Here is a 72,089-nt window from a genome sequence, read left to right on the forward strand (position 1 = left end):
GGTCGAGAATTTGAGAATGATTTGTTCAGTCGGTTACAGAAATACTGTGGTATCACCCGGCTGGCAACGGTCAGTGTGAACGCATGGACAGAACCTTGTTATCCATGTTGAAAACTCTACCAGAAGATTACAAAAGCGATTGGAAAAGTCATGTTAATAAGATGATGCATGCTTATAACTGTACTCGTAATGAAAGCACAGGGTTTTCGCCAGTTTTCCTTGTTTGGCAGAAATCCGAGGTTACCTATAGAATCTCATCGTACATATAAGGACCTTGTTGAAAAGTGGTCTCGATGTATGCAAGAGGCATATCAAATTGCTTCCAGGAACGCTCATAAATCTAGTCAGAACGCAAAAAAAATACATGATCGTAAACCGGTAAGCTCAACTCTTCTACCCGGTGATCCTGGAAAACTCGGATGTTATTGGGAAGATCAGATTCACACAGTTATCAAGAGAATGTCTGAAGATTCACCAGTCTATGAAGTTAAAGCGATCAATAAAAATGGGAAAGTCCGAAGACTTCATCGGAATTTGTTACTTTTGTGTAATGACTTGCCTTTGGAAAAAAAACCTTTACTTTTGATCCGGTTCATTCAAAGATATCAAGGAAACGTTCCAAGCCAAAACCAGTCAGTTTAGTTGAAGTTGAATGTAGTGAATCGGAAAATGTGTTATTCATAGTGAACCAAAGTGTTGATAATTACTCTGCCTTAAACCCGAACGCGGAACCGTTCGTACCCGAAGTACTCGATAGGCAAAATTCTGAATTTAATTCAAGTGTTTCTAGTCATAATAGTTGTGATAATTCTAGTCATCATTCGGATGATGAAAATAGTGACCATAGTGCTAGTGAATCAGAAGAATATCACACATCCTTACAAAGTGTTGATGACGAGGGACCAACGCGCCGCATTATCAGACCGCCATTGCGTCTGACTTACGATGAATTAGGTCGACCGACAAGTTATGCGTGGTTTAAAAGTGTTGAAGAGGTTCCTAATCATCGTATAACTATCGTTTGTGAAATTAATGAACAGATTTACTACCTGAAATGCCTGAATGATTGTGTTTCTCCAAACATGATCTAAATATCACTATAATTAGTTAATAATGAACAGTTAAAGTAGATTTAATCTAAAAGTGTGTGTTTTCAGGACAGTAACAAGGTTGCGAGAAATTGCACCATTAACATTTTATTACTATATTGCATGTTCTTATTAGTCATCAATGTATTTAATATTATGTTACAGGTTAGCGGATGTTGTACTGATTAGTGTCAGTAGTTATTATACTTTAGTGATTGAAATATACATTATTATGGCATAAATGGAAATTCATTTTTCAGATTGATCACCTGTTAAATTTCATATACCATTATTTCGATTTATAGGGATATCTGATAAGCACTGAGTGTATATTTCAACATTAACCAGTCATGTATTATAGTTGTAGTTTAAGATTTGTAGTCTCATTAATGTCATTAGTGTATGACGGATTGGTGATAAGGAACAGGGTACTTTATTTTTCGTAGTGGTGTGCTGGATTTCGGTAAACTAGGGGGAACAATTCTCCCGAGAAAAGCTCTCGGGTGTTGGAGGCGAATTTGTGTTGTCGCCATCTTTCCCCTTCTGTAATAAACACCTTTTTTTCTCTAATTCACCAAATCGTCATTCATTTCTTTGCAGGTTTACTGATATCATCACTTGACCCATCAAAGAGAGACAGGTGAAGGGACTGCGGGCAACATCTGCGATATCACCCAAGGTGGAAGCGGAGGTATACCCCCAAGAACGAACGAACGAGAGTATCATGCAGGCGGTGATAGTAGAATCGCCTAGCGCCCCCCCCCCCCTACACACCGAGTTTTAAGTGTATGCTGCTAATGATACCTTGGTACTGGTCGGAAACCAACTCTCTCTGAAAATTTAGTGAGACTGTAGCGCGTTCTTTGCAGGACGGGCCCAAAGTTGAATGTTACTCAACCTTCCCACTAACAAAATAAAATATATATGGACATCTTTACAAATTTACAAATTTTCCCTTTAGTCGTTAGCAAAGGACTTGAGAGAATAAAATAGGACTAACATTGTGATTCATATGTATGGACAACTTTACAAAATTAACATAATCCATTCAGTCGTAAGACTTTGACTTAAGAGAGAGAAATGATGTTTAAGGTCCATCCGACATAATGTAGGTCATTTTGGAACTAACATGTATAATGTTATTTCAATAATTCGCACGTGCGAAAAGAGAAAATACCGGAGATTGGGCAGATAACACTACATGCTTGGGATGGAAACCATACATTACAGACCTTATGTGTTAAACCACTTTTGACTTACCGGGGGACAAGTTTCGTGAATGTCCTATAGAATTTACACAGAATAAATGTTATATGAATGAAATATGATAATGATTCTGAGTAAACATATTTCAGCACTCGTTTAAAATAACACTACAATGTCAATATCTGTGGGAGGTTCGCGTCAGTGTCTCCAGTACGTTTGCGGTTGGAAATGTTCCGTGGAGAACTGGACAACCGAATTTTCGATGGCTCGTGAGTGGCAGATGAGCATATTAGCTAAGTCCTCGATCACAACTGTTACGTCGCCCGTGGGTCGAAGACTTTATATTTGCTCTTGAAACAGATTTTAAGGACGGTGGGGTTGTAGATGAAGTGTGGTCACAGGATCAGCAACATGACTACACAACACGCCTAGGGTAAAATTAATGGGTTCGCGTGCCCAACAGCACGATGTCATCTGCCAAAATTGATTACCATTATATATTTCAGATTAACAATGGATGGAATATTAGAATGGCATAATTCGACGGGTATGTCTGTTCCCTGCCGACTATTTTCAAATGACCGCTGATTATCACCTTTTCGACCATGGTTGGTTACTTCAACATTCCGCGTGTTAAATAGATTGGTCAATCATATTTTAGGAATCAGGTCGGGTTTATTCCCATTTGTATTTAACATTTGGAAGTTTTCATTCCATATTGAAAACCCTGAAGGAAAAGACGACATAGTTAAAAAAAACAGCACTACAAAAGGCAGGCCAGAGAACATTTACACTCGAACATGGTGAACACTTCTGCTCGAATGTAGGTATATGTAGGATTTTGGCATGAGGAATCAGCAATATACTGGATTTTCTGAATTGCCATAGATCCTGTTGTGATCTATGCCATATCTCCCATCCGAGATTTCAATATGGAAAGCATGATGGTCTCCTGAACATGGATACCACCTTTCCATGAACACTTCTAAATGTTTCTTGTTACATGAAAATGTGGACAATAGAGGTGGTAATTGTGTATATTACTCTAGCATAGCGGTTTATCTGATTAATGGTATTGCCGTAAGATGGTAATTGGGTATATTACTCTAACAAAGCGGTTTATCTGAGAAATGGTATTCCTGTAAAATGGTAATTGGGATATTACTGCACTTGTACAGCTGGTCTTCATTATGCGCTCTCTAGCATAGCGGTTTAGTTGAGGGGTGGCATTCCAGTAAGATGGTAATTGGGATATTACTGCACGTGTGTACATGGACGTGTATTGCTGGTCTTCATAAAATATGCACGGTGTATCTTAGCATTTGACTGAGAAATGGTACATAACGTAAGATAAAAAATTGGGGTAATATTTATTGTACCTGCACATGGGGTTGAAATTGAAAACATGAAAATTGAAATAATCATATTTATCGAAAATTTCCAAACATAGTTCCTGGCCTGGGCCAGTATTGGGAAGCAACTTTTGTGATTATGTATCGTATATATACTTATGTAAGTCTGCAAGGTTTCAACTTCATTTTACGAGATCTTGCTTACAGAAATTATATTGGTGGTAAGTAACTGCCAGAATTTCAGAACGATCTCCTAGGTTTGACAATCTATAATGTATACATTTAATCTGTCGCGCAGACGATTATCAATATGTATTTTACGTACATGATACTTAGATAATTACAGCTGCTGTAGATAAAATGACAATAAGGGTGGATATGTGATATATAATTTGATAGGTTCAATGTGTTATTTATTTCCAGCTGTGTTAAGTCAAGTATAATGACGAATGACTGTAATTGCTTTCCTACAACTGTCTCTATTTGCGAGCTTTTATCTCCGGTTAATAACACTAGTATGTGAGACGAATAATTATTCCAGATATCTACTCTTTTAATGTATCTGTATAGTCTGCTTGGTCCCTAGGTGTATTTATTTCTAATTTCAGGAAATTCTGACAAAAGAATTAGAGATGTCTTAATACTTATTATTTTCTGGTCCATTGTTGTATTATTTCCAGTATACTGGCGAATTTCGTCTCAGAAAAACATTAATGCTACATATATATATATAATATATATATATATCATCTTAACGCCTCTATTGTTTTATATGAAAACCTAAAGGGCGTATAGCTCTATTCTTGAGAACCTTAATGCGTCTAAAAGCACCTATTAATGTAACATAAATATATTATATTCCATTTATATTCAATTGTTTTTGGGGGGTTTTTTGTTGGTTTTTTAAAACGTATTGTTATCAGTTATGTTCGGCGAAATACATGCACAGTCCAAATTCAACGACAATTATTTTACGCCGGCTAAATCCATTCTACCAGTTTTATTTATTATCATTTTGTCGTTTGTGAATCACCAATTACTAATTACTTCCGCATTGTCTTGCAGGATATGTTTTTCTTTGTTCAATGCAAATGGCGCACGAAAGCATAGAATACACGACTTGTTTATTGACAATAAAATGTTCATCGTGTCTTAAATATTCGATATTAGGATCTCATATTTTCACAGCAAGATATCATAAAATATTGTTTGAAACGCACCAAAATGCAACTCTAATTCGTGTTATGGAAAATATTGAGTTGAGGGTTTAGAACTTTTATGGGCGTACAAGTCTCAATTTTGGGGTCGACATTTATTATAACAGGTCTTCACATTCGACGGAGAGGGGAGAGGAGGTTCAAATATTCTCAGTCAGGCGTGCGCGTTAGATCACAGGGTCTGTCATTGAGTGAAGTGATGTAGTTTCGACAAGGAGTGGGGTCACCTGGCCAAGCTCGTGGGTTTCCTGCAACTGCTAAAGACCCCTCCCCGAAATCGAATTATTGAAATAAAATTGAACCATATGTTAGCCCCACAGTGACAGTTTGTGTCGAGTGGACGTTAAACCCACTGTCTTCAGACATGATGGATATAACGCGACGAATACCACTAGTAAAGGAATATTTACTTTTTCAAGAACACTTGATACCACTTAGCATTTGATGAATTTAGGTAGATTCACAATATGTGTTGCACTTTTGTATCCACCCACTTACGAAACATTAATTCCAGGCAGATGATATATGGCATTACACTGGAAACTTTGATTAAAACATAATCGGGCAATCTTTTCAAATTTCTAAAGGATCGACATTAGCCTACCTTTTGTCGATTTCTCTTATCCATAATTTTGTCATTTTTTTTTAAATCATATAAGTTTTGGGTATGGTATCCAGAATATGCGTATATAAAATCTTTCCTTTTCTGTCACTTTTTTCCGATATACATGTACACTCTTGTTGGTCCTTGTCGATGATTAGTAAGGCCCATAATTTTTCTTTAATATTCTAATATATTGTGTTTTTCATATTTTTTTTTTCTGACGGATGAGTTCCGCAATGCCAAGCTCGGCTATGTTAATGAACATATTTTATATTTATTGCTTAACCAATATTAGGGCAGACATTCTTTCATTTTGTCGTAAAGGTCAATCCAATAAAGATAAATTGGCTTCGCTGCCCCGAAGGTTTGGCTGATGTAAACACCTCCGTCAGAACTTAAAAGTGTAGTAAATTTTAGTTAACCACATCTTGTATATACTCTCTCTAATCGCAGCTGCTACTCTTCGTGGAAATCATGGAAAAAATTTGAACTTTTGATCGACCAAAATTGCAAAATTTAATGGATCATTAATTAGTTATTCTCGAATGACAATCTTGACATCACCCGTATTGTATATAGGTTTAACAGATTCCAATTATAATTTATAAGTCAAGATGGATGTGAACGTACGGCTTAGCCTGCTAAGCATACATTATGCATTATTATATTTAATCTTATTTTTATGTATATGTTTATATTTGTCGTTTATTATTTTCTGTATTCCTGGCAAAGAACTTATATAGGCTTTGCCTGTTGTTCAATCCTTTTCAAATGAATAAAATATTGTTTAAACTAGGAGCTAAATCTGCCTATTGCGGGTCTTAAATTAGCCCTGAAATGTTATCTGAATTATTAATTAGACATTAATTAACTTAACCGTTCTTAAATTAGCCCTGAAATGTTATCTGAATTATTAATTAGACATTAATTAACGTATCCAGATCATAATCAACTCTCGATGTCATCGCTATCCTGTGATATTTAGCGGATTGGAATACATTTTTTTTAAATACATTTTTTTGAAAAATAATTGAACGTAAAAGTGGATAATCGAGACTTTGCTTTTTTTTATAGTAATGATGATCGATGCTAGCCTAAAATTCAAAAGCTAATATCTCGGTTCAGAGTGGAGGAATTTGACTGAAATTTTCAGCATATTCTATTTCCGTTATCGATGTTTTAACTATTATAACGAGAACTGTCGACTCTTTATCGAATCTGCCATGAGGCCCCAATTTAATCCAACTTCAAATGAAATAAAATATTGTTTATTGATTATGTAACTGGGGCTATATCAGCTAGAACCCGATTAAATACGGACTCGAGTTAATACATCTTCAAGTATTTTTATAATACAAATATACTCCCTTTTTAAACTAATTTGGATAGGCTTTCGGAGGATACTTTCTGATCGAAAAATTATAGATAACTTAGCTTAAGTTTATTTAACATTTGTTGGATTAAAATAGCATAAGGGGTATCCTGTCTCTCGTATAAAATAATGGTAATACATACTACAAAGGCCCATATGATGATATGCAAAATCCAGTAGCGTAGACCTCTTACGGTAGACCGTAGTGCCGCTGTGTAACACTATCGTCGTTGCCACATTGTTTTTAAATTTATAGACAAGGAATAGAGAAATAAAATGACTTTATATTTCATTAATGAATATCTTTGGCAAGTTAGTAATTTCAAACATATTCACATATGTAGTGTGTACTAAATCAACTTATGGTATAAATGACATATTGTTATATAAAAAAGAGTTATTTAACCAAAACATGTGTCTATAAAATATCACAGAGAGTACATGTGCAAGGAAAAGTACTATTGCGTCATTGGGTTTAAAGTAACCAATCATTTTGTTAATTACACAAGTTCAGGGCCATGATCACACTTTATTGTGCATGATATTCATATGCCTTTAAAAGAAACCGTGGAACTCTGTAAGTCAGACTTCCATTAGATTCCAGAGAGGTTCCATCTGAGTTGCTAGACAGCCGCGAGCCTGGATAGGGTTGAGAAATGGTTTTAGCTAGTATTGTTATCTATTAAGCTTGTATCCATATGTATTCGGCTATGCTATATAAAATGTAGAAGCAAACTGTTGCATTTTTATTCCTGGTAAGACAAACGTCTTAAGAATATGTAAGAAGTAAATACACAACGTGAAGCAGAGGTAAACCCAGCTAGAGACAAATTCTAGACGACCATAAGGCGACAGAAATATGTAGTAAGAAAGATGCATGGGTCGTATGTAAGATGTGGCGACCGGTTTTAGTACGTGTCCGCTCTCCACGTCTGACAAAAGACCGAGGGTGCTACAGCTGTCCGTGCAATTTCCCTCACAGTACAATGTATAGTGTATACCCATCTTTAATATCCCAGTTGGGGCAGGGCAGTAGGACGTCAAAACCCATTTCATTTAAATTATTAAAAGACCCAATCTTTGCCCGTATTATTCTAGCCGGGTACAATCCCAAGCCTTTTAATTGTTATACCAAACAGACCCAAATTCTACCAATATTATTCCAGATAAATATAGACACAAGATCTCCCAATGCTATTCCAGGCAAATATAGACACAAGTTCTCCCAATGCTATTCCAGGCAAATATAGACACAAGTTCTCCCAATGCTATTCCAGGCAAATGTACAGCCAAGTTCTTCAAATATTATCCCAGACAGATGTATGCCCAAGCGTCGGCAGGTTCGAACAGCCTATTCTGTCCACCATTATAATTTCAGACAAGCGAAAAGTGACCCTGTCTTCAAACACCTCACAGGTTTGTCTCTGTCAATCATTTAATTTGTAAACAAACTCGAATGTCCATTATTTGCATAATTTATTTTCATTTTTCCAACTTTCATCAAAACAGATCACCAGTAGGTTATAAATAGTCGTTCGAAACAATTAAAATTAAATTAAAAATAAATTATGGAACAACTCTATTCGTAAAACACATATCGTTATAATATATTACAAAATAATAAAATAAGATGTTGTATTTTTGGCCACAAAGAAGATATGTTAAAAATTAACAAAAATTGGCCAACAAACTAAGTTGCTGTTGACACAGGTGACTTCATTGAACTCAAAAGGTCTTGAGCAAAACAATAAACTTTTTACTTTAATGATGGTCACACTAAAACAAAGATGACGTCACCCAATACTGGGTTCACAACAAAAATAGAGGATGTCCATATAAGGCAAACAACAAATTACGCCAAGCTCCGCCACACCGCACTACTGACCACGCCCCTACCGTCCTGTCTTGCCATGTTGTGATATCAGGAAGAATAGTTGGGTTATCTGCCCCTACTTCCTGTAGATTTTTACAAAGGGAACTCGTCGTCTTCATCGCGAGCCGTCTGAAAAATACAATATAAAAATACATAAGTTACAGTTTAGCTTTGGATTCCCCACCCAACCCACTCCCTTCATTGGTGTATTGATAAAACAAAAGCAAGTCACAACTTTATTTCTACGCGAATATAAAGCATTTCTATGGATATGCTATTAGAGAGAATTGCCTTTTTGATTTAATCACTTCAAAATAAGTATTTGGATTAATAGCCTAAAATGTTTGGGGTTTTTTTTCCAAATTGGTTATCAGACGCTTAAATTGAAATGGTTTAAAAATCCCGGGAATCGTTAAACCAGTGTAACTTAAGCGTCTGAACGCACATGTGGGGCAAATAAACCATTTTTAAAACCCCAGCTCACGACCAGTCTTCGAGAAGGTTTTTTTTTTTTATTTTAAACTGGTTCATCTTAGCCGTCTGAACGGGTTGGCTTAAAAAAAACGGCTCCAGCTGACTTTGATCATGCGCAGTACGCAGTAAGTTACATTCCTGTTAAAATATCGGGGTCAGACAGTGCCAATGTTATCGAAAGCGTGCGAGAACCGAATAAAGAATATGAAGCGTAGTTAACTCTAACCTCCGACCGAAGAGGTCAGAATAGTTAAAGGGACAATGACACTCTAGCTGGCTTGACAGCTCCAGAAAATAAAAAAATAGCCTTATTCTAAGTACTAGATGTGTGAGTGTCCTACCTGGTGTGTAAATTATCCATTAAATCCTATTTTACTTGTCCAAAGGGTTCAAAAATATTTTTAAATCCAAATCACATTTGAAAAGCTTTACGCCAGGCTTTTCAAATCATTTTGTTGAATTTTTCCAGTTTTTTAAATTAGGTGTGTTAGGATGAAATTTGTATCATCAATTAATTGTAATATTGTAAAATAGTACAATTTGTTGACTAGAATAAAGATTGGGACATATTATTCAGTTACAACAAGAGTGGTATTGAGCCTTTAAACTGGTTTGGCTTATATATAGTACGTGTGAACGCAAAACGATGCTGTCTTAAAACCCCCAGCGATTATGAACTGGTTTTAAAATAAGCGCCTCAACGGGCTATAATGCATCGACCATTAAGTTTTGTTTCTGAATGCCGATGACAACCGAATGTTCTACTTTTCTTATTGATAATAAGAGCTCACATGACTATATATCAACCGATTCAGCTATTTATGTTGCCTTCTTTAATAATAAAAGCTCACATAAATATCAACTGATTTAGCTATATTTTTGTACTTTTTAATATTCAAAGCTCGCATAAATATCAAGCGAATGAACTCTTCTTATTGTGCTCATTAACAAAAAAAACGATTGAAATATTCTCATTACACTATAATAACAAAAGTTCACATAAATATCAAGCGATTCGACTATTCTTTTTCTAAAACATCAGACGGTTCAATTGTTTTTTAATTACTCTCATTAATAACTGAAGCTTATAGAAATCTATGTATTAACAGTTTAATGACGAATTGACTGTTTACAAAAAAAAATTAAAGGGCGATATGTTATTTCAGATTCTAGAAAACTGAATTATCTTTGATAGGTTTTATATGCAGATAAAGCGTAAAAAATATATTGCCTTTGACAAAGATGAATAGAGCACGCCATGTTAAGTCATTGTATTATGTATAACATTCGGTTTTTTATTTGTTCGCCGTTACTTAGCAATGACCACATAGAGATAATTCAAACAATCTTTCAAACTCAAAGATTACAAGTTAAAAAATTATATTTTCATGCTACAAAAACATATAAAAGTGTGACACAAGGTAAAAACTGACATCTCAGCAAACTATTTATATTTTAGTTTCAGCTTTGAACTCAGCTGTTTTGGAATTTATAAGAGAATAATTGTTTGGCCTACTTTATTTTCAGATGGTGCCCGTTACTTTCAGAAAGTGTTCCTTAATTTCAGATAGCGTTCCTTACTTGATAGTTTCCCTTACTTTCAGACAGTGTTCCTTCATTGATAGTTTCCTTACATTGTTCCTTACTTGATAGTTTCCCTTACTTCATGTTAGTAAAGTGTTCCTTACTTCGATCACTTTCAGATGGTGCTCTCTTATTTAGTTTTAGATAGCACCCCTTACTTTCCGACAGAGGGTTTTCTTCGTCCAGCACAAGTGAACAGGCAGTACCAATATTAACGAGTGCTAATATTGGACCACTGCGCCATAACTGCACCATAAATTTAATCTGCAGCACACATTACAGACTCATGACCAAGGCGTATGGCTCATACCCTCTATTTATTTATCATTTTAAGCTACTGCTTTAAGTGGCATTTAGTAACAGTAACACACTAACACTATTTTATGGAATAACAATCACTGGTTTATTAACATGCAACGTTTCGACGATGATACTCCCGTCTTTATCAAGCAAGACGAGAGTATCATCGTCGAAACGTTGCATGTTAATAAACTATGGATTGTTATTCCATAAAATAGTGTTAGTGCATTTTAAGCTACTTGAAAACCGACCTAGACGAGAAGTACGGAATCCAGTCGAGTCAGCCGTCCATAAGAGATCCACATCTAGTAAATATGGCCGATCTAGAAGTACACTTATCTGTACACTTCATAAGAATAAGGTATAATTACAAAATAATTTTAAGTGTTATGTTAATTCATATTTCTCGAGTTGACCATAATAACGATAATATAAGTACATATGGCCTAGTTCAAATAGTTGAAATACTGGAGCAGCTTATATTTATCAAATAGTTGACATACTGGAACGAACTATGTTTATCACGGGACATTCGTGGATTTTTTTATTTATTTATTTTCTCTTTATCTTTTTTAAATACCCATTTGCCCCCACTTAATCTATGTTAAGCTGATTTGGTTAAAACACGTGTTTGAAGTATTTTTATTTTTAAAGATAATATATTGTCAGTATTTATTAATGAGACACAGCTTGTTCTAAATCAGATATTTCACAAACGGCGTTAGGAAATGAAATAAAATGGGGTTTGACGTCCTACTGTTCTACTCCGAACTGGGCTAATGAAGACGGCAAACGGCGTTGGGATTAGCATTTTAATAAGCCAATAGGGAGGCGCTGTCTTTCACAACATTTCAAATCAGTTGTTATATGAAGTCCAGTTAATGGTCATGTCCAGTCCATCTAATATCTCGTATAGATGACGCAATATTACGCTAAACATCTGCGATCCTATTCTCGGAAAAATTTAAATATTGTAAGACCGCAGTTTTATCGCTTGGCCAATACAAAAGCTACATCCTTAAAGTTTTTTGGTGAATAAGGCTTTTGGTATTTGCAGACGACACATATCAGATTTACATGATAATCCATACCCGCTTTAAATTCTAATGATTCACCACTTAAAGAATTTTCAACCTGTTGGATATTGACCTAATATCTGAGACAATAATATTGGCTATTAATAGTAGACTGTTGTTTACCAAATTTAATTTGGACTTTAGAGCCCACCAGTCATGGAAAGGTCCTAGCGTACTGTTTTAATCAGGTGTTATTAGATAAGAACTAATCAATCATGTACATATTTATCATCAATGAATCCATTGTTGAAGTGTCTTGTTATTTTGATCATGTTATGTTTACAGTTAAAACGGTTATATTGTTGACATTAATGGGATAATTTAGACCAGACTGTCTGCTGGGTCAGAATGTGTATGATAGCAAAAACACTGATAACAATAGCTAAAGCTGAAAAATGTGTCGGCTATTTAAACATTCGATATTTAACACTTTTTAAAACTTGTTTTTATTGGCTCTGAATTATTATGAAAACATTCTACTCTGATTGTCAAGACATAATAATGTACTCTTATGTCCAAGTTCACTTGATTTGGCGAAACCCTCTAAATCAAATCTTATCTTGTAGCCAGTCTACTATTTTAATTTTCAGATGATCTTTTAAGGGTCGTTTATTCTAAGCTCGACCGTGATCACTGACCACAGCGAAGTTTGGCGATTTGATTGGCTTATGCAAATCGTACTTTTCCCTAAGTCCGCGGTTTTCTGCGCGTATAAAAATCAGGGCGAGTTTGCATTCGCCGTTTGAATAAACGAATTCATTCGAATAGTAGTTCGCGCTTAATAGGCCTTTACGTTTACTATTTATGGTAAATTTTCATTAAAAAAATATGCCTAGATTAGTGACATTTCTGATTATTTTTTTTCTGAACACCTACATTTTGTTTATTTATAGGACACGTTCAATAGGTTGTCTATCGCCTTCAACAGTATACCAGCATGGCATATCCGTATTAATTAGCTCCAATCCAATATTAAAAAATTTCAAAAGAATTCGTTTCCAGTATAGATAGAACATTGTAATCCGTATCTATTTAATTTGTGATTCGATATGTAAACTAATCTAAATCTTTTTCATTTGTGGCGCGCAAGACAAAAATAGATTTATAATTATTAACCAGTCTTCCCGGCTAATCTTCCCGTAATACAGATGCTGTGTTAGCCGAGAGAGTTTTTTTTCTGAAATATAAAGGATCAATGTATATCAACGTTGGAATAAATAATGCTAAAAGAGTAACATTATGGTTTGGAATTGGAGCATCTGACAACTTAAGACATGGCCATATACATAAAATAATTTTATTTAGTGGTAATTGAACATTAGCGTGTCCCATTATGGGAGAATAGGGAATTACCCACCTACGAATGTTGAGAAGATGTCTATTTAATCGAATTTAAAACCTCATAAAAATATTAATTTCATTGAAAAGGGTTAATGAGCAAAGCTTGTTGGAACATATAAGTAATGTCTTGAGAAGAAGTTCGAGTGAAGGTTTGGATTATCCGTTTGTTAGAACACTCCTTCTTATATATTATTTGACGTAACGTTATGAAAGAAAAGTTTGAAATTGACCTTGACATTTGGAATTTAAAAAAATAAAACAGGTAGGCCATCGAGCCAAATAATGTCAATACGTCAATGAATAAGTACACTGTAAATTAATTAGAGGTGAAAATGAGTCTAGCCAACCATATGTATTGTTCACAGGTTTCAGCTGTTCAACGACTTTTTGAAAAGACTGCCAAATGTCAAAATTAGTCAAACATATTTTAGCTTTATGAACACGGCTGATCAATAAAATACAAATAACAAATCATAATGTATGTAAACTCTGCCGATAAACAAAAGTACACAAATACCTATTATGTATGTACATCTTCCAGCTAAACAAAGTTAAAATAAATACTCATAATGAATGTACTTCACACACAGCTAAACAAAGTTTTAAAATACCCATAATGTATATGGACGTTCCAGCTGAACAAAATACTAAAATCCCACCGATGCATGTGAACTTACCAGCTAAACAAAGTTCAAAATACTCATAATGTATGTGAACTTCCCAGCTAAACAGAGCACAAAAATACCGATAATGTAATGAACTTCCCAGCTCAACTTTAAATACTTATAATGCATCTCAACTCTCTAGCTAAACAAAGTGCAAAAATGCTCACAAAGCAGTGCAATATTATATATAGACTGTAGAGGTATTTAAGTTCTCTAAACGATGTTACGCTTAATGCTTTGAGGTCGTTAGCTAGTACGAATGAAAACGAGAACCGAGCTAATAAATTATTCCTTGTAAACCTGGCAATGACATCATGGTCTGGTAATCCAAATATGGTAGCCCACGCTTTAGAGAAGTGAACACCCGTCCACTTGGTGCTCATACGAAACACTTGCCCAAAAATGCTAACTGTCCCGCCCTAATAGCAGACGCATCGACACGTTCTATGTAAGAACAGGGTTAATTTCCCTTCAGACACCATGTGGGCTTCCTAGCGAGACATACCGTTAGCCGCCTCAGCTTACGGGTCGCGCAAGAACATCATGTATAACTATACCTTTAGGTATTTTCAGACATTGTAGGGAAGACATTAAAGAGTGGTCCTAGAGGGACGTTTAGCCTCCTCGGCTTAGAGACAATTTGTCATTTTTCAGCCGTTAGGTCTGAGTTCTAGGTTTGTCAAACCCAGACTGTAGATATTATAATTACTCATACTGCACTATCATTTATGATGTAGTTTCCTGTATTTCATATATGAACATAGTTATAACAACGCAGTATTCAAGAGTTAATTGATATTGAGGGTCATCTTCCCCGACACAGTATGTGATCTTCCCAGCTGATCAAAGAACATAAATACCAATAAAATAGGCCATGTGCACTTTCCAGCTGAATTGTATGTGAATTATAATTCATGTAAGTGATTTAAGAATCTGGCCATACTAGTTATTCAAAACGATAGAATTCTATAAATATTTCTATGTTCAAACCCATGTTAATCCAACCGATATAACGGTGTAGTAAAATCTGGTCAAGTTGATAGTTATCGTTTTTCCAACCGAAAACTTCCAAAGAGCTAATACCACTCTACCATAAGGGGCTAGACATTGATTACAAATAGTCTACATCACAAAGCATACATATCATAGTCAATAAAGGCATTTATTTTTTATTTACAGATTTTCTTCTCGCTAGCATAATCAATGAATAAATTTTAACATTTATGGTGGCGACAAAATGATATCAAATCAAAGTGTCTAATTAAATTTCACACCAGTTGAAGTCAATTTAATTACAACACCCATAAACCTAAGAATATGCACATCGAAGTGTTAATTAACAGAAGACGATTTACCAAAGCAATGTGCCATTGCCTTTTCTTTTTCCAGAATTATATATGTTCATTCCAGAATTAAATGTTCATTCTAGCACTATACTAAAGATTTATATCCATTGTTTTATGTTTTAACGGATTGCAAGAATTAATACCATTAATGTATCCTTTCCCAAGAAGCTTTTATATGTGGAATTATCTGCACCGCATAGAAGAATCGTTTTATTAGTAAAACTAATAAATCTAAACTAACGGTTTGTATAGTTATAATCCGGTAAAACACATATTATAGAAACATCTCGATGCGTATTATCGCCATTTCTGATATTAATAGATTCCAGAAGATGTGGTATATCAAGATTATGATCCAATTCTTTTTTTAAACAGCTTTTCATTTGTTAACTCCGTATTTATTCATGTACGTAATGAACTGATGACTAAAAATATTAATTTTATTTCTATTTTCTTCGCTTCTGTCCATTATAATCTTTCGATTCCTTTCAATGGCTTTCAAAGGGGATTTACTCAACTATCAATAATGTATTAACTGCAAAATTTTACCCAACTTTCAATTCGTATTAAAAGCATTGCGAATCTTACTCAACTTCCATTCCCTATTAAAATGACTGAAGAAAACCACATGATGGTGTCCAATACAAAGCCCTTTCAATCCCTATCAAAGCACTGGGAGTTTATGTAACTTTAGATTATCTATTAATTGACCGTTACACAATTGTAATCCTATTCTTTTTTTAAAAAATCACCTTCTAATTTTGACACAAGTTGGTACCGATCACTAACTAAAAGAAACCGTAAGATTTTACTCAACGTTCAATCTCTGTCAAAATCACTGGAAGCGTATGCAACTTTAGATTCCCTATTAAAATGACTTTTACACAAATGTAATCCCTTTACGAATTTTGACTCGAAGCTGAAACCTTATCCATAGGCGTAGGAGCCGGGAGGTGGGGCAATGAAAAATTCGACGACCTTTTTTTCTATTAACGTTTAGAGAAAAAATATAACTAACTTATTTCTATGAGATCCACACTGCCCGAAAAGTATTTTCTCGTCTTTTTCTTGTCCACTGCATATGCCCGAAAATATGCCCGAAGCTCTCGTATGATAGGTATGCCCGAAAAAACGGTATTGCCCGAAAAACGGGCATCGGGCCGGAAAATTTATTTTCGGGCAATGAAAAATTCGACGACCTTTTTTTTCTATTAACGTTTAGAGAAAAAATATAACTAACTTATTTCTATGAGATCCACACTGCCCGAAAAGTATTTTCTCGTCTTTTTCTTGTCCACTGCATATGCCCGAAAATATGCCCGAAGCTCTCTTATGATAGGTATGCCCGAAAAAACGGTATTGCCCGAAAAACGGACATCGGGCCGGAAAGCGGCAGAGGAAACTAGCAGTAAAACGCGTTTGCGACCGTCAAATATTCCAAAATTTTCTTGGCGGGTCATTCGCCTCTCAAAGAAAACCGGCGCCGCTGTCTATAAATCCGAAATTTTTCGGGCATTTCTAGTTTTGCTTCCCTAACTGTCATCGAGCCCTAATAAAACACTAATTTTACTTTTCTTGTAATTGAATATCAGGAATTTGTACTGAATTGACTAAGGAGTAAAACATTTTGTCTGGAGCCACTCTACTTTGTGCGACATTTTTCAGGCATCAATTATTATTTGTGAATGCAGATGCAACAGTCTGATTGGATGGTTAGAATTCAGAGTGGGATTTCAGTTACAAAACCATTGGATACTTTTGGAGTTGCTTACACGGGCTAGAATAGCAGAAAACGCATTTACGGTGATTAAATTTTCAAATTTTTCATCTGGAGGGTGAGGCCTCCATATACCGCGCGACGATTGATTGGTTGTTTGGAATTCGGGTCAGCCAGGTAGGCTATATTGGACCAAATTGAAGTTGCTGTATTCACAGACTGGAATAACAGGAAAACGCGTTTGCGGCAGTTACATTTTCAAAATTTTCTCCCAACGGTCCCGTCTTCGTTGACTGTAAACGATTGATTGGAATTCGAGTCAGCCACCTTAATAAGGCTATAATATATATTCGACCACTTTGAAGTTGCTTTGTTCACCGGCTGAAATAGCAAGAAAACGCGTTTGCGACAGTTAAATTTTCAAAATTTTCTCCTAACGGTCCCGTCTTCGAGGACTGTAAACGATTGGTTGGAATTCCGAGTCAGCCACCTTAATTAGGCTATATTAGACCGCTTGAAGCTGCTTTGTTCACTGGCTGAAATATCGGGAAAACGCGTTTGCGGCAGTTAAATTTTCAAAATTTACTCCTAAATTAGGCTATATAAGACCACTTTGAAGTTGCTTTGTTCAACGGCTGACAATAGCAGGAAAACGTGTTTGCAGCCGTCAAATATTCCAAAATTGTCTTTGAGGGGGAGGGGGGGGGTATACAAGGTCGCTGCTGTCTGTAAACCCGAAATTTTTTCGGGCATTTCGGGTTCTGCCCCCCTAACTGTCATCGAGACCCTACGCCTATGACCTTATCTAAAGATAACACAAGTTGGTACCCTACTGCCAATCTAGTATTAAATGAATCATGGGCATTTTCTCTGATTTCAACCCCTTATTTTACATATATATAGTTTTAAATCCTTTCTCAAACGGACTGCAAATATTTACTTAATTATTAATTAGTATCCATTAAACACGCAGGCCAAAAGGTTTGGCTTTTAGTCGTTTTGACCAAGATCTTCACTATTTCATGTCTACTGTACAGTAATTTATGTCAAGTCAAATTCTTTTTAAAATGCCATTTTGCATTAAATATAATCTATTTTCTAAGCACTATTTAATTTGTAAAAATAATTGACACGTATTCTACAAATATAATTAATTGAATAAATCAAGTATTTACAGCTGATAACTTTTAATCATTAGTTGTTTTTTTTTTGTGGGTAACATTTTATCATTTTCTTTATGTAGGAAACATTTTATCATTTGTTTTTTTTTCTGTGAGTAACATTTTATCATTTTCTGATGTAGGAAACATGGTATCATTTGTTTTTTTATGTGGGAAACATTTCACCATTTGCTTTTCTGAGGGTATTATTCTAAAATAACTTGACACCTTTGGTGGTTTTTTTATTATCAATTTAATTAAATTGATGCGTCTAGTCTACAATTTATAGTTTATGTTCACAAATAGAGCAAAATAAGTACAAAATAGAGAGATCATGCCACTTGACTCAATAAGACGCGTTCGGTCACCCGGACATATCAGATCAAGTCAATTGAACAATTCGGGGTGACCTGAATCAAAGAGCTTTTCAAAAATGTACTCATTTCTAAAGATATCTATAAGTCTATCTTGAATTCAGGAATAACAATTGTTTCTAATTAAAATGTTATTTGTTCAATTTCATCTAAAATAACTGGCATTATTATACACTGAGACTTTAAAAAAAAATTTATTGATCATTGATAAAAAATAAAACAGGAATCCGTAAAAGTTTCTTTTAAAAAGTGGGTAAAATAACAAAGACGGGAGTTTTTATGATTTTCATCAGCAAAAAAACGGTAAAAGAACTAACCAATTTACGGTGACAAGGTTTCTTGTAATTACCTATAACACTAGTACGTTGTCTCTTTACGTCAAATGCTATCATGGTCCGTACTGTGTGTGTTATAATAAGCAAATATTTAATTTGCAATATGAGACCGGTGTTCTTACAATTTTCTACTAAAGACTAGGTTACGATAATTGTTCTGTTTAAATGAATTAAAACTTCTTTGATTTCGGTCAAACTAAAGGCCCGTGGTGGAATGGGACAAGATGTATTACGGTTAAATTTTCTGTTTTTGGCTTGGGGATGATGTCATTGATCAGTGAAGCTTCCTACTGCCAATATTTGCTGCACTTTTGTATAACAAATAACAGTAGGACATTAAACCATTTATTCCAGTTTTAATGACCTATTAATGTTTACCACATATGAATGCGTATTGTTGTTTGTCAATTACATTTTATAATATTATTCTTTCTAATGTTTCACCATTTGAACAGTTTTCATAAAGAAGTTCTACAAAACCATTCCATTAACGTCTAACTTAAAAATACTTTTAAAATGTGAAATGATAGTGGCCGGATGCGATGAAAAGACATTAAAAACTGTTTTTTCTGTGTTCGGTTGGAATCAGCCACTGAACTTAAGCACATGCAAAAGAAATAGTTAGGACACCGAATTAACATCATCATTATGCGTCCACCCAGGCTGAACTGTTATCAGAGCAAACAAATGGATCAGCATATCACGAGAGTCTAAAGTCACCCCTATTGCAATACCAGGGTTACCAGAATTAATACGAGGTCTTTCGACTTACCGGATATAGGAATGTCTCTTTCGTATCAACTCCGTTTGCATTTTCTGCTCGGCATTTCCACAGACCCATATGTTCCATCCAACTGATTTGTTTAATAATAAGATCTCCATTGTCAGCAACCTGAGAGTGAAAAAAACCCACAAATAACATAAATATTTATCCTTACAATATTAAAAACAAATGAAATGGAATGGGGTTTAATGTTCATTGTTAATATTTAAAAACAACACACACAGTACCATATGTACGTCTAAAATGGCAAGACAAATTCTCGGGCAGTGTTCATTTCAGGACATCGCTCGCATCTCGCCAGTCGGGTCTAATTTGCGCCGTTTATGAATTTTTATATTACTTACTTTATAACCTTCGTCTCCATCTGTTATTACTTTACCATTTCTGTCGAACCAGGTTATTTTTGGTTGGGGTTTTCCCTCTGCCCGACAATATAGCTGAACTGTGGCATCTTCAAATTCTAATCTTGCAGACGTCCATAAATATATTCTTGCAGATTCTCCTAGAAAAAAAAAAGCAAAAACATATACACATACTAGTATTCAAGTCTTCTGTATTTTATAGCGGTTAACTGGACGATGTTATGTAAGTATTTTATAGTGGTTAACTGGACAGAGTCCTATAACTATTTTATAATGGTATCTGGACAATTTCCTGTAAGTATTTTATAGCGGTTAACTGGGCAATGTCCTGTATTTTATAGTAGTTAACTGGGCAGTGGCCTGTAAGTATTTTACTGCGGTTACCTAGAGTGACATGTCGGTATTCCAAGGTTTGGGGTAGAAAATATTGATGAAAAATACGAATTCTTGTCGGGTTGTCTCAAAATAACTCGGCCATATTGAAAGGGGATTAATAACTGAAAATAATGGCTAAGAACGGAACTGCAGAAGTAGACGTTTCATATTTTTCATACACTCAATATCATTAATAAAATCTCGACATTCATTCATTGATACAATACAAAATGAAGGCTATAACGGTATATCTATTAATGGCTTATAGAGAAATTGACAACTTGGAGTATGCCCTTTTCAACATAATTATCAATATAATTATAAAACCCTAAATCTATTCTGTTCAGACTAAAATGATAATGTAAGCTTTTAAAAAAAACCTAATGATAACGCTCGCACCTGTATTAGTATGATTGATAATAATGACTTTACTAAATGTCAACTGGTCGATCTAATAGCGTAGGTGTATCATCCAACAATTCCCTAAATGGCCATAATTCAAAAGAAGATGAGCTTTTGGTTTCAAACTAATGCCAGCCAATTCAGACTTTAAATCGCCACTAGATATCAGTAGCCATTACTTTATTAATGGATCGACTTGTATACGGTTAATGTTTATAAAGTTCAGAGAACGTCAACCATTTTCCCGTTTCCAGCACTGAGACTTTCACATATTTCTTCAGCACCATTCTCTCAGATTTATGTTAAACAAATCGCTAGGGCTTTATGAAACATAGCTGATATCGTCCTTAATGACACATTGCTGACTCGGTCCTCGTGCATGCTTCTCCAAATATAGATCCTAAGTTGTCATGAGACCATAAAATATTATTTATCAAACGATCTTTGAGATCAAGATTGTGCCAAGAGTGGGACGTGATAATATAACGATAAAAAAGATAGATATGTTTCGTAAATTAAACAAGCATAATATATAGATAGAGTCAACGAACAACATAAAAATGTTTCTGGTTGCACAATATTTGTCTCTCTTTGCCAGTGTTTATTGTATATAAACCAATTACAGATAAAGAATCCGTTTCTCGTGTGAACAAATTTGACCGAAAGACATTTATATGTGTAGATTAAACCCACTATAATTATCGTTAATATGGGCTTACAAGAGATTTTTTTTTATTTAACACACCTGTTTAGAAATAATTTCCATTTCCTCTTAGACGATCATCTTTTCAACATTTGAAAGGAAATTAATTCGTTACCAGAGAACAATCCCATAGACACCCTCCGTTTCAAATTTTATTCTAAGAGATTTTATGAGTGGGATGTCTCCTGTGACTTATCAGAACAAAGTAAATGCGGAATTCAAAGGCAAGAATAATGTATATAACAGAACTTTAATCTCAGTATATCATGAAATGAAAAGAGGCGACTGCCAATTCATCCCCATATAAGCTTTTAAAATACACTTTTAATCATCAACAAGACGAATCTGAATGACTGGAAATCTACCATTATCAAGAGCTAGTGATTGCCATATTCTCAAGAGCATTGTCTATTACGTTCAGCTAACCAGAATGTCGGCAACTTGCGTTGAAGACCATTTAAGTAATTAAATCCTGAACTAAAAAGATTGATAATTTTAGATTTGCTGTATTTTGACATTAAAACTTTAAAATTAAATCTTGAATATTAATATAAGAGAAAAAATAGATTGATGTGGAATTTGTTTGAAGGAATTTTTTTGTTAGGTCTACGGTGAAAGTTAAGTTGACTCGGATAGCTGCGGATCTGCGTACCGTTCTTTGAATGAAATTATTTGATATTCTTCTTAAGGATTCTCGCGTTTCTTATCTCATTTTAATCAGTTCTCTTTGCGAATATTCTGGTTTGAGTTGATATCCTGTATTAGCAGATAATGCTAATACAGTTTACGGATCAATAATGCAAAGACCTTTATTTTAAAATTATATCGGTACTAAGAATTTATTCAATTTAGTGTATCCAATACTGTAGAGGTGACCGGGTGGTCTAATGCGTGCGCTTTAGATCATAACGTCTGCCATTGAATTAACTGGTGTGGTTTCGATCTCACACTTGCGCGTAAGAAGGAATATGGTCATCTGGGCTTATATGGATCCTCCGTCCCCACCCCTCTTGCAAAAATATCTCTATGCGAATTATTGAAATAAATTTGTACTGTGGCTTATTCTCGAAATGATAAAAGCAATGGCAAAACCATATATATATATATATATATATATATATATATATATGATCCCACTACCACCACCACCTTGGCTTAACATTTCCTAATTTTCATGTTTCTGTAATACAAGACATTATCACGAAATGGAAATCACGTTTACGAATGACTTTTCCGAGTCAGTTAGAACATTCGACAGACATTACCCAACCCTTACAATGCGTTGTCCACTAACATGCCGATAAGGAGTAAATACCAATGCCTTACCTTCTAAAGATTTTTTCACTAGACAACTTTCTATACTGCTATATTTTTCATTATCTGCAACGCAAATTAATTAGGTAATGATAGTGAATGAATTCCAGAGACCACAATGATTTATCTTACCATAATATACTCAAATAGTATTTAATAACATAGCTCAAAGAATCGTCAATTCATAAAAAAGTGAAGGTTGCACAAAATAAAGATAAAAATAACCAGTAGTCTCGGCTTGTCTTAATCGCCCATGTTCCTTGAAGAATTTCAGAATAAAAAGCATCACAGATAATAATAACCAAATACTCATTACCTATTACTACTTTGCTTGATCTTTCAATACGTGCAAAAGGCGTTTCAGCAATACACGAATATGTCCCTTCTGTTTCTGGGATAAGGCAATCTATGTATAGTTTAGATTTGGTGGATGAAAGTCGTAAAAGGGGTTTTCCTTTCCGGCCAACCCGATCTTCGTATGCTGCTTCATCATCATGAAAATCTCGGTATTCTCCCTGTAAAAAGAGAATACGTTAACTTGGCCACCATGGTAAAGACTCAACATTTAACAATGTTCCAAATATAAATAGAGCCGTCTTGTACGTAAAGGAATTGTTAGTGAAATTTGCTGTGGTCTTTGTTTCATCTAGTAAGTATATAAGAATTGATTATTCAGATCATGCTCTAGCTGAGTTTAAAGGAAGATATTGGCACACATATAATACTAATATACATATTATATACAAGTAAAACTAGGTGAAATTCCAAAATGAATAAATACGTGGCATCGCGTGTTTAAGAGATAGTGCGTAATGTATGTCGTAGAATGGACTGGGGTTTTAGAAGTCGAAGCTTAACTTGTTATCAGAAACAAATTACAATGTAACTGATGGGTTAAGGAATAGTCCACCTGCTCAAGTCTCTGGTAACACAATCTATCTATCCTTCTATTATGATACATCACACAAATACATAAGAAACTCCCGTAATTTACACCCAGTTCTCTCGTTTCTCGGCTGTGCTATCATAATTTGACAGCATTGATGTCAGAAGAAATGCATATTGGACAGTTCTGTAATTGGATTTCGAGATTAACTGGACGACATCCATTAATTCAACATTAGATGTTATGTTGGCTCCTGGCGATGTGCTGTTCTATCTTTGTTGCGATAAGAACGCTTTTTGTATTTCTGGATTCAATGATAAGTGATATAGGTTTGTTGTACTAGTTAAGAAATCAAGCAAATAAGGGTCTTATACGTAGGGGTCTTTAGCTAAGGGGGGGGGGGGGGGCTGTGAGGCAGGCGACTGTGATGGCTGCTACTAACTACCCTGGGATGGAAACCATAACATTTCATTCAATAACAGATCTTATCATCTTTGCTTTTGGACCATCGACCAAAGCACTGGATTTAACGTACACCAATATGGCATAATCTTATTTTACTAATTGGCTTTGCCATTGCCAACATGGGCTTAAAAAATGCAAGGAAACCGGAGTACCGATAACACCCACAAGGTTAGGTAGGTGGCCCCACATTCTTAAATGACATATTTTATCATCCACAGAGAGTGTGTTAGTTTTCTCAACCGCCTTGCCCCTATCTATGTATAGTCGTGTACTTACCTGTGAAAGACGTTCGCCATTTTTTAGCCAATGTATCGTTGGCGTTGGTGTGCCACCAACCTCACATTCTAATATAATGTTATCATGACGATTTACGCGTGTCAAAGGACTTAAAGGACGGCCTTTAAAATATAATTTTGTTCCTTCTGTTTTTCTGGAAACTGAAAGAAAAATAAAACAAAATAAATGCCATGCCCGTTACTCGTTATTGGAGATATCTTGGATTAACAAACGCCTTGCCGCAACTTCACTGCGGGAATTCCAATGATAAACTTAATGATACAATAATAATTTATAATATCAATTTCTAAATGCAATAGTTACATGGGGAGTAGCTAACCGAATAAATTATTAAAATATATCGCTTCCATACTCTCATATTCTTACAAAGAATATATATATACATAAACTTGCTCTTTGAACAAATCTCCAGGGTATTTCTTGATAACGGATCTTAAATGGTAAGCGCGTTTTCTTAAAAGGGTTGAGTATATCAATTTTCGTATGACTAAATATACCTCAGGTAATCTACGATATTATTGTCGTTAATAAATGTATCAAAATATTTTTTTGACTTCCGTATTAAAAAAACCCAGAAGAAATAATAGAACCAATCAATGAATTCAGAAAGAACAGCAGTTAATTAATCTCTTTATGCTTATAAATCAGATGCTTTTTATGTTATACTGATTCATTTTCAAAAATAGACTAGTAGTTTATAATAATTATGCAATCCTTTGTTAATAAACGTATTCTTCAAAAATTAAAAAAGCGTATCCCTTCTCTTGTTTATTGCCATTTCTCTGATTAGAATATAGATCATGAATCAAACGATTAATAATATAGTATTTCTATTACATTGTATCTGATGTGTTTATGTAACGGGAGTGTAATATAATGAGCATTAGTTTGATTATGGTTAAATAAAGCTGCACTTAACAACGTGTAACCAGTCAATATTTTAAATTAATATAGAAACGCCTATGGGCAGAAATTACATAAATACACTTATTACAGGATGTTAGACAATGTACAGAAATTGCAGATATCGGCACAGTACATAACCAAACAAGCCAATAGTGGAGAGCTAATGCCAACCCAATCTAGAACTGTGGCTACGCAAATTGACGCACCACCCGAGTGAAAATATGTAAATAAAATTCTGCACTAACCGGGATAATGACGACGGGCATACACCATGCAGTGGGAAATTTGGTCCGGACATCGAATTCTTTTACGTGCACACCAACGTGTACATGTGAGCTCGGTTTTTCTTGCCAGACGTGTTCGTCGACGTCAACGTCAACCAACAACACTGCAAGAATTGGCCGTGGCACTGCTAGAGGAGTGGGTCAGATGGCCCAAATCGTGATTGGACGGTTGATTAGGAGTATACCACGACGAATTGCTGAATGTCTGAGGATTGATGAAGCAATTACTCGTTATTTAGACATCCATTTTCACTTTTGACGGTGTATCTCTTTGCGAGTGAAATGGGGTCGTCAGATAAGCTGTCCATATGAACTGTTTATGTTCATGTGTAGGCAATTGGCCTGTTATTAACATACACTTGTTACCTCTAATAAAAACAGCAGTGCATTTCAGCAGTTTTGTATTGTTTCTGAATATCCCCTACTTTATTTGAAGACTATATTGGAACTTGAGCATACAAATATTTATAAAAGATAGCTTCACGCATTAGGTTATGTGTATTCGTGAAAGTCGGATTTGTGAGTTTGTTGAAACTTAGGCCGTCAAATGCAAACACTATGTTCGTCAAATATTAGATTTGCATTTCTGAAATTGGCGATTTAAATATATATTTTCTTATGTGTGTGTGGGTGTGTGTGTGTGTGTGTGTGTGTTCAATGACAAATTATTGTCATAACTTGATGGTAGATTATGGTTGCATTAGAAAACCATACGAGTTGTACTGAATAATAATTATCAATAAGAAATAGATGTAATTGAAGTGAATTGATTCTAAAAATGATGTCATTCAATATAGCACATCCTCCGTTCATATCCGTTAAAACAAAGGGTGTATAGCATTCATCGATATTTCATACAGAAAAGTAAACGGTTGTTTCAAAATAGACATTAGATCTATAATAATTTACCACACAAGAAACCCACACTTATTTTACAAAGAAGCTGAATCATAGATTAATTGCAGAAATAGTATTTTATAAAAAAAAAATTATACAAGTTTTGGAATGATTGAATGAAATGAGGTTTAACACTGTTCTGAACCGACTTGGATAATGAATACGGCATAGGTTTTTGGTGTTAGATAAAGAACTAATGTGCTAATATTTAGGTTTCAAGATGCTTGAGAACATCCGAAGTCCAAAACTATTTTAATGTCAATACCGATAGAAAGTGTTCATCCGGTTTTCTTATAAATAAACCGTGCAAGAAGATGTATTATGTAGGAGCTAAATCTGCCTATTTCAGGTCTTCTTTTCTGGCTTAAAATGTTATCGGATGGCTCCGTTGTTAGTAGATAAGAACACCGCGGCCATTAAAGAGTTTATCGATAAAAATGATAATCGAGATTTAAAATTAACACTCAACGCAACATTTTGTCAAAACTTCAAGCACTCATAACTTCGGACATTTTGCCTTATATGTTTTTGAACCATTGTAGCAATAACGACCTTTGCATAATGCATCTTTAAAAGAATTTAATACGGCCAGTTCTGTCAAATCGTGTCTGTATACTTTAAGCGAAAGAATCTGATATGCCTGCGTTGTAAGACAAGTCATGTGTCAACTTTATCCAGAATCAATGTTTAATATAGAAACGTCTACTTACCACCTGAGTTTAATCTCTTTTGTAAAGCGTATTTGTGTTTAAGACCCTGAAAAAAAAGTAAAAGGAACATGAGTTTCATTACTCTACAACAATAAATGTAATTTTAACTGTCGTTTTTATCGATAACACACCGCCTGGTCACCTTTTTGTATGGCATCAGGTGTCTTACTATGAATTGGTTGTAATTATTTAGAAAAAAAGCGGTTGCCATAAAATATACACCGACATTTTGCAAGAAATGGACAGGGAACAAGCTAAAAAGATAGGTTGCCAGGCAACGAAACATACGCCCACAGCAGCTAAATCGTCCGGGCAGCCAACAAGTGTTGTCGCATATCTTTTACTTTTTTTTGGTAATGAAACATTTATAATACACTAAAATCTGATTAAGAGTTACAACTCATGAAGTAATTATCAATCTGAAGTCAATCGGATGATAACTTTCAAAGTTATCAAGGGCCATAGCTTTGGCAGTAATTATCTGAAATCGTTGAAAATCAATAGGATTCGTTGTCTCACTACCTCAAACACTGTGTATAAATTTAAAGTCAATCGGATATTAACTTTAGCCCCAAGAGCATCCACAAGATTTTTTGAAGTGATCAAGGGCAGTAATTATCGGAAATGGTTGAAAATCAATACGCTTTTTTGTCTTATGACCGTAAACACTGCGTATAAATTTAAAGTCAATCGAATATTGACTTTGGCCTCTAGAGCGTCCACAACATTTTTTGAAGTGATCAAGGGCCATAACTCTGGAAGTAATTATCGAAAATAGCTGAAAATGAATAGACGTCTTCGTCTCATGACCTTAAACACTGTGTATAAATTTAAAGTCAATCGGATATTAACCTTCGCCTCAAGAGCATCCACAAGATTTTTTGAAGTGATCAAGGGCAGTAATTATCGGAAATTGTTGAAAATCAATAGACCTCTCCGTCTCATGACCTTACACACTGCGTATAAATTTAAAGTCAATCGGATATTAACTTTGGCCTCTAGAGCGTCCACAAGATTTTTCAAAGTGATCAAGGGTCATAACTCTGGCAGTAATTATCGGAAAATGTTGAAAATCAATAGACTTCTCCGTCTCATGACCTTACACACTGCGTATAAATTTAAAGTCAATCAGATATTAACTTTGGCCTCTAGAGCGTCCACAAGATTTTTCAATGTGATCAAGGGTCATAACTCTGGCAGTAATTATCGGAAATCGCTGAAAATCAATAGGCTTCTTCGTCTCATGACCTTAAACACTGTGTATAAGTTTAAAGTCAATTGGATATTAACTTTGACCTCTAGAGCGTCCACAAGATTTTATGAAGTGATCAAGGGCCATAACTCTGGCAGTAATTATCGGAAATCGCTGAAAATCAATAGGCTTCTTCGTCTCATGACCTTAAACACTGTGTATAAAGTTAAAGTTAATTGGATATTAACTTTGACCTCTAGAGCGTCCACAAGATTTTTTGAGGTGATCAAGGACCATAACTCTGGCAGTAATTATCGGAAATCGCTGAAAATCAATAGGATTCTTCGTCTCATGACCTTAAATACTGTGTATAAATTTAAAGTCAATCGGATATTAACTTTGACCTCTAGAGCGTCCACAAACAATTGTGGACGACGGACCGACGTACGGGGGTGACGACAATATACGACCACATTTCAATGTGAGCGTATAAAAAGGCAATTTTTCGTACAGTCAGGGGCCATAATCAAGGACGTTACGGTCTGATACGCGCAAGTATCAATTTAAGGAAACCAGATCTTCGGGATATAGACATATTTTAAATTTGTAACCTCTACAGGGTCCACAACCGTGGTATTACATATTTTTACATTATTGGCGTACAAGGAGCAGCCATTTTGTCGGGCAGTTTCGGTCCGATTTTCACGAAATTCAATACAATCCGATAAGTGCGAATATCGAAAGGAACGAAGCCCAGATCTTTGGATTATAAACATACATTTTAAGTAATTTAAGTTTCATTATAATCGGATAAAAATTTTCACCCTTAGAGTGTCCACAAGCTAAAAACGTGATATGTCGTGTAATCAGGGGCGATAATCCATGAAGTTTCGTTCCAATACATAACAATATCGAAAGAAACCGAGATCTTTGGAGAGAGAGAGAGAGAGAGAGAGAGAGAGAGAGAGTGAGATATGTCGTGCAATCAGGGGCGATAATCCATGAAGTTTCGTTCCAATACATAACAATATCGAAAGAAACCGAGATCTTTGGGGAGAGAGAGAGAGAGAGAGAGAGAGAGAGAGAGAGAGAGAGAGATGGGGTTTAACGTCCACTCGACACAAACTAGGTCATTTCGGGACTAACATGGTTCAATTATATTTCCATAATTCACTTGCGCGTAGGGGTCTTTAGCAGTGGGGGGAAACCGGGCGAACCGGAGAAAACCCACGAGGTTGGACAGGCGACCCTACTCCTTGTCGCGTACAACCGGGGAATCGAAACTACGCCAGTTGACTCAATGACAGACTTTATGATATAGCGCGCACGTGCTAACCATTCAGCCATTCAGCCATCCAACCCCCCACGAGATCTTTGGAATATACACCTATATTTCATGTTCAAATGTGAACGGACAGGGGCGACGACAATATACGTGGACGTATAAAAAGTTTAACTAGTAATTAATACAGTTGGCATACAAAACGATCATACATGTATAAGCTATGTGACAATTGATCATACATGTATAAGCTATGTGACAATTGATATCAGGTGGCACGGAATGAATAAACAGACCCTGTCGTATAAATGATAGTGATACCCTGCACCAAATGCAGCAGAGCGGGGGGGGGGGGGATATCGACAACATTTCTTATTATATCCGCTTTTAGAATACAGATATTGTAAACGAACTTGTGAATAATGGCATATATTCCCCAAACGTGTTCTTAATATTCTGAAATATTCTTAATTAATATAGCAGTTCAGATTACAGCAGCTGCTTCTAAGAATGCTGAGATAAACTGTAAGGCTATGAATCACAAGCAAACCATTTAAGAGTTGAAATGAAATGTACAAATGGAAATCAACAATACTTAGTAAGCATGGCCTTGACTTTGTCGCCACGAGACAGTGATTTCAAAGAGATCAGATGATACTCAGAAGCTAATATTTAATATGCTAATAAACAGTAGTTTCAAAGACTGCCTTCATCCAAGAGATCACAACTTTTGAGATTATAGCAACCACACCCGATGTCAAAATAAAACATATTATCTCATCAGAATATCAGAAAGTCTTTCCTTCACAAACTGTCCTATCAATCAATCAATCCATTAGACTCTGAAAATAACTCACTGATTGAATAAGTATGTCAATAATTCGTAATGAAATTGTTATTTACTGAAAATGATTTCATTAATTGTGTTCAATGGGCACATATTCCCAGATTTAATGAATGGTTTTATGTGGGCGGACATATCTAAAATCATACCAGTCTAACGCAATGTCTTCTCAGGGGAGGTAACTACTAAGTATAGATCATTATCTCAAGTTGTGAATTATGTTTCTATACCCAATAGCGTCATATGATTTTTATTCTATGTGTATTGACTTTAAACCACATTATATCAAGTCATTAATAACTAGTAATAGCTCCCTCTAGTGCAATAAGCCCGAAATACCCGGACTTTAGTTGTTGAATGTGGATTTACATCGAATAATTATAATGATGGTTCGAATGTTAGTTACCCCGACCGCAATTCTCAAAAGAAGTCAAAGAAAGCGTGGGCGAACCGATTTGCTTTAATTAACCATCGAAATCATATAAATATTTTAAAAAGAGGCTATAGAGCTACCCTGGGGAATATACAAATAATCTGGTTATATGAATTTTTGTCGGCAGAAAGTCTCGGATGTGTTGTATGGTCTATCTCGATAATTGTTACCGAGGAGTGTTATCTGAATAATATTTTTGTTCTCCGAAACACACCAGCCGTATATTAATAGATATAGAAAAACAAAAAACTGAGTAATGTTTTGTATTCAATAAAGTCAACACACCCTGCTCAGTGCACAATATCAATCACTGCTTGTAGCTAACTAGAGCGTTGGCTTGGTCCTATATTTCAGAGTGCGAAGAGTACTGGAAGGAAAGTAACCTCGTGACCAAAATTGCCACTAGCAGAATCAATTTAGATGCAGCAAATTATCAGCTTCGTGAACTTGTAAATCAACGTAAAAAAAGAGAAGCTCTAGTGCCACGACTGATTTTTCATTATTCTCGGATCCTTATTTTCAGTTCTAAATGGCGATTGCCACAATGTCACGTCTAATTGTCATCTGGATTATTGAGCAACAAAACGAAACGCTTTACTAACATCCTCATGATACTTGCCTTTGCACCAGGAAGTAATGGATACTAGAATCAATAACCATTTCCGTTCAAACGACAATCAAAGCCGATCATAATGGTTCGACATTTTCAATAAAATCCCGATAAGTAAATCGTTTCCCGATTGACCAACATTTTAAACTTATGGAGAAATGCTATCTTGACAGAAGATCAGACTGCTTGTCAAATACGAATTATGCTGTCGGGCGACACAGTTTCAAATATCACAATACTTTTCTCCTAGTTCCAATTCCAGGGATGTCAACATTCGACAATGAAGAAATAGTGGCATGTTTATAATCAATGTCAGCCATTGACCATGATCGGCGCAATTCATAATTATAACAGTAACACATGCTTATTTATTCTCTTCAATGTTTTGGGCTGGGGATGGGGGCGGAAAGCGACATTTCTACCCACTGTTCGTCGAATTAAACAACCAGTGGTTCTTTTACATACATTCCAGTATGTACACGTGTGGACAATGGTGTTTAGAGAAAACTCGAAAGCCGTAATTTGAAGAAAGGCTGTCGGAAACATCACTGTCCAGGCAAGATTCACCTATACCCATTGGTCACGTAATAATACAATTACCATGTGGCACTTTCAAAATCTACCACATCCCTATGGGGGAGGGGGCGTGGTGGATGGCTGAATGGTTAGCACGTGCGCGCTGTATCCTCAAGTCTGTCACTGAGTCAACTGGTGTGGTTTCGATTCCCGGTTGGGCGTGACAAGGAGTAGGGTCGCCTGTCCAACCTCGTGGGTTTTCTCCGGGTCCTCCGGTTTCCCCCCACTGCTAAAGGCACCTACGCACAAGCGAATTATGGAAATAAAATTGAACTATATGTTAATCCCCAAATGACCTAGTTTGTGTCGAGTGGAGGTTAAACCCCATCTCTCTCTCTTTCTCTCTTCTCCCACATACCTAATTATTTTATAAATTATCTCCCCTTGTTTTCAAATGATCATCGGTGTGTCAGTTTATGTTGACATTTTGAGGATGTTAAATATATTGATAACATAAGGTTGCGCTACATATTAAGAAGGTTTGAGATATAATTTATCATTTGTAGTGGCAGAAATGTAACGACATAATACAATATCTGTAATTTGACTGAATCAAGTATGCGCCTCAGACTGTGATCTATGACGTAAGACCTGTTATCCATTTCCATCTACATTAGCCCCCCTCTTCATTATCCCGGTTGGTGCAGAAAGTGGGCTCTTAAACCTCATTTCTTTTGATTTGTTACTTCTGTAAGGTTTGTTATTTATGTAAATCGTGGTTTCGTTCGCCTGTTTGCAAATGACAAGAAGTAAGGTCGTCTGTCGGTTTCCTCCATTTTCTAAAGACTCCAGCGCGGAAGCAAATTTTATGTTAGCCCCTGACTAAACTGATCAGTGTCGAGTGCACGGCAAACTCAAAGACCACTATATATCTTTCTAATTATATATTTGTATAAATCGCAACAGACATCAATGTCAATATAAACAAATGGATTGGTCAATCATTTCACATGATTTGAATACGCGATTCAAACTAAATATGTCAAAGTAAACGTAAACGGGTTGTGGTATCAAAATAATCTACACCTAAGAGCTAACCCCTTGAAACCACTAAATGTTCGAAGTGAAAGTTTAACGGTGTTCACCATTTAAAGATACATTATTAGTTAAAGAGCTGGCAATTCTCATTATAATAGTTAAAGATAGGTTGCCAGGCAACGAAACATACGCCCACAGCAGCTAAATCGCCCGGGCAGTCAACAAGAGTTGTCACAAATTTTTAATTTTCGGTAATGAAACATTTATAATACACTAAAATCTGATTATAAATTTAAAGTCAATCGGATATTAACTTTGGCCTCTTGAGCGGCCACACGATTTTTCAAAGTGATCAAGGGCCATAACTGTAGGAGTAATTATCGTAAATCGCTGAAAATCAAAAGGCTTCTTCGTCTCATGACCGTAAACACTGTGTATAAATTTAAAGTCAATCGGATATTAACTTTGACCTCTAGAGCGTCCACAAGATTTTTCAAAGTGATTAAGGGCCATAACTCTGGCAGTAATTATCTGAAATCGCTGAAAATCAATAGGCTTCTTCGTCTCATGACCTTAAACACTGTGTATAAATTTAAAGTCAATCTGATATTAACTTTGGCCTCTAGAGCGTCCACAAGATTTTTTGAAGTGATCAAGGTCCATAACTCTGGCAGTAATTATTGGAAATCGCTGAAAATCAATAGGCTTCTTCGTCTCATGACCTTAAACACTGTGTATAAATTTAAGATCATTCGGATGTTAACTTTGGCCTCTATAGCGTCCACAAGATTTTTTGAAGTCATCAAGGACCATAACTCTGGCAGTAATTATCGGAAATCGCTGAAAATCAATAGGCTTCTTCGTCTCAAGACCTTAAACACTGTGTATCAATTTAAAGTCAATAGGATATTAACTTTACCCTCTAGAGCATCCACAAGCAATTGTGGACGCCAGACCGACGGACGGACGGGGCGACGACAATATACGACCACATTTCAATGTGGGCGTATAAAAACTAGATAATGTAAAGGCAATTTGCTGCAAATTTCAGTCAAATTGATCCACTATGAACCGAGATTTTAGCGATTGAATATTGGGGCTAGCCTCGATCATCGTTGCTAATGTCGGTAGGATAAAACATTGTCTCGATTATCCATTTTTTGATTCAATTATGAATGGAAGTCTAACAGCAAATCGGAACGTAATCCAATAAACACCACAGGCTAGCAATGCCATCGAGAGTTGATTATGGTCTTGATAAGTTAATTAATGTCTAATTAATAATTTAGATAACATTTCAGGCCTAATGAAAGACCTGCAATAGGCAGATTTAGCTCTTACATAATGTATGTTTAAGAAATCAAACATTGCTATGTTGATATTCAGAAACATAAATGGAATGTATTATCAGAAGAGCGTACAGACTCGAGCCTGAGCGAGCGTTTGTAAACCAGTACAAAACTGAACTTAAAAGTTTAACGGTGGGCACCCTTGAAGAAATAAAACTATGTTGATATTAAGGTGGTTTATTGGCGATAAAGAGATAGCCTACATAAAGTAGACTACGATTCGTTTTGGCAAATTGCCCACTGGGTTAGTAGGAGAGAACAAAAAGTTGTCTTACTTCAATGTTTCCGGGAAACTATTCAATTTCTGTTGACTAGCTGGCTAAATTAACTATAACCAGGCTGTAACAAATCTCAGTTTCTATCAAATTTTCTTACAGCTAAGCAGAATTGAACACTAATCAAGAAATATTTCAGTAAATTGAGTTTTGAGGAGGGGATAATTTGAACAAAGGGGGAAAACTGTTTAATGATTATATAAGCTTTTCTTCAAAACGCGAAATCCAAATTGATCCACATATTATAGCCGAATCGACGTGTACGTTTCATAATCATTGCTAGCTCATCTTGTCGAATACATTTACCTTTATCAATTAAACAATTTTTAAATTTATTTAATTTATTACAGCGGGGTCACTGCGTTGGGATTTTTGTTTCTAATGAACCTTAACGTCAAAGAAGCAGCTTATGAGTTATTCTATGTAAGGTTCAATAGATGCGTGGAACGGACTTTGATATTCTAACTAAATATGAATTTTAAGTGATCTAAATATGAAACTGAAATATACATTCTCAAATGAGACTTGCTACAAAATTTGAAACACGTCATCACGTGATGCAACTGACGACTAATATAGAGTTTAGTGACATGACATCAAAGAAAAATGGTCAATTAATGTTTAAGTAATATATTTTCTGTGAATCTGTCGCACTGGAAGGGTACTGGACGCTCTACTATTACTAAGTGTTCTCGGCTCGGCGTGGGCAGAGGGATATTTCATGTCCGCTTCACACTTCGTGGGTCCGCCTGTGGAGTTGCTAATTAGTAAAGATTTTGCTTTGTCGAATGGATGAGGTCCATTGTGTAGTGTGTACACTTTGGCGTGCACGTAAAAGAACCCATCAGTTCGACGAATAGATGGCCCATTGCATACATAACCATACAAATAAAACAATCATTTGGTATGCTGGTCTCATAATGACCTACGTAAAGCGTCGACGGAAACCTAAACCCCATTCCATTCTATACGAGTCTGACGTTATTTGAATATATTACGATATAATGTTTCTAATATCCCTCAAACGCGGAAGTGATTATATCACATAAAATGTAAAGAAATGTCACAGAACCCCACTGAGAATAGAATTTCATAAACTTCTTTATTTATGGAGCAACATTTAGAAATCTTCCTTAATAAATTACACGACAGACACAGGTCGTATTGTGATGCCTTTTTTTTGTAAATTATTTAAAAATATACATCTAATAAATTAGAAGCCAGGCACAGCTGGTGCATTATTAAATTATTTCAGAAATATATATTTCTATTGAGAATTGTAACTTTGAGTTGACTAATGAAAATTGAAAAGGTCTACTTATTTTTCGATTGCATCACTTTCTTTATCTAATGCCTTTTAAACTCATAAAGTCATTACCCACTGGGCTTTTGAAAAAAACGCAACACTTTAAACACCGTGGCCTACTGTTAACACATTTTAATTTTATATTAATTTTTATGTATCCATTAGGTTTTGGACGTTTTCACGATGCGACCTATAACCAGCATGTGTCATTTTTTACATCTAACGATTACATTAAACCCATAGAACAATCTGGAATATACCTCGTTTTGACCTCGGTGTATGACCTCGGTGCAGTGAAACCGTATTTAGGACAGTCAGCATTATCGTCGCCATTTTAATACGAAATGAAAATAAAGACCCTGGATGCGTAGTTTTGATTTAAATTTTAACAGTGCTATTTAAAAAGTATATATCTTATTTATACCCGTTTATTAAATTCAAATATAAGCATCGTACTTCCGAAATACGAGTATGCTACTGCAAACGAATAATGAAAACAAATCCATTCAAACTGTACAAGAAGCAAAATCTCACGTTTCGTCATGTTCGTGGGAAAGGTCAGTGAGGTCATATAGAAACACGTGTTACTACGAGACGGTGTGGAATCCCAAGATTGCACCAATCCCCAATGTTACCCCCCTGGCAACATTCTGTGCCAGTGAACGATATTCTATTTATAGACATTACGTCTTGTTGAAGATGTAAAGAGACATCACAAAATTGACCACGTGGTTATACATGCACATATCGCAAAGCCTTCACCGAGTTATCGCAAAGTTCAAAAATAAAACTCGTACAAAAGTGGGGACTGAATATTCCAAATCTATTCAATTAAAAGGTTTTTTTATTTCTTTTTGAAAACTGATATTGTATCCATCCGTTTCAGATTTGCGCGACATTGTATAATATCGGTATAATCCCTGGATGTAACTCAAATTGATCTGTCAGAAATAGAGGAAATACAAATCATTTCACTCCCATTTATGGGATCAAGTTCTAATGATACACTATTATCGTGGCCCTGGGCTACTTAATTAACTTAAAAACGAATAGGTATAAATGTCGATTAAAAATTGTCATATATTTGATATTAAACATCTAATTATTTGTAAACTATCCCGAAATACCACATACCTTGGTAATTCGATCATAATTCTCAAATGACTGTCGCATGTTGAGTTAATTTTCACGTGGTTGAGATATAATAAGCACGTGTTCCAATAGTCAGCCACATGCATTACAGCTAGAACAATTTGAGTTAATATAGAGTCAAGCAAGGATTTATTCTCGCCCCCTCACTTTTCATTTTATATGCAAATATTTCTTATCAAAAATATATTTGATAATATGATAAAATCTGACGAAATCCTAATCCTAACCACAAAGAACCTAAGTTACAAAATCGAATAAATTATAAAGTGTACCGTCCATACGATTTTCAGCCTAAAATAGTCCTTGATGTAGTTGCATCATGCTTTCTTTACGATTGCATCAATTCTATTTACACCAAGTGAATAATTAAATCAAAGAGATAAATATTTGATAAATCTCAATTCCCATTGCGCAAATTGGCCACACGTCTATAAAGCACGCACAGAATACAACCTTTTACCTAGCGTGAATAAATAGCAAAGTAACGTACTTTTCGAAATATTTTTCTGAGAGCACTTGGTTAATCCTTTTAGAATTTTGAATATGAAACATCGTTGGCAAAAGAAAAGTAATCAATTTGAAACGATATATAATTTATTTTAAAATTTAAACACTATTGACTTACCCTTAAAAAGGCTGATGTAAAGCAGCTTGTGTAAGACAGAACAAGTAAAACGGCTAATATCTTCCTCAACATCTTTAATTCTAAACGCAACTAAAACCAAAACTGAAATTTAAAGAAAAAGATTATCTATTAAAATGTATGCAAATTTATCATAGATTGAAATCGCTACTTTATTTCTTAATAATTTAAAAATGATATATAAATGTTTTTTGGGTTTTTTTTTTAGGTTTTTTTTTGTTCACCTTTTTATATCTCCATTTATGATTGCAAGTTTAATATTTTTACAGAGTTGCAAGAATAAAAACGTAAATTCAATTATTTATTTCCAAGTATGTGCAATCCCTTTGCAGAAATTAAATCCAGGTTCATTAATTTAAAATATATATATTATATGCCTACCTGACACAATAGTGAACAATATCAGGAGTGCTGTCTCAATCTATATTATATTCCGTGGCAGTTTATCACTTCTCCCTATTTCAGTATCAATACAATCCCACAACAATGAATTTCGAATTTATACACACTATCTGACGTCACATATGACACGCCTACGACCTTCACGTCTAGGCCAATGAAAGGATGTGTCTTACTAGCCTTATAGGTGAAAATTGGGCGACATGTCTCTTACATGAGTCTCGCTCATTGATTGATAGATTTACTATTTGTAGTGTAGTAATACGACAGGGTTATAGTAAAAATAGTATGCCACCACACACCCGTCAAACACTGAATGAACAGCATTCTGTTGATAACTACCCAATACATCATTCTAATAGTAGTAATTGTCTCGACCGAACAATCACAACCACGGCTTCTCTTTCTATCTTTCGGTTGAATTTATGTGATAGAGCACACGTTTTATTCCTAACGACTTTACATTATTCCGTGCGTAATTGCTGGCTGTGATTGGTAAAATTCAATTTTCGTCTATACATGATGTTAGAATGCCGGAACATACACGACTCAATTTACACATAAGCTAAAATTGACGTTGGTAGTATCATGTTTTAGATCTATTATTAATAGAAACTGAAATTAAATGAAATGTGGTTTAACGTCCTACTATTTTGCACCAATCCGGTTAAAACAAGACAGACGGGTGTATTGTTGGCCATAATTTATTAGCAAGGAAAAGTGTCTAGTCGTTCGGATGTGATAAAAAAAAAAAGCCGAGGTCCGTGGACAGCCCGTTACTGACCCCCTGGCAGCTAGAATTCGACATAGACAAAGCGGAAACGCTGTTATCCGGAAAAAATTCACTGAAAGCACACTGCAGAAAATGTTAACCAATTCAGTTTAATTTTTAATTTCAACAATACATTAACACATTGGCGCTACATACCAGGATTCGATTCCAAGAACTGTCCTTTGGAACTTTACGGCTACTTTCTAACTAAAATATTCATAGGGTAGTTATTTCCACTTTCTATATTTAGCATGTATGGAAAGAGACACTCGATCTTATTAGAAAAGTTTCTGGATTCTCTGAAAACAACCATGAGGCGCCCACAGGAATAAAATGTTAGGGTGTCACTAACCGACAGCATGTCCACTAGAGTGACACAATGCGCCTTTCTTATGGCTAACAGTTGTGAGACTTCAACGTCCAGTAGATTATGTAATTAACCGGTGGAAAAAGAATTTAACAGAAGATAATCAAGGAATTTACTTATGCTTCGATACTTATGGAAAATAGACAGGACCAACGACAAATACAAGCTAAAAATGGATTATCAAGTCATGTGACAAACAAGACGATTTAAACTAGATTCTTGTCGCACGGGGTAGTTTTCTTGCGATTAAAATGTATTGGGGGGGGGGTTGAAGAAAACGTTTGATAGCTGAATTAGTTTGAATTTGTTTTAGTCTATATATCATCATCAAAATCATACAGTGTGTACGTGGGTAGGCATCTTTAAAATAGACGGGCATGGGTCGAAAATCATATATTAATCTGATCTGAATGTATACATAAACTGATTTACATTCACTTTTTAAAATGTGTTAATGTAATATTTAATTAGTTAAGATCGGTGAAATACCTGACAGTCCAAATTGAATGGTAGTTGTGCCCGTCTGTTTATTCCAGTCTACAAGAGTACATATGTTTTTCTCTTGTCCTTTGCGGATCATTCACTTCTAAACCAATACTGAATTCTAATTCGTATTATTCGTGGACTCTTTAGATGACAGTTTATGTCAATTTCTTCAGTATTTAAAAAGTGGTTTAATTCACAATAAAACTTAAATTGGTCTGAATTGGTCTTTATCATTGAGCTATCGCACAACTCTAAATTGGTTTATTGAGAATAGCCATATTATAGCTATTTCGGGTTTTATTAATCACCGCCAAGGACGAACAATAGCGTATTAACAGAGACTTTTGGCAAGCATAAATTCCTGGTTTGTATCACGTATCCGTGTAGACTTTGCTTGTGACGTCATCAATGTGTGTGTATTTCTCATACGTGATACGACACACGGATACGGCAGCACGTATCGAACAGCTTTCAAACGGAAATGATCTGTATAACATCGTCGTCACTTTACCGTCTTTTTTTTTGCTACTTTTACACGCTGAAATGTTGTGCTATAGCGTTTTTATGAATCTATGTGTATCCTAGAACACGAAGGTGTATAGGCCTATTTGATGTGATTTTAACCATGATAATGACTGGAATTTAATCATTATTTTTGATGAGTTTTTTTCGTGGTTAGCGCGTGCGCGCTGTATCCCAATTTTTGTGTGTGCGCTTCTATGTAACTATGAGGTAGTACCGCAAGTTGCATTTTATTTCAATAATTCTTTTAGACACATGTTACTTTTGAAATGGGATGAACATTGTTTACCTGGGGACAACCAAATAAGTTAAGAAGATAATCCTACACCGCATCACCTACATCAATAATAACAGGCGTTATACTATATTTATTAAAATATATATTAGTTATACACTATTTATTAAATAATGTAAAATCAAATTTAAAGTCAATCGGATATTAACTTTAGCCTCTAGAGCGTCCACAAGCAATTGTGGACGCCGGACCGACGGACGGGGGTGACGACAATATACGACCACATTTCAATGTGAGCGTATAAAAAGGCAATTTTTCGTACAATCAAGGGCCATAATCAAGGACGTTACGGTCTGATACGCGCAAGTATCAATTTAAGGAAACCAGATCTTTACATATTTTTACATTATTCGCGTACAAGGAGCAGCCATTTTGTCGGGCAGTTTCGGTCCGATTTTCACGAAATTCAATACGATCCGATAAGTGCGAATATCGAAAGGAACGGAACCCAGATCTTTGGATTATAAACATACATTTTAAGTAACTTAAGTTTCATTATAATCGGATATGTCGTGCAATCAGGGGCGATAATCCATGAGGTTTCGTTCCAATACATAACAATATCGAAAGAAACCGAGATCTTTGGAGAGAGAGAGAGAGAGATGGGGTTTAACGCCCATTCGACACAAACTAGGTCATTTCGGGACTAACAATATATGGTTCAATTTTATTTCAATAATTCGGGTCTTTAGCAGTGGGAGGAAACCGGAGGACCCGGAGAAAACCCACATGGTTGGACAGGCGACCCTACTCCTTGTCACGTACAAACGGGGAATCGAAACCACACCAGTTGACCCAATGACAGACCTTATGATACAACGTGCACGCGCTAACCATTCGGCCATCCACCCCCCCCCCCCCCCCCTCCCGTCAATTGATTGAAAAAGGCGTTAAAAAGTTCACAGTGCACACAATTATTATTTCTAAATATCTCCATTAATTCTTAGTCAAACGATTCTGAGTATGATGATTAGATCTATCGTATATTGCTTCATGTCGGAAAGTTTACTGGCAGTGTGAAGTTTTTCGATATTGGCGAATAACGAAAAACAACTAGCTCGTTTTTCGATATTGGCAAATCTCGAAAAACGAGTTCAAAATTGAATCGCAAAAAAGCAGATTTGATGGATGTATACCTACAGAACGTCTCTAAAACATATTTGATTAAATAAGTATTCTAAAACGAACTAAAGATATCATAAATGAGGATCCCTGAGCAGTGCTCTTTCTCCTTGTTTTTTTATATTGGCGAATCTCGAAAAACGAGCTACTCGTGTTTCGATATTCAGGCTTCAATATCAAAAAAAAAAGATTTTAATCATGTGTATCTACATAATGTCTTCAAAACACATTTGATTAAATCAGTGTTCTAAACCGAACTAAAGATATCATAAATGAGGACGCCCGAGCAGTGGATTCACATAAAAACTGCACCATCTCCTTGTTTTTTGATTTTGGCGAATCTCGAATACTCGTTTTTCGATATTCAAACTTGAATCTCAAAAATACAGATTTTAATCATGTATATCTACAGAATGTCTCCAAAACACATTTAATTTTGTTTAAATCAGTTTTGTAAAATGAACTAAAGATATCATAAATGAGGATGCCCGAGCAGTGGATTCACATAAAAACTGCACTTTCTCCTTGTTTTTTGATATTGGCGAATCTCGAAAAACGAGCTACACGTTTTTCGATATTCAAACTTGAATCTCAAAAATACAAATTTTAATCATGTATATCTACAGAATATCTCCAAAAAACATTTGATTAAATCAGCTTTGTAAAACGAACTAAAGATATCATAGATGAGGATGCCTGAGCAGTGGATTCATATAAAAACTGCTCTTTCTCCTAGTTTTTTTTTATATTGGCAAATCTCGAAAACTCGTTTTTCGATATTCAGATTTGAGTCTCAAAAATACAGATTTTCGAGATTCGCCAATATAAAAAAAACAAGGCGAAAGAGCAGTTTTTATGTGAATCCACTGCTCAGGCATCCTCTTTTACGATATATTTACTTCGGTTTAGAACACTGATTTAATCAAAAATGTTTTGGAGACATTCTGTAGATATACATGATTCAAGCCTGAATATCGAAAACCGAGAGCTTTTTTATGTGAATCCACTGCTCAGGCATCCTCATTTATGATATCTTTAGTTCGTTATACATCCATCAAATCTGCTTTTTTGTGATTCAAGCCTGAATATTCGTTTTTCGAGATTCGCCAATATCGAAAAATGAGCTAGTTATTTTTCGTTAAACGAAAATCGAGCTAACTTCACACTGCCAAGTTTACTTCGTATATTGGTCTTTGTTTGTGATTGTGTCTTGCTCATCGGTGAACAGAGGTTGGTTGCGACATACATGGGCTCTTACAGCCCGGCTGCATATCTTCCTTACATGTAATTGATTTTATAATGAATTTTGCTTTATTTAATCCAGGCACTGGCTAGCCTAGAGATCGGTGTAGTGAGAGGGCTCAACATCGCTAGACCATACCTCCCACCCCTCACAAAAGCACTGACATTGAGTCTTAACTTCTTGCATACACCGATTATCGCTACTTTAAGTCGACTACGAAACGGACAAGAATAAACAAGTGTTAGAGTTTGAATATTATTTTTCTGCGCACCGTATAACCCATTTCTTAATACCATGATGTTGTTTTAGACAATTACATATATAGCCAGTTAAAGGATAATTGCGTTTCTAGAAATCGCACAATTATATCGTTATGTACAGTTGGATTTTAGCACGTTTAGTACACTGAATGAGTTTGTTCTTACCGTCATTAAATATACCATGATACCATGATATAATCTACTCCAAATTCCCAGATGTGTATTAGGTTAAATATATAAATGAATAATTGTCTGGAAGTTTAATTACTTTTAAATATTTAGTGCTTGAATTGCGAGATCATCAACGGTTGCTGTGAAATGACTTCTTTTTGCAGGTCATATAGTTACTGGATAATCGAATTTCTGTTCCTAACCCACAAATTATATTTGGCTACAGCATGTAAGGGTTGGGGCAAAAAGCCTTTTTCCACTTTATCATTAAAGATGCATGATGCAAGAGCTAAATCTGTCTATTGTAGATCCCCTTTCTACCTTTAAATGTTATATTAATTATTATTTAGACATTTATTCACATAACAAGCCCATAGTATACCTTCTAGAGTATCGGAAGGCTAAGACATTAAGTGGGTTAGACAGTTTCCGCAATATCATCGTTAAACGTTAACGTGGAAGCCTTTCACGAAGACTACCGATTAAAGAACTGAAAATCGAGACGTTCGTTTGCTATCGTGACAACAATACCCGAGATTATTTGAGCTGTCTCTTGTCAAAACTTAAAACGTTCGCAAAATAATCTAACTGAAATTTCAAAATGTTCACTTTTCATTATCTATTTTTTATACTATTAAAAACGGGCAGCTCTTTATCTAAATCCCGACGAAATTAAAATAATATGTTCTCCGTCGCTCCCTCACCATCCCCTGACTTAACTGTGCACAACTGTTGATGTAAGGTCAAGGTTTACTAGCTGTGTGGGGCACCCTATCGCTGAGAATTTGTTTTTGCTGTATTCGTGTATTGTTTGTCGTGTATTTTGTACACGGTGAACGAACAGTCCATACGCTGATTACACTATTTTGCCTATACCGTTTTTGGGGGGGGGGTTATGTTTTTTTTTAGGACTTCGAATTTTGTCTAATGGTTTGGATTGTTCGTATTTGGTTTTATTTTATTGTTTTTATTGTTATGTCATGCAGTTTCTTTGCATTATCTCTCACTAAAGGGTTAGTAGAGATTGCTTATTTATATGATAGTTTATTATTGTAGTGTTTCTTCAGATATATATTATTTTGTTGGTGATTACATTCAGCATCACCACTCCAAGAAAATAGGAGACAGAAACAATAATTTACCGTTCCTCAATACGATTTGGCTTTCTATGGGTCCTTCCTATCTAAAATATATATATAGCTAAATAGAAGACCCCACCTGGTGGTATTATTGTCAGCTACGTCCAACATGATAACCTCTATGTTAACCACCTGCCCATTCTGTAAAATTATTACGATGTTATTTTACTGTTGTAGCATCAGAATCATTGGCAAACAATCAGAAGCCGTTCCTTGCAGTAATATGATTCTGTTACAATTGGGGAAAAAGATTCAAATTAACAAACTTCTTTTGTTTATCGATATTTTCTTTAGCATGCGTACAACGCAGAACACATGTACAGTTAAACTGATACGTGGGTCAACTGGTACATGCCACACATAAATGAAGATCCCTTTTATTTTTGCTCTTTAAAGAGTAGGTTCTAAGAAAACGGATGAATAGCCCACCCGGACTGTACTGCATAAATAATAGAGCATCCTATATTTCAGAAAAGGCTATCGCCTAATACGAGTAACTCACCCAGTGAATGATTTACACAGAAAATCTATACACAGAAATTGGATCTAAAAAGTGATGAATTTGCATTGTCCAACTATTTAGATAAAATCTCATTAATTTAGGGTGAAGGCTTGTCCGAATAAAGGTGAATTTCAGAATAGTTTTAAGACTTACATAATGAAACAGTGGTTCTTAACCGGGAGTACGTGTACCCTTAGGGGGTATGAGGCATCAAAGCACTGGGTACGAGATATGGTGTCAAATTTAATACTGTATAAATTAGTAATACGTCAGATTTACGGCGTATGTGTAAGTATGGTTGTACTATTTATGTATTCAATCTTATTTGTACGTATTCAACCCATTGTATACATAACCTTATTTCATATCAATTATTATAATTTTATTTATTTCCGTAAGTCATTTTAGGCAGGGGAACGCGGAAGTATTATGAAAGCTAAAAAACGGTACGAGCGCATTAAAAGGTTAAGAACCACTGCACTAAAACATTTTTGTTCCAAATATTTTCAGACTGACCAATCCTGACGTAAGTTACGGTCATTTATAGGCGCCCATTGATTTCTTGCCACCAAATTTTACCATCTGGAATCGTTGATATGTTTTTGATTTATTTTCAATATGGCAAAATTATTATTTAAATCTAACTTTGGTTCTTTATTGTCCCCCGCCTTTTGAAGAAAACAGGATCTGTCCGCCTGTCTGTCCGTCACACTTTTCGGGACACGATAGCTCCCCCAATTGAGCTAGAACATTCAAACTTGGTGTAGGTGAATGCCTTGACGGAGTTCGAAGATGAGCAGGCAGAAATAAGCAATTTTATTGGTTAATGCTTTGGGACACGATAACTTTATTTCTTATCAAGTGAGAGAAGAAACTTGGTGTTTAGTTTTATTACATCAGTTCGGGTAATCAGAGCAATAAGGAATTTGATTGGTCGAGAGTTAGGAGCTCGACAACTTTGATTCTAATTGAGCGGTGAAAGTTCGTGTATAGTTTCATTAAATCAATACCTTAACAAAGTTTGATACTGGGTATTTTCTGCTAAGGCAAAGTCGAGACCCCAATCTGATTGGAATAGACTTTGGAACAAAATAACTCTCCTTCTAATTGAGGTAGAATGTTCAAACTTAGTGTAGGGTCTATTAGGTGAATGCCTTGAGAGTTCAATAATGCGCATTTTCTGCTAAGCAGAGACTTTGGAACATAATAATTCAGTTCTAATTGGGTGAGAGCGATGAACCAAGTATAGATTCATTATATCAATACCTTGACCAAGTTCGATGATGAGAATTCTTTGCTTAGGCTAAGTAGCGATAGGCAATTTGATTTAATTGAGGTAGAATGTTTAAACTTGATGTTCATTAGGTGAATGTCTTGACTGAGTTCAATGATTAACACACTGCCAGTTTCTTGATTGAATTTAAGAGTTTAGACTAATTTTTTTATACATTTCACCGATGTGGTTACTTGTATAGTGGAATTTTACTACATATGCTATTGCTTACATTCGTATTTCGTGTAGCATATAGCAGATCATGACTCATGCTGACATTACACAATGGGTTCTTTGGGTTGTATTCCTAATTGTTTTCAAATTTGAGTGAAGTCTGTGTCAACTGTACAGCGTAGTGGACGCTTACGGCTAGCCCCCGGATCCATTCACTTTCTTTGAATTTTTTTGAATTGTCTACATGTTTGTGTTTTCCTGAGTATGATGTCCTGTCCGTGTAAATTTTGTGTGGTGCAGTCCCCCTGCACTTACTAATAGTATCGTATTTGTAGATAAATTGTACAATGCAAAAAGTAATTGGTTCAGATAATTTTGAAGAGGGGAAGTGATGCCATGCTGTGTTTAAGTAACCTATATTTGGAAGTGTGCTTTACCTTTGCGCAAACTTATTAAAGATGGATTATGTAAGAGCTAAATCTGACTATTGTAAATCTTTCTTTTGGCTTCAAATGTTATATATATTAATATTTAGACATTTATTTACATAACAGATCTATAATCAACTCTCTAAATCATCCAATGGCTGTGATTTAAATGGATCAAAACACCCGCAAGATTGAAAAATTTAACAAAATGAACAATCTAAGCTAGATTGAAAAATTTAACAAAATGAACTATCTAAGCTAGATCTTATCAAACCTTAAAAAGCTCATAAAGTCATTATCCTTTTTTTAACTATTACAATAGCAAAAATTCCCAGCATATTTAAATGTATAGCTATCTGTAATGCTTGGGTTGTCCCTATTGAGTCATTAATCTGGTACGTGCAGATACGTTCGGATACGTTTCGATACAATGGACACAATTGCTACGACTGACCTCAATATATGAGAAGACCTGATAGGATCACCACGATTAAACCCATGAGTTCATTCGTAGCGCGAATGGTGATAGTGGGAACCAAGCATGAGTTAAGTCATTTTAACCTATTCCCTCACCTTTGAATGTACCAGGGGGGTTGGATGGCTGAATGGTTAGCGTGCTCGCGCTGTATCATAAAGTCTGTCATTGAGTCGACTGGCGTGGTTTCGAATCCCCGGTTGTACGTGACAAGGAGTGGGGTCGCCTGTCCAACCTCGTGGGTTTTCTCCGGGTCCTCCGGTTTCCTCCCACTGCTAAAGACCCCTATGCGCAAGCGAATTATTGAAATAAAATTAAACCATATGTTAGTCCCGAAATGACCTAGTTTGTGTCGAGTGGACGTTAAACCCCATTTCTCTCTCTCTCTCTTGAATGTACCACGTTGACTTACATTTCTTTAGCCCGGTGTTAAAGCATTGGGCATTGTTTATTCTTACCACCCTTGAAAGGCCATTTCTAGGCAACATTGGTTATCGTTGCACTTTCATACCCGTATCCCATCATATCTGAATATGGGGATAATGTGTCTTCATCAAAAACCGAGTAAGGATCTAAACATACACCTGTATGGTTCCAGATATAGCTCGCTTATCGCTTTACAATTCTATTATCAAACCAGCGACTGCCAGTCAGGATGCGCCCACATTTTGCAAGAGATGGATAGAGAACAAGCTAAAAACAAACGTGATTTTTTGTACAATCAGGGGCAATAATCCAGAAAGTTATGGCATGAAATGTGCAAATATCAAATTGGACAGAGATCTTTGGGATATAAAGATATGTTTTAAGTTTCATCAGAATCGAATAAAAAAAATTGTGACCTCTAGAGGGTCCACAACCTTCGTATTACACACTTCTACACAATTTGCGTACAAAGAGCGGCCATTTTGTCGGGCAGTTTCATTTTGATTTTCCTGAAATACGAATTCAACCTTCATTATGGTGGAATAGTGATGTATATAAACGTTTTTAATTTCGGAAAAAATTGTGACCTCTAAAGAATCCGCAAGCTAAAAATGCGATTTTTCGAACAATCAGGGGCAATAATCCAGGAAGTTGAGTTCGGGTATCCGCGATTATCAAAAGGAACCAAGATTTTTGTGTGTAATGGTGATATATTCACACGGCTTTTTTTTAAATCGGATAAAAATTGTGACCTCTACAGGGACCACAAGCTAAAAACGTGATTTTTTGTTCAATCAAGGGCCATAATTCAGGAAGTAACAATCCGATATGCGCGAATATCGAAAGGAACCAATATCGTTTGGTTATAAACATGTATTTCAAGTTTCATCGAAATCGAATCAAAATTGTAACTTCTAGAGGGTCTACAACCTTGATTTACCAGATGTTTACGCTATTTGCGGCCATTTTGTCCAACAGATTTGGCCCGATTTTCACGAAATTCGAACTCAGCCATCTTTAGGATGTAACGATGATATATTCGAACGTTTTTTTTAATCGGATAATAATTGTGATATCTAGAGGGACCACAATCTAAAAAGGCGATTTTTCCGTACAATCAGGGGCCATAATTCAGGAAGTTATGATTCGATATGTACGAAAATAGAAGGGAACCAAGATATTTGGGTTATAAACATGCATTTCAAGTGTCATCAAAATCAGATGCAAATTATGACCTTTAGAGGGCCCACGGACCTTATACACAATATTGTGACACTATTTGCGAACAAGGGGCAGCCATTTTATCCGTCAGTTTAGTTCCGATTTTTACGACATTCGAACTCAACCATTCTTAGGGTGTAACTGTGATATACTCAAACGGTTTTTTAAATCTGATAAAAATTGCGAAAAAGGGGCAGCCATTTTGTCCGTCAGTTTAGGTCCGATTTTTATGACATTCGAACTCAACCATCCGTAGGGTGTAACTGTGATATACTCAAGCGGTTTTTAAATCGGATAAAAATTGTGACCTCTATGGGATCCACAAGCTAAAAACACGATTTTTCGTACAATCAGGGGCCATAATTCAGGAAGTTATGGTCCGGTATGTGCGAATATCCAAAGAAACCGAGATATGTGGGTTATAAACATGCATTTCAAATTTCATCAAAATCAGATGAAAATTGTAACCTCCAGAGGGTCCACAACCCTGATACACAATGTTTTGACACTATTTGCGAACGAGGGGCGGCCATTTTGTCCGTCAGTTTCGGTCCGATTTTTACGAATTTCGAACTCAACCATCCTTAGGGTGTAACGGTGAGATATTGTAACGGTTGTTTTTAAATCGGATAAAAATTGTGACCTCTATGGGGTCCACAAGCCAGAAACTCGATTTTTCGTACAATCAGGGGCCATAATTCAGGAAGTTATGGTCCGATATTTAATTACAGAAACGCATTATCTAACATCAATGCAAAAGAATTATATGATGACCCTCTACCCTGTTCTTGCTCTACGTCGTCCTTCATTTACCAACCAGCTGGACGTGTAGTCACTGGTGATTTAAACATAGTCCCGAATAATATTTTATGTGAGATTTTGTCCAAAGGACCCAAATACCGGGAACCGCAACCATTTTCATGGGATCAAAATTTCAAACTTATTATGGATGCCGTAGAGGACTACGCCAGATCATGGGCCAAGAGGGAAGATGTTATCACTGATACTCTCTCAGATTGGACTAAGTCTATCAGTCGTTTACTTAAATGAAGAATTTATATGCAACTTTTGTTAGTTGATACTAGGCCTAAATCTATTTTCAATGATGTTAGCATTGTTGAAAATCTCAACGCCTTACATGACAATTATGTCATTGTATCGGCTGACAAAGCGTCCAATAACTTAGTGTTTATATGTAAACGATATTATTATGACTGCCTGTTCAAAGAACTTAATTTCGGGAAATCAATCGACAGTGCTACGTATAAACGCTCTACGCTTAGTAAGGGTGAAATTATATCCAATCACAGATCTGTACTCACTTCATTTGGTACTCCATGTGGAGATACCTATACAGATCTGCCCTTGTTAAATTGGATACCTAAACTACATAAAAATCCCTACAAGCAACGTTTTATAGCAGGTTCATCCCGTTGTTCCACAAAACCACTTTCAAAGGTATTGACATCCATACTCACGGCAGTGAAAGAGGGTATTCAAAAATACTGCGACAAAATATACTCTCGTAGTGGTTTTAATCAAATGTGGATATTAAAAAATTCCAAAGAATTACTTGATGGTTTACAATCTAGATCACTTGCTTCACTCTCATCTATACAAACGTTTGACTTTTCCACTTTGTACACTAAAATTCCCCATAGTAAATTAAAAGCTCGGTTAAAAGACATTATTCGCAGTGTCTTTTCATCTAAATCAGGAAATGTTAGATATCAATATTTAGTTGTTAATTACAATTCCACATATTTTGTCAAGAACCATAGTGATTCCAAAAATAAATTCACCGCCAACAAGATAATTCAGATGTTGGATTTTTTAATTGATAATATCTTTGTTGAATTTGGAGGGGAAATTTATCAGCAAGTTGTAGGTATCCCCATGGGCACCAACTGTGCACCTTTGCTTGCTGATTTGTTTCTCTGTTCCTACGAAGCCGATTACATACAGGCACTTGTAAAATCAAATAAACGATTAGTCAAGCATTTTAATTTCACTTATCGATATATCGATGATGTTCTATCACTGAATAATCCAAAATTTAGTGATTATGCAGAATTCATATATCCTGATGAGCTCGAAATTAAAAAACACTACTGACGGTGACAATTACGCTTCCTACTTGGATTTGCGTCTCGATTTTGACAATTGCCATAAACTTAGTGTTAAATTGTACGATAAACGTGATGACTTTGACTTTCCAATTGTTAACTTTCCATTTATTAGTAGTAACATTCCAATATCACCAGCTTATGGAGTGTTTGTGTCTCAACAAATTCGTTACGCGCGAGCTTGTTCATTTTATTCCGATTTTCTAAGTAGATCGAGGCATTTGTCATCTAAGCTTCAACTACAGGGATACTTGCGAACTAAACTTATTAAAACCTTTAAAAAGTTTTATGGCCGTCATATTGACTTGATTGGTAAATATAACATGTCTCTCTCGGCTATTATTCTAGATATATTTAATTGACGCGTATACTATCTCCCTGATAATGTCTGTCTACTACATCGTTAACACTGTTCATCACGTGCATTTTGCATACCGATAGTTCATTGGCCAATCACGCTATTTTACCGAGATTTCGCCTAATAATTTGGATGCAGCTATGGCGGGTGTGGCGCCAGGCAGGGTAAGCTTACTCTTCCGGACACCTGTTACCACTGTTTGTCGTGTATTTTGTACACGGTGAACAGTCCATATGCTGATTACACTATTTTGCCTTATTACACTATTTTGCCTATACTTCGAATTTTGTCTAATGGTTTGGATTGTTCGTACTTGGTTTTGTTTTATTAAAAACATGCATTTCAAGTTTCATCAAAAACAGATGAAAATTGTGACCTCCAGAGGGTCCACAATCCTGATACACAATATTTTGACACTATTTGCGAACGAGGGGCGGCCATTATGTCCGTCAGTTTCGGTCCGATTTTAACCATCCTTAGGGTGTAACGGTGATATATTGTAATGGTTTTTTAAATCGGATAAAAATTGTGACCTCTATGGGGTCCACAAGCTAAAAAACGCGATTTTTCGTACAATCAGGGGCTATAATTCAGGAAGTTATGGTCCGATATGCGCGAATATCGAAAGGAACCGTGATCTGTGCGTTATAAACATACATTTCAAGTTTAAACCATGTCGGGTAAAAATTGTGACCTCTTCAGTGTTCACAAGCTAAAAATGTGATTTTTCGTACAATCAGGGACCATAATCCATGAAGTTACAGTCCGATACATGCCAATATCGACAGAAACCAAGATCTGAGGGTGATAAACCTATATTTAAAGTTTCATTAAAATCGGATAAAAATTGTGACCTGAAGAGAGTTCACAAACAATTGTGGACGGACGGACAGGGGCGACGACAATATACGTCCACATGAAAATGTGGGCGTAAAAAACAGTGTGGAATAAAATATACTTCAAAAGAAAGGGTATTTGAACCCTGAATATAAAATTATCTCCAAAATTATGTCGTCCCTGGTAGTTGGATTTATTGTAAGTAGCGTATGTAATTTACTTTCCTCTGGTAATATACAAATATATTCCCGATAACAATAAAAAAAAATAGATTACAGATATGGGGGAATTAAACTAAACATTAATAGTAAACATATGTATTTTGGGTGTTTATTTGTTTTTTTATTTAATTTTTATTTACGTTTTTGTTTGTTTTTTTAGGGGGTGTTTTTTTTTAAGTTAACATATGCAACCTTTGGACCAATAATTGTTTGCGCTATATTATTTTGTGGTATGCATGTTAAGAACCATTGAATTCGAGATAAAGGGTTGGTCGTAGCGCCGCTGTCCAGGCACAATTGCCCTCATACTCATAGCGCAGTTGGTGCTGGAAATATAGGACGCTGAACTCCATTTCATTTTTTTCTCAACTTTTATTCATACAAGTTAGTGTGATGAATGTCAACATTCAAAACAACTGTCATATATAATAATTTAAAAAGTAAATACATCCTGTCATTAATTGCATTGCCTTTCAAATCTGACTTAAAGGCCGAGGTCAGCTATTAGAAACACCGAATCCTGCATAATTTGAGTAAATAGTTATTAAAACATGCAATCATTTTTCTATCTGCAGCATTGTCCACACTAGCAGGAGTAGAAAGAAAGCCACTGTTTAACTATTGCTGTAGGGGTTGTAAAATCTACCAAAATATGTAATATTCTTAAGCAATAGTTATCGGGCTGTTCTGTTAGTCTCGCACGACAGACAAATTCCGTCATAGTCAATACCTAATAATTTTCAGACTAGCCAAAAACGTATATCTAGTTCCATCGATCCCTAGTGTGTTAAAATTAGATAAGATGCCTTGCGAGCGTTTAAAACAAATTTGGATGGATCTTCATAAAACTATACTCAATCTGAACATGCCAGACTGCGTAGTCAAATGAAAAATATGGAAATCACGTTGCGCAATATTAATAATAAATCCAATTCGTCTAACTGTCGATATTCTACTCTTGAGATTTCAATTTCTACTGTCGGGTTTAGTTTGGTAAAATGAAAGTCTGAAATTAGAAACAGGTGTCATAGAAAACGTAGTGCTTTGCTTAACTAAGCGAATGGAAGATATTTCTTAAGTATGTAGCCTTTTCACGTTAAGGTCACACAGTATTTCTTTGCAACATTACTTCCGTTTAATTTAATTTTCTGCGCAGATTACAAAAACGGAAAAGACACATAATCCGATTATTAAGGCGTTTTTCTTTTATTATTATTTTCGGCATTCTCCGTTCGCATTTTTCAGCGAAAACCGAGTACAGTTGGACCTCAGTTTTTCGCGTCACCCGAACTTCTAGTCGTTTTCCAGGCCTCCGGTCTTGGATCAAAGACAAAAGGAAATCCGGGATGGACAATCTCGAGAAACTCTCTCGACCAACAGCGGGATTGAACGCGAAAGCTGCTAAATTGGAAGTCTGGTTTGCCATACTCGATAGACTACCGTGACACAGAATTTTAATCTGTACCGACTTTTAAATGATTGACCGGGAAAAAAACTGACCTGTTTGCGAAACCTGTTCACAGAGGTAATCCCCGTAAATTTGCAAAGGCAATGTGATAACTATAATGTCTTCTTTGTGCGTTAAAGATTGTGTAATAAACGGGGTTAAGTCGGGTTAACCTAAATATTAAGTTATTAAGGTATCACCTTGTGACGAGACTGGAGTTAACTGTGAGAACGGGCATTTGTTGCGTTCTATATTGAAGGAATCTTGTGGACGAAGATTCTACTACAATAAAGGTTTGAAGGGGGGCGGGGGCTACTCGCTTGGCTGTTTCGATCTCAATTATCCTAAAAGTAAATTTGTCTCTATACCAGATGAGGTTGTTTTTTTATTTTGTGCACTTTTACCAATGGTCGGGGTTTCTTTAAGGATAATTGATTTGATGGGGGTAGGGATAGATTTTTGGTTCTTGTTCTTTGGTACTGAAAAAACTTGAAACATATTTACTATCATCTGAAAGAGTAATGGGTGACCAGGTCATATTTTTGGTTAAAACTTTGAAATTTGCATATATGACGTAATTATGATGTAATAGTGACGTCATTGCTATCATATTACTATTAGAGTATCAATTAAAGGGTAATTGGTTAATTAAACTTCGGAATCCTTATTTTAAAAACACAGATTTTGAGTTTGAATAATCCATTGGAACGGATTAATATAGTTACTATATTTAGACAGTAATTAAATATGGTTTATTCCATATAAAGAGTCCACCAAGAAACATAAAATCCTAGTGTTTTTGTTATTTTACGAAATTCCAAATGTTCTAAATGCTACAATGATAGTCAAATGAGTAAGTTTAACCAACAAATTGGTTTTAAATAGCATCATTTGATATATTGCCATTGCAGCATCCGGCGTAATATTTACAGTGTCTGCATATGGGAAACCGCTAAATAAAGCGTCGATGAAGAGCGAGGCCTGACGCATCAAGGACTTGTTTTTCTCGGAGGACGGACGGGCTCGGTCGTGGGAAAAGGTTCGCCCCACACTGAAAAGCAGTGAATATTCGCTAGGCCGCTACAATCACTGATAAGGATGACATCAATGCGACTTAATGAGTCTCAAATATTAACTTTTTTCCACCGACATATTAAATTCTAAAACATTTTTTTGATGCATTAGAAAAATAAATAAAGACGTTTTGACGTATTTGTAGGTAAAAATTATTTCTATTTAGTGTAAATGGGTATTAAAATGACTAAAAGGCAGCATTCTAGGAACAAGAATATAAAACAGGAACATAAATAAAACAGGAACATAACTCAAACAGGAACTAAACTACATCATGAATATAACAATAACATTAACATGGTACATTAAGACAACCATTCGGCCCTTCAGCCACGGTCTATCTTCGTCCCCCCCCCCCTGCTTTTCTCGGCTCGTCTCCGGGTCTTATATACCTTCGTATTACATTCTATTTAATCAAAAGCATTATGACTATATCTAGAAAATATTCAGTCCGTAATTAAATACGTACAAATATGTACGTATATATATGTAGTGGACAGTACAGTTTATATCGTTGTCAGGGTTGTCAGTCCAAAAATGGTTAAATGTCATTCATGGTATTGACAAACATATGATGAAACGGAATCCCATGCAAATGTTACATTTTACTTATTTTGCTTGACAAAATCTGCGCGTAATACAGGTTTATATTTCTTCGAAGTTGTAATTTACGGTAGACTGTTTGTTGCCCGCCGCCATCTTAAGGTGTTCCCGAAATCTAAATGATGGTTCTGTTTATAATCCGACTGAATACAAGCCGGGAAAAAGGCTTTAGCGTTGTTAATTATTTTGATTTTGTTTTCTAAATTAAATGTTAAATAACCAATTTTAGTACACATTAGCATGGGTTAGGTCATAGGAAAATAGATATTTTCAGAAAAATTCAAATCGCGCACCGTTATTTTAAAAAAAAAAAAAACCTTGTGATTATCACATGTACTAACTTTAATCAGTAGAGCATATTACAGAATAAATTTAACTCTCTGTTTCAGTCACAGAAGAAATATACAACACATGGTCTACGGCCCCGCTGTGCTTGTACAACCATATAACAAATAGTTGCGTACTATGGGCCAGAAACTGAGTATGACGTCATCTTGGAATTGTGACGTCATATCTAAAGCGAAATCCGTCTATTGAGGTGCAAATGTCCAAAGAACCACCATGCCTAATTTTATGTCAATCGTACATGAATTGACAGAGCGTTAGGCTTTTTTCGAAATGCGCCAAGAACAAGAACATGGTCAGTAGCGCTAAGGGGCCAATTACTGACCCTAAAATAATATTGTGTGTGCTATTTGCAATTTGTTTATTTAAATCACAGAGTGTGCTGTAGAAAAACACAAAATATAACTTATCTGAAGCTTCTTATTCGGTAAATTGTTGGATTTTACGCATAGAGTCGATATCTATGTTTTTTTGTACGGTTGCTATGGAAACCAGGAGAAATAACTATTATAGCCCGTTTTGAAAATCGCCCAAGAACCGATTTCATAATGTCGATAAAATTACCTTTCCAACCATACCAAATAATCTTTGTTCTACCATAGGTAGGGGTATCTTCGAAATGACTGCCAAATTTGGTAATATAATAAAAAATAAAATAAAAAACATAGCCAAAAATAAATTATAAGGGTAAACACAGATATAATTAGCAATCCTATTGCTAGCATGGGTTTAGTGTCAAAATAAGATGTAGTCATTTGAATATCACTATTTAAACATACATTATGCAAGAGCTAAATCTGTCTATTTCAGGTCTTTCTTTACGGTTGCTATGGAAACCAGGAGAAATAACTATTATAGCCCGTTTTGAAAATCGCCCAAGAACCGATTTCATAATGTCGATATAATTACCTTTCCAACCATACCAAATAATCTTTGTTCTACCATAGGTAGGGGTATCTTCGAAATGACTGCCAAATTTGGTAATATAATAAAAAATAAAATAAAAAACATAGCCAAAAATAAATTATAAGGGTAAACACAGATATAATTAGCAATCCTATTGCTAGCATGGGTTTAGTGTCAAAATAAGATGTAGTCATTTGAATATCACTATTTAAACATACATTATGCAAGAGCTAAATCTGTCTATTTCAGGTCTTTCTTTAGGCCTGAAATGTTATCTTAATTATTAATTAGACATTGATTAACCTATCCAGGCCATAATCAACTCTAGATGGCAGCGCTAGCCTGGGATCTTTAGTGGATTGTAAGCCGATGTACTGCATCACTTTCCTTCTCTAGTAAACGATTAAATGGATAATCGAGACTATGCTGTTTATCGTACTGACTTTAGTAATGATGACCGAGGCTTATAGGAATTTCAGTCGCTTAGTTCTCGGTTCATATTGGTTCAATTTGAATGAAATTTTCACCAAATTGCCTTTACATTATCTAGTTTTTAACTATTATAGTGGGAACTGCCAACTCGTTACCGAATCTCCCATAATGTATCTTTAACATAGTTTCTGATAGAGACATAAATATTAATTCATTGATTAACGAACGTGGCTCGGTTGTATTTAGTAAAGTGGGAAATAAAAATCAAATGAAAATGAAATGGGGTTTAACGTCCTACTGTTCTGCTCCGAACTGGGCTAATGAAGACGGGCATGCGCCATACAGTGTGCTATGAGGGAAATTTTGCCCGGACAGCAGCACTACGGCCTACTCTTATATCGAATTCCAACTGTCAAGGGATCTTTTTACGTACACGCCAATGTGTACACGGGACCTCGGGTTTTCGTCCCATCCGAACGACTAGACATCTGTCCTTGTCAGGCCCCCGTCCTGCATCACTGACAAGGGGGAACCACGCCGGAAAAATAGTTATTTTGCACTTTTCAGGGATTTCTAGCCTTTTTTGTTTAAAGTCAAACTTAGAACCCTGAGACATGTCAGGCCAATGAAGACCACACACTGACACAAATCTGGTGTAGATTTGTAAATGTCAGCTTAATGTTCAATATTTTCTTATCAAAATCTAGGATGTGTGGTGTTTGTTGCATTTATGTTACTTATAGAACAGTAAATGTTAATTTTGGAAATACATTCCAGATTACGAGTGTTTTTGTGTAATTTGTTTGTAACTTGTCTAATTTTTTCACAGAACTCAAATACTGCCTTAATATTTTGGAAATACATTCCAGATTACGAGTGTTTTTTGTGTAATTTGTTTGTAACTTGTCTAATTTTTTCACAGAACTCAAATACTGCCTTAATAAGAAATATTTTTAAATTTTAGCACAAAAGGCCCATGGACCTGAGATGCACCGTTGTACATAAAGCAGCATGTATACTTAAAGGGCCATCATTTTTGCAGTTATTTATTGGTTTTGATTTTCTTTCACCGGTTTGTTGCCAGAACATATGGGAAGCATATAAAAAAAAGTTATATAGGACACAGATCACTAAATATTTCTACGCCGCCACCCACGAATGTAGGGCGAAAGTTATTTTTAGTCTTTCTCACCCTTTCCCTTTTTTATGTCGATTTTTGTTGACATTTTGGTGTAGAATCGAAGAATACATTTTCTGCCAGGTTTTGGTGAATATTCATGATTTTGAGGCGGAAGGATACAAGGTTGGTTAGTTTGAAATGTAGGGCCGAAAACTGCATATTTGCAACATGTTGCTCCATCTGTGGCAGAAAGCGTTCTACCCAACGAAAATTTGGGAAAAAGTTAGAGCCAGTCTAAGATATGAGAATTAACATTTAAGTCAATGGGGAAATATTTAGTGATCTGTGACCGTATACATCTATTAGAAATCACTTCTTAATTTCAACATCAGTCAGGGTCTTACTACATCCCGACCAACAGGATCTTACTACATCCCGACCAATTATAAACGTGCGTTTCCGTATCCTTTGAATATAGTTAAAAGTAGAATTTATTCAAGTCAATATCAAAATATATGTCATAAAAGTGCGAATATATAAACAATTGTGGGTGGTGTAAATAAACAAATATAGTCAATTATGGCTGGTGTAAGTATGAAAAATATAAAATAAATTATAACTTGCTTTGTGAGAGATATCTGATGTCTGAAATCATTTAAATCTTAACTATAAATTGTAGTAAAACAGGTATTATCGACTATAATAAAATCGCACTTTTCTGTTTACTAATTTATGAATTATTATATAACTACCGCAATACATTATTAATTAGTTTTCGTATAAAGAAACGTACTTTTCCGTTTATATAAATCACGATATCATAATTTGATATTTGACATAAATCGACGATTATTTTAAATCACGTCTATTTTATTAAACAATTATTTATAAGAATTGTTAAATCCTACTTTTCGGCTTCGTAAAATCGTTATATAAATCAATGAAATAAAAGAGGTTATTTTACTTAAATTAGCGGGTATTAACCGGTTCACTGATGCTATAAAATAACGTTTTGAATCAATATCAAATCTTATTCTTACAATTCATACAATATAAAAACATAGAAATATACTTAAAATATTTTACATACAATAAGTAAAGAGGGGTATCTTTGAATACAAATTAAAGTTCCAATATTGTAGTTAGAAGTATAATTTATTCAAGTGACGACTAGACGTTCGTTCGTTCCTAGAGTTTTACGTCCACTTCAACCATGGGTGATATCGTAGACAAACGACTAGACGATATTTCCGCGGATTTAAAGGCTTGAATTTCCGAATGACACGTCTAATTATGTTCAAGTCATTTGATTGGTGGATGTTTAAAACATCAGGAGAAAACTAGAGGCTTGGCCATTTATTGGTTAAAAATCAATCTTGCCTAACTCAATCCTTCCAGTGTCATATTGAGTAACTATATTGCCTCTATTTAATCCTAGCGTGTTGTTTGAAAACTCTTACGCGTCACCGTTAATTATGCTTAAAACCATACTAAAAAAAAACCATACAATAGAGGACTTTTCAGGTGTCTCTTTAATACGTCAATATTCTTATATACGCTTCACAAAAAAGTAGGGGATATTGAAATGCAAATACCTATGCAGGTTGTGATATGATAAATAGTCATGGACACTTGACATGCTTTGAGAGTATGTTCAAGGAAGCGTTGATGAAAACTGCCGCGTGCTGGTTTATCTATCCATGTTTGCTTTCCTATCGGTTCTTGCATAAGATTTACTGGCTAGCGTATCTGTGCTTTAGTATGTTACGTTTAATTTGATCGGGAGACGTGTTCATCGACGTCAACGTCAACCGACAACACTGCAAGAATTGGCCGTGGCAATGCAAGATATTGCCCCAAATCGTGATTGGACGGTTGATTAGGAGCATGCCACGACGAATTGCTGAATGTCTGAGGATTGGTGGAGCAATTACTCATTATCAAGACAAAAATCAAAAACGTCCATTTTCACTTTTGACGGGGTATCTCTTTGCGAGTGAAATGGGACCGTCAGATAAGCCGCCCATATGAACTGTTTATGTTCATGTGTAGGCAATTGGCCTGTTATTAACATACACTGGTTACCTTTAATAAAAACAGCAGTGCATTTCCGCAGTTTTGTATTGTTTCTGGATATCCCCTACTTTTTTTGAAGAGCATATAACAGAGTTAAGCGGTTATTTGTCAACGTCAGCAAAGAAAGTTTACTTTAGTTTTAAAATAAAAGACGCAATTTTAATCTTATTCATTAAATACGTATGCAAATTTGTATGAAAATATACAGTGCTGCCTTAGCGTGGGAGTTGAGCAACAAGGAGAGTTAGTGACAAAATATTTTGTTTTAAAAGAAATCACAAATTAATTATAAAAAAATCCTTAAATTACAATCCAGGTTGCCTTCACAGTTCAAATCTGTCATCGCAACCCATATCGTCATCTTAATTACAACATTTTCACATGGAAGTTACTCTACATTATGATTTGTACACTCAACTTAACATCACTTTTGAATTTTTAGAGTATTTTTCTTGAAGATTTTACTTTCATGCATATGTATTAAATATAAACAAAGTTGCACGAAAGCTACAGATTTCAATGTTTTTAAAAGGTGAGATCTGTCAACTTTGTGGGCATCCCGTGTGTAATAATAACACTCGTTTTGTGGCGAAAACCATTTCAATTTGAGTATAATAAATAACTATTTCAATTTACGTAGCGCGTGTTTGGCTTGTGGTCAGTCTATCAGTTGAATATTGTAACATCTGCGTGTGACCACATACGAATGATTGTGGTCGGGTGTTGCAGCTTTGTATATTTGCCACTTCCTTTTTCAGTACAGGTGGACCCGACACAAGCCCATTGACGAGAACAAAAGAGGCAAATGCCATAGGCCCGGCGATTTGGTAACAAAAAAAAAAATGATTTTTTTTTATATTTTGTAGAAAAAAATAATGAAGACCCATTTCCCAAAAATCGTGAAACAAAGTGGCTCTTTTCAATGATTTTCGAAATTATTAGCTAGGGGAGGGGGGGGGCAAGGGGCATTGATTAGAAAAAAACATTGATATCAGCGGGAAATTAATATAACCCGAAATATTATTTCTGGTTGACAGGTAGTTTAGGAGCAGAACAGTAGGACGTTAAACCCCATATCATTTCATTTTATTTCCAATATTTCCGTCGGGTCCCCGTTTCTCACTCAACCTGCTGAAGTGTAACTTTAGTATCATTAGTATGTAGTATGTTCGTTTCTTCGTAGCCAAATATCTCAATGTGACACATTTTGAAAATTCGACCGCTGGAAATGTTACGGACTCACTGTCTCATTGATGTTATTAATTATTTCTATTTGTAAACTCATGGATCACAAGAAAGTGGCATAACCGTCAGAAAAGAAATATTGAACCAAATGTCAAAGTATAATCCTGGAAAAACAAATTCTGCACTATTCGAAAATATGATCTGCAACAACTTCATTCAGATTACTAATCTTGATCGACACTAACTGCTTAGAACTACGTATATGACTTCCCGCCCGGGATATATTCAACAGATCACCATTTCAGGTCTAAATTTCAAAAACTTTCTCGGCGTTGGATCTCCGGACCCCCTCATCCCTGCCAAGACACCAAAGGTGTCATCTTGACACTGGTCTCAGGGCCCGGCAACCTCATGATCCGTCACTGCACAAGGCAAACATTATGCTTAAAGTGTCGAGGGACCGCAATAAGCAAATGAAATCACCAAGTAAAATTAGGGGGTGGATGGTCGGATGGTTAGCGCGTTCGCGCTGTATCATAAGATCTGTAATTGAGTCAACTGGCGTGGTTTCGATAGCCCGGTTGTACGTGACAGGGATTATGGTCGCCTATCCAACCTCGTGGGTTTTTCTCCGGGTCCTCCGGTTTCCTCCCATTGCTAATGCGAATTATTGAAATAAAACTAAAACATGTTAGTCAAGTGGACGTTAAACTCTCTCTCTCTCTCGAGACTCCAAAGAAACCTAAAAATGCACATGACGAAAGTGATTTTGAAATGGTTACTGCTGACAGAACGTTAAACTCCACTCCTCTTTCTCTGTTAGCTGTTATATCACATTCCTATGCGTTTGTTTCACAATGTGATACAAACCAATAAAATAGAAAAAAATTATGCAATATCTCGAAATGGAAAGGAATTTAGTACGTCATATCCCGTTACTCAACCACGTGTATAATAAAGACTACATACTGTCAACCATTTTGACAACGTCATATCTATATTTGTTTGATTAGGTATGCTAATTGAAAGGTAATTAAATCATCGCCTAATTACTTCTTGATTTATATTAGAACTTTAATATGGATTTTTGTATGGGATGTACATTAATGAAAACTATATGTCTATTTAATCAATTAAATCTCAATGCGTTATATATATTGACTTTGTCTGATAAGAACGTATTAAGTCCCTTGAGAGGATGCGGAGTTATATGTAGAGCAATTTATTTTAAATGTATGATGTATTTTTCATAGTCTTGAAAATAAAGCTGTTGGGAATTCGGTATTAAAGTTTGATTTATCAGCTTTTAACTTATCAAACTGTCCTACTAATATAAACCTAATAGAATGTTATGTCTGATGACGTGATGAGTGGGCACATGTGCGTCCTCAATTTAAAGTTGAACTGCAGGTAAATAAAATCTATTATTTCATCTTCATTACATAAGGAATATGACGTAATGCATGCCATTATGATCTAAAATTAAAGAAAACCTTCGATGCGTTGAATATGTATTTCATTTTTTATCCTTTGATAAATTCAATATTAAAGACGAGGTGTATCATTTGCATTTCTGGGAAATATATCATTTTCAATAGATTAATCCACGTTAAAATGTACTCGAATTGATTATTTAACTTTAACAAAATCATATTATCAATGGTCGATAATCTACCATTCGTTCGGATTCTATAGAGGCCTATAAAGGAGTCTGCGAAACTTATAAGCGACTATATCCTATTGGTGATGCCGATTTTTTTATTCATCATATCTTTGTAAATTCTGAACGGATATTGCAGTTCACAGGGAATCAGCAATCCCTCAAACGACGTTCAGTGACTTTAATGCACATAAATATCGTTTATTATATTTTCATTAATCTCTTTCGTAATGCGACCATTTCGAACCTTGGAAAATGGGGGGAATTTACGATTTTTAAGTAGAAGATTAGATATCAGTTTGTTCAGTTTTTGTGAAACATGTTTGAACATGAAATTCCGGATACTGCTCCCAGTCGCCAGTCAATAAGAAAAGAGATAAAGATATGTTGTACCTCAATTATAGGTTACACGGTGGTCTTTGATCATATCATTGTACCAGATACAAATAACATTCCTTGTGACTAATACACTAATGTGGGAGCGGTTTGTGAAGAATCGAGAACCATCTCTAGGTCAGTATCACAAAGGCAATTGAGATACGATCTGTCTGTATAACCACCATAAATCATATCTTAATTGTTAATAAGAAGACATATGATGGTTTTTATGAAGGCTTTATGGTCTAATTCATATGCTCTACCGACCTACACTTGATCAACTGACGTTGATGTGTCATTCACGCCAGAAGTTCCATTCATAACTTCATACGCATGACGTCAGTACACAAATCGCTTACGAAATAATTAAATTCGCAATGAAAGTCACTAATTATATATTTAGACAATATCTGATACATTAACTTTAATATACAGCTTCTGCATTTTATAAATTAAATCACTGGTAATATTTTAAAGCTCAGTTTCCCAGGTACTTCTTCGAAGAACTTCTTCTTATAAGAATTGCAATAAGGCAGTGATTCTCAACCAGTGTGCCGTGAGATGTTCCTAAGTGTGCCGCGAAATTTTGAACGGCACACTAAGAAAATGTAAAAAAAACACGTAATCCCAATTGAGTATTCACTGGTATCTACTGATAAGCTGTGTTTTTCTTTATTTAGTTTGGATCAGTCTACGTGTCTATGACTAGTCTCTGTCTACGGGTGCATGCCGTCTGACTTACCATGTTTTTATTTTGCAAAATTCAGATATTTTTCATATATATTTAGCCAGACGTGCCGCTATTTTTTCATATGTTTTAAGATGTGCCGTAAGCAAAAAAAGGTTGAGAACCACTGCAATAAGGGAATGAATGAAATCGGCTTTATTAACGTTTTACTGTGTTCCTGCTAATTAAAACGGATATAATACGCCATGCATTGTGCTATATCGGCTTTAACGTGTTCTTGCTAATGAAGACGGATATAATACGCCATGCATTGTGCTATGATCGAAACTTTGCGCTACGCCCTACTCTTATTTTGAATTTCAAGTGTCAAGGGTGGCCTCTTCGCTGGGCGGTTTGCAGCAGACAAACGTCCGGATGGCAACGCATAAAAACGCCTCGAAAAGACAAATATCGTCTTTACCGTACCGTAGCCCCTCCAACAGGAGCTGCCATGAGTAGTAGACACGGGTTCATCAGAGATAGCACTATCCAGCTACGTTGGACCAATTCTAACCCAAAACCTGAGACAATATTGGACCTTGTATCTTCCAACTACACAATCTCCGTCAAGTGGAAGCAAAATTGCTACAACGAGAGTATCCCATTTAGCGGATTGTCTCTTCAAGGCAACGGTGTTGCATGACGTGAATGATTTTTAGAGGTGAACTGTCTTTGTTTCACCGTAAAGTAACGTTCATATGGCCTTGGTGGGTTGTTGTTGATTTTCTTGATTCGGCAAATAAACGAGTCTACAAATATTGCTGAAAATCAAATTTCAGCTCCATTATGTCTCGCCAGCCCTTCAATGTTTTCATTGCTCTACCGTACTTTCAAAGAACTGTTCTATCATTAGCTTCATCAACATTTTACTACATGCCAATAGGACAGATTTAAAGGTGAGTCACGTAAACCACCCGATTATCCCCCGAAAAAGATCCATTGAGCATGTTTTAAATTTGATTAATCAAATGAGAAGTGACATTGTGATTCTATCAAGAGTGAGTATACATACTCACTGCTAATAGTTAAATTGGCCGATAGTCTGTATGTCAGAGGCATTAGTTCAATTGTAGAGAGTTGAATATGTTTACTTACAATAATCACCTTTATACTTAACCCCTTTAAAAAATGATAATTGTCACATGCGCAAACAGAATTTCGTCATTCTTCAAACATTGTATCACGTTAGATAAGATTGTTCACAAGTGGTGATGATTTTACAAAATTTGAAAAATGGGTCTATGAGTATTTAAAGATAAAGTATAGCGTTTAAAAAACACACAAAAAATAACTGTACCTGTACTGCTATTCTTCCATCTTCATTTGTTTCCAATATTCCAATTTACTCTGACACGAAACAAAATGTCTTGGCCCGAAAAGGCTGTTAATGTTCCTGCAAACTTGTATTAAACCCGTTTAGTAATATTAACAGGGATAATCAGAAAATAAACAAGAACACATACTTATCGAAGAACAATTACTGATTTATTTAGGCGGCGTTTCGAAGAATATTCTCTCAACGTTTTCAAGCAAGTACACTTTGAAACTGTCGCCTAAATAAATCAGTAATTGTTCTTCCATAAGTATGTGTTATATTTTATTGCTCTATCTAGTTACTATATGCCTCTAAAAGATTAGGCTAATCGGAACTAAACCTGATAATTGTTTCTCCTTATTTCATGACAGTTCGTAACATCTCCCTCCGACCCGCCTGTGTTACTTTATGTATTGTATTTAAACTCAATATTATATATAATTGTATATATTTATATACATGTATGTATATTCTTATTAAGATAATTACATACAAATTTAACGTAGATAACCTCTTGCGTCAATTTAAGAGGACAAATTTTAAATTGAAAAGTGCGAATCCACATTACGCGTTTAAGACAAAATAATCAAGAAAGTTATGAACGGTACTTGATAATCGTAAATCAGGCTATATCACCGCCGTTGTGTTCTCTTAACCAAGGTAAGGTTATATCATCGCCATAGTACTAATAGTAAGGAAATAACATGGTGCGCGTAATTTACATATTTGATATCCAAGTTACAGATATCCCAAGACCACGTAAATACTCCAACAATACAGTACTAAAACGTCCCTACCCACCAATATTAACACCCGGGTTTTAAAAACTCCATTAACAACTCTATAACTTGCGTTCATTTTCGTTTTGACAATATGATAAAATACTTTTTCTTTTAGTGTGTTGAAAGGTTTTTCATGCGGCGACATATTATTAACAAGAAAATGTAACGAGAGTTAAAGTAATAGTAAAAGATAATGAAATACGTAACATCTCAACAGCTACAAATCTCTGTGCGAACATACATTAAGAATAAAATAATCATTTTCGTGACTTCGTCTTTTAGAATACATCGTAATATTATTCCTATGGGGTACCCGAAACCATAACCCTACTTAAATCGAAATGAATTGTGTACCAGTTAAACCCCAAAGAGGTACATTATACAGGAGATACTTTGATAAAGGGGATAACTATCATCGCGTCAGCACGTACTGGCTTTGTCTTGGTTTCAAGCGGGGGAGGATGCAGTTAGCAAGTTCATTTTATCTGCTCGATATTGGTGTAATGTAGCTTGTCGAGTTTCACGCACTGACGCTCAAATGAAAATACATTAACGATATTCCCTTTACTAAAATAATTACAATCACTAAATAAAAATAAAATCTTTCGTTTATCTTAGAATTTGCACCGAATTGCAAGAATTTGTTATCTATCAAGAAAATTGAATTACCTTAGCGGTGCACTAAACAGTACACTCACAGTTTAATTCATAAAGAAAAACACGCAACAAAAAACGACACAGCATATTCGTTTCTGAAGGATTGAGGTAACCAAACTCTAATTAAGAATATAATGTGAATTTTTGCATAGTTTATAGTTCATGTAACCCGACTATAGTTATCTCTTGGCTTACACTGGGGTTTATTTTGTGGTTGTAAGTGTATTTGCCTTTGTTGTAGATCATGGGGTGTGTTATTTTTATACGATCATATTTTCATGTGGACGTATTGTTTCTTCGCCCTGTCCGTCCGGGCTTCCATCCGTTAACGTTTCGTTTGTGGACACTCTACAGGTCACAATTTGTATCCGATTTTACGAGAAATCGCGTTTTATCTTGTGGACCCTCTAACTGTCACAAGTTTTATTTGATTTTAAAAACTTCAAATATATCACAGATTCGTGGAAATCGGACTGAGACTGCCCGACAATAGCGGCGCTCACATGTGCGCAAATAGTGTAAAAGCATGTAATACCATGCCTGTGACCATTTTAATCCGATTTTGATAAAAACTTAAAGAGCTTTAATGCTTTTGATATTGCCGCATATCGGATCATAACTTATGGGTGATTTGGATGAAACTTAAAAATTGTTAAGTATCAAGGGTTCTTGGATGAGTTTAATTTTTTGTCTGATTCAGATATTAAGGATCAAAAGATCATAAATGTGTTCGATTTTGGTTCGCATCAAAACTGGAAGAGAGGAATAGAGTTTAACGTCTACTCGACACAAACTAGGTCGGGACCAAAGATCTTGCGTATCTTGCATGGCAACCACTTGTTATCTATTTTGGCAAAGTAAATATTACAGTAACTGGGGGACATGCAAATGATATGGCATACAAAAGATATATTTATTTTCTAGATATAATATGTCAACTTATAAAGCCCTAAATCCTGAAAACATGCTCAGATAATAAGATGGATCTTTATATATAATACTACACATTACAATCAACACTTTCAAGAACAGCCCCGTAGTTTCCGGGGAGCTTTGTCGAGTTGCCGGACTGGACGGTTAGTTCCGATGACAAATGCACTTTTCCATAAGAAGAGGTGAAGATCAAACCTCTTCCGTTTCGGGAGTTTTCGGGGAAGCTGTGGACTTCAGAAAAATGGCAAGTGTTCAGCTGTGAGCAAGAGATTTTGAGCATTTTGATCAAATTGGGGAAAGTGAGAGAAATAAGGTTTAACGTCTACTCGTCACAAACTAGGTCATTTCAAGACTAATATATGGTTCAATTTCATTTCAATAATTCGCTCGAGCGTAGGGGTCTTTAGCAGTGGGAAGAAACTGGAGATCCCAGAGAAACCCCACGAGGTTGGACAGGCGACCCTACTTCTTGTCACGTACAACCAGGGAATCGAAACCATGTCAGTTGACTCAATGACATACCTTATGATACTGCGTGCACATGCTAATCATTCGGCCAACCAATAATTCGCTCGAGCGTAGGGGTCTTTAGCAGTGGGAGGAAACTGGAGATCCCAGAGAAAACCCACGAGGTTGGACAGGCGACCCTACTTCTTGTCACGTACAACCGGGGAATTGTAACCATGCCAGTTGACTCAATGACATACCTTATGATACTGCGTGCACATGCTAACCATTTGGCCAACCAACCCCCCGATAAAATTGGGGAAGTTTTGCTATTGCCAATGATGGGTGCAAATAAAAAGACGATGTTAAAAATCCATTGCGTCGGCGAATAGTCGTATGTTTGATTTTACATTATTTAATAAATAGTGTATAACTAATATATATTTTAATAAATATAGTATAACGCCTGTTATTATTGATGTAGGTGATGCGGTGTAGGATTATCTTCTGAACTTAGTGGGTTGTCCCCGGGTAAACAATGTTCAACTTATTTCAAAAGTAACATTATTTCAAAAGTAACATTCAAGAATTATTGAAATAAAATGAAACTTGCGGTACTACCTCACAGTTACATAAAAGTGCACACACCTCTGTTTCCAAGACAATCACTAAGTTAAATATGAATGCAAAAAATCATCGTTGAACCAGTAAGCTTTTAAAGCAAACCGTTTTAATTTATTGTATTGGATTACAGTACTTCAGTTCTCACCACCGATTAAATTCTATATTGAATTGAATACAATTTATGATTATTACTAATTACTAATGTGTTGTAGTTGTGATGTAAATTGTAGTCCCATGGGTATAGTAGGGTACTTGACGACCTTATAACTGGATTTATCTATAATAAAAGAACGTATATGTTCCAACCATTGGGTATGTTTGCGTCAAAATATTCTCTTCTGTGTTTAGCTTAGAAACTAATCGTCCAATAATGGTATCAGAATGAAAGTCGGGGGGTGGGGGCAGGTAGAGACCCTCCGAAGCCCCTAAAATTATGCTTGTATGAGCAAGTTTGCCTTTACAGCTACCAAATGTTGCATGGCTTAGTTACTGTCGGACAGTTGCCGTATTTTGCTGTACCAAAATTATAGCATCGTCACAGTAACGAAAATGAATGATATAATTGGTTAATGCAGTCAATGGCCTTATGCAAGAATGTTTAATTTCTGTTATTGCATTTGTCCTCTCGGAACATGCACGCAATTGTGTCCTTTCGGGCGCATCGTCCAATTACAATAAATAATGTCTAGTGTTAAAGAATCTAAATTATACACAGTAACACTTTATTTACATTTCTAAAATGAAGACTATAATTAATTATGGCGTGTTCTGATACCATTCGTTCCACTGACGGAATTGTTTGATCCGGTGGACAAAAATAATACATGGTTATCACAGTACACATTTGTGTTTCTATAGATCGAATTCTATTCTGGTTCTGTGTACCAATAGTATATATTGATGCCTTTTGATAGGATTATAATTAATTTACCATATAAATGTAAACATGTTTGAGTTTAAGAGATTCAAAACCTGACAAATGTTACTTTGATCCCCTTGAAACAAATCACAGGAAGCAGACCTGTTTGTTTACATCGCAACCGACAAGCACTGATGTTGCGATATGTCGTTGCAGTCTATTTATTTCCACAATATTGTGATAAAACTAAAATGTACCACATCGCATTCTTTTCGTTTACGTTACACATCTATCGTTGCAACGATGTCTGTGTTAAAATTATATTTGGAACGTGTTTAACCAGTTCTATCGCATATGTGATTATGGCTGACGCCAATATTGTCCTTTACATTATCACAAAAAGTGAATGGATCTTTGGGCCTACTGTAAACACCCAATACACTACATAGTCTCCGACCTTCATTGACTAACACTTTATCCCTAAATGCAAAATGAAGGGAGCATGTTCCAAAAATTGTATTATTTAGGTCCGTTTAGTTAGCATGCACTAGCAAGACATGCTCGGATCTAACTAAACGGTTCATCATAGTATTCTAGGTCGGATGTTTGGTTAGTTCCGTTGCAAATATACAATATATAAGGTGTGCTATGGACACTTCCAAAGTGAACTAGAAGTGGAATCTGGTATTCGACAAAGTGTAAGCATTGCAAATTAGACTTGATTTTGGACATATAGTTGGTCCTACGACAACCTGAGACCGATACTAATTGACAGAAGGTAGCCTTTGTGCGCTGGCAACCAACGCAGTCAACAGACAAATTCAATCAATCGTGGATTAACTCTTGAGCGATACTAAGACCAAGCAGATAATTTGGGATGCACGTTGGATGATTAAAGCGCAGTTTTAATCTTTAGGTTATACCCCCGTCAGACCTGGATGGCGCCCTTACTGTGCTGCTACAGCGACGGAAAATGGTCCCAGAGCTCGTTGGGATGATTAAAGCGCAGTTTTAATCTTTAGGTTATACCCCCGTCAGACCTGGATGGCGCCCTTACTGTGCTGCTACAGCGACGGAAAATGGTCCCAGAGCGCGTCAAGATCACCACAAGCGTGGTAAAGCGTGTTGGAAACGCCAGATATCGTGCTGTGGTCTCCATGGTCGCAAATGACCGCCGAGTCACAGCGTCTGTTTTGAGCATGTTCAAAACAAACGCCAAGGGTCTGCGATCCTGTCTCGTGTTGTGTTCAGTTTCCTGGTCGCCGTGCGATCGCAGCAGCGCAGTAAAGACGCCACACCGGTCTGACGGGGGTATAAGATTTCTTTTTAATTAATAATGCTACTATTTTAACTTGACTAGTAAGTACAGGAGCAGCGCACTACATACAAACAAAGCCGAAAAGACAAACTAGCTGACAAGACTGTCGTACTTAAATTACATTATATTATGAACGTAAGTCAATGTATGTAACTTATTATTCTCTCAGTAGGACAACTCGCAGCACTTAAAGATCCCTCATTCTAAGTAAATTTACAACTATACTATGTTTGATACACTATTTATCATTAAGTAAATAAATGGTTTATAATGGA

The 72,089-nt window shown here is 35.6% G+C and overlaps 1 protein-coding gene across 1 annotated transcript; it reads right to left on the minus strand.

The window, feature by feature from the left end:
- Window positions 1–8,298: 8,298 nt before the first annotated feature.
- On the minus strand, window positions 8,299–38,695 carry LOC126816631 (zwei Ig domain protein zig-2). Its single transcript, XM_050543332.2, has 9 exons — window positions 38,491–38,695; window positions 38,092–38,193; window positions 27,470–27,515; window positions 24,652–24,812; window positions 23,341–23,539; window positions 23,037–23,090; window positions 20,213–20,370; window positions 19,857–19,976; window positions 8,299–8,841 (listed from the first exon to the last, which is right to left on the minus strand). Exons 2-9 carry the CDS (start codon window positions 38,161–38,163, stop codon window positions 8,806–8,808), a joined length of 846 nt encoding a protein of 281 aa, XP_050399289.1. The 5' UTR covers window positions 38,164–38,193; window positions 38,491–38,695; the 3' UTR covers window positions 8,299–8,805.
- Between the last annotated feature and the right edge of the window lie 33,394 nt (window positions 38,696–72,089).

The sequence above is a fragment of the Patella vulgata genome, chromosome 3 (assembly GCF_932274485.2).
Source record: "Patella vulgata chromosome 3, xgPatVulg1.2, whole genome shotgun sequence".
NCBI lineage: Eukaryota > Metazoa > Mollusca > Gastropoda > Patellidae > Patella > Patella vulgata.

Bases quoted from the DNA above. Each gene is read 5' to 3' on its own strand.
- LOC126816631 (XM_050543332.2), bottom strand. From the start codon at position 38,163: ATGTTGAGGAAGATATTAGCCGTTTTACTTGTTCTGTCTTACACAAGC. The intron at 27,516-38,091 runs GTAAGTCAATAG...CTTTTTTTTCAG, and splicing joins TTACATCAGCCTTTTTAAGG to GGTCTTAAACACAAATACGC. The intron at 23,091-23,340 runs GTAATGAGTATT...TTTGCGTTGCAG, and splicing joins ATCAAGCAAAGTAGTAATAG to ATAATGAAAAATATAGCAGT.